Genomic DNA, 72,089 nt, shown 5'->3' with positions numbered 1-72,089 from the left:
CCCTCTTGATTTGGAACTGTTGTTGCACGCTCTTCCTCCCTCCTCCATTTGCCTTCACCCTTCCTTCTACCATTGTTCGATCGTCTTCTCCATGGAGGGAACAGGCCGGAAATGACCACGTTATTCTTGCCCCGATCTGAAAGATGACGTGGTGGTGGAAATGATTGATCGGTGCGACATCATCACTGAAGGAAATATGCCCTAGAGGCAATAATAAAGTATTATATATTTCCTTATATCATGATAAATGTTTATTATTCATGCTAGAATTGTATTAACTGGAAACATAATACATGTGTGAATACATAGACAAACAAAGTGTCACTAGTATGCCTCTACTTGACTAGTTCGTTAATCAAAGATGGTTATGTTTCCTAGCCATAGACATGAGTTGTCATTTGATTAACGGAATCACCTCATTAGGAGAATGATGTGATTGACATGACCCATTACATTAGCTTAGCACCCGATCGTTTAGTATGTTGCTATTGCTTTCTTCATGACTTATACATGTTCCTATGACTATGAGATTATGCAACTCCCGTTTACCGGAGGAACACTTTGTGTGCTACCAAACGTCACAACGTAACTGGGTGATTATAAAGGTGCTCTACAGGTGTCTCCAAAGGTACTTGTTGGGTTGGCGTATTTCGAGATTAGGATTTGTCACTCCGATTGTCGGAGAGGTATCTCAGGGCCCACTCGGTAATGCACATCACTATAAGCCTTGCAAGCATTGTGACTAATGAGTTAGTTACGGGATGATGTATTACGGAACGAGTAAAGAGACTTGCCGGTAACGAGATTGAACTAGGTATCGAGATACCGACGATCGAATCTCGGGCAAGTAACATACCGATGACAAAGGGAACAACGTATGTTGTTATGCGGTCTGACCGATAAAGATCTTCGTAGAATATGTAGGAGCCAATATGGGCATCCAGGTCCCGCTATTGGTTATTGACCGGAGAGGTGTCTCGGTCATGTCTACATAGTTCTCGAACCCAAAGGGTCCGCACGCTTAAAGTTACGATGACAGTTTTATTATGAGTTTATATGATTTGATGTACCGAAGGTTGTTCGGAGTCCCGGATGTGATCACGGACATGACGAGGAGTCTCGAAATGGTCGAGACATAAAGATTGATATATTGGACGACTATATTCGGACACCGGAAGTGTTCCGGAGAAGTTTCGGATTAAACCGGAGTGCCGGAGGGTTACCGGAACCCCCCGGGGAAGTATTGGGCCTTAGTGGGCCTGGAGGGGAGAGAGAGGGCAGCAGCCAGGAGGTGGTGCGCCCCCTCCCAGAGGAGTCCTAGTTGGACTAGGAGAGGGGGGCGCAGCCCCCTTTCCCTCTCCCTCTCCCTCTCTTTCCTTCCCCCCTTCTTTTCCTAGTAGGACTAGGAAAGGGGAGTCCTACTCCTACTAGGAGGAGGACTCCCCCCTCTCCTTGGCGCGCCCCATAGGCAGCCGGCCTCCCCCTTGCTCCTTTATATACGGGGGCAGGGGGGCACCTAAGAACACACTTGATATACGATATTTTAGCCATGTGCGGTGCCCCCCTCCACCAGATTACACCTCGATAATACCGTCGCGAAGCTTAGGCGAAGCCCTGCGTCGGTGGAACATCATCATCGTCACCACGCCGTCGTGCTGACGAAACTCTCCCTCAACACTCGGCTGGATCGGAGTTCGAGGGACGTCATCGAGCTGAACGTGTGTAGAACTTCGGAGGTGCCGTGCGTTCGGTACTTGATCGGTCGGATCGTGAAGACGTTCGACTACATCAACCGCGTTGTGATAACGCTTCCGCTGTCGGTCTACGAGGGTACGTGGACAACACTCTCCCCTCTCGTTGCTATGCATCACCATGATCTTGCGTGTGCGTAGGATTTTTTTTTAAATTACTACGTTCCCAACAGTGGCATCCGAGCCTGGTTTTATGCGTTGATGCTATGCACGAGTAGAACACAAGTGAGTTGTGGGCGATATAAGTCATACTGCTTACCAGCATGTCATACTTTGGTTCAGCGGTATTGTGAGATGAAGCGGCCCGGACCGACATTACGCGTACGCTTACGCGAGACTGGTTTCACCGTTCGGAGCACTCGTTGCTTAAAGGTGACTGGCGGGTGTCTGTGTCTCTCACTTTAGTTGAACCGAGTGTGGCTACGCCCGGTCCTTGCGAAGGTTAAAACAGCACCAACTTGACAAACTATCGTTGTGGTTTTGATGCGTAGGTAAGAACGGTTCTTGCTAAGCCCGTAGCAGCCACGTAAAATATGCAACAACATAGTAGAGATCGTCTAATTTGTTTTTGCAGGGCATGTTGTGATGTGATATGGTCAAGACATGATGTGATATAATGTGTTGTATGAGATGATCATGTTTTGTAACCGAGTTATCGGCAACTGGCAGGAGCCATATGGTTGTCGCTTTATTGTATGAGATGCAATCGCCATGTAATAGTTTTACTTTATCACTAAACGGTAGCGATAGTCGTAAAAGCAATAAGTTGGCGAGACGACAACGATACTACGATGGAGATCAAGGTGTCGAGCCGGTGACGATGGTGATCATGATGGTGCTTCGGAGATGGAGATCACAAGCATGGTGCTTTGGAGATGGAGATCACAAGCACAAGATGATGATGGCCATATCATATCACTTATATTGATTGCATGTGATGTTAATCCTTTATGCATCTTATCTTGCTTTGTTTGACGGTAGCATTATAAGATGATCTCTCACTAAAATTTCAAGATAAAAGTGTTCTCCCTGAGTATGCACCGTTGCAAAAGTTCTTCGTGCTGAGACACCACGTGTTAATCGGGTGTGATAGGCTCTACGTTCAAATACAACGGGTGCAAAACAGTTGCACACGCGGAGTACTCAGGTTAAACTTGACGAGCCTAGCATATGTACAGATATGGCCTCGGAACACAGAGACCGAAAGGTCGAGCGTGAATCATATAGTAGATATGATCAACATAGTGATGTTCACCATTGAAACTACTCCATCTCACGTGTTAATCGGACATGGTTTAGTTGCTTTGGATCACGTAATCACTTAGATGATTAGAGAGATGTCTATCTAAGTGGGAGTTCTTAAGTAATATGATTAATTGAACTTAAATTTATCATGAACTTAGTACCTGATAGTATCTTGCTTGTCTATGTTAATTGTAGATATATGGCCCGTGTTGTTGTGCCGTTGAATTTTAATGCGTTCCTTGAGAAAGCTAAGTTGAAAGATGATGGTAGCAATTACACGGACTGGGTCCGTAACTTGAGGATTATCCTCATTGCTGCACAGAAGAATTACGTCCTGGAAGCACCGCTAGGTGCCAGGCCTCCTGCAAGAGCTACGCCAGAAGTTATGAACGTCTGGCAAAGCAAAGCTGATGACTACTCAATAGTTCAGTGTGCCATGCTTTACGGCTTAGAACCGGGACTTCAACGACGTTTTGAACGTCATGGAGCATATGAGATGTTCCAGGAGTTGAAGTTAATATTTCAAGCAAATGCCCGGATTGAGAGATATGAAGTCTCCAATAAGTTCTATAGCTGCAAGATGGAAGAGAATAGTTCTGTCAGTGAGCATATACTCAGAATGTCTGGGTATAATAATCACTTAATTCAACTGGGAGTTCAACTTCCGGATGATTGCGTCATTGACAGAATTCTTCAATCACTGCCACCAAGCTACAAGAGCTTCGTGATGAACTATAACATGCAAGGGATGAATAAGACGATTCCCGAGCTCTTCGCAATGCTAAAGGCAGCGGAGGTAGAAATCAAAAAGGAGCATCAAGTGTTGATTGTCAGTAAAACCACTAGTTTCAAGAAAAAGGGCAAAGGGAAGAAGAAAGGGAACTTCAAGAAGAATAGCAAGCAAGTTGCTGTTCAGGAGAAGAAATCCAAGTCTGGACCTAAGCCTGAAACTGAGTGCTTCTACTGTAAGCAGACTGGCCACTGGAAGCGGAACTGCCCCAAGTATTTGGCGGATAAGAAGGATGGCAAGGTTAACAAAGGTATATGTGATATACATGTTATTGATGTGTACCTTACTAATACTCGCAGTAGCACCTGGGTATTTGATACTGGTTCTGTTGCTAATATTTGCAACTCAAAACAGGGGCTACGGATTAAGCGAAGTTTAGCTAAGGACGAGGTGACGATGCGCGTGGGAAATGGTTCCAAAGTCGATGTGATCGCCGTCGGCACGCTACCTCTACATCTACCTTCGGGATTAGTTTTAGACCTAAATAATTGTTATTTGGTGCCAGCGTTGAGCATGAACATTATATCTGGATCTTGTTTAATGCGAGACGGTTATTCATTTAAATCAGAGAATAATGGTTGTTCTATTTATATGAATAATATCTTTTATGGTCATGCACCCTTGAAGAGTGGTCTATTTTTAATGAATCTCGATAGTAGTGATACACATATTCATAATGTTGAAGCCAAAAGATGCAGAGTTAATAATGACAGTGCAACCTATTTGTGGCACTGCCGTTTGGGTCATATCGGTGTAAAGCGCATGAAGAGACTCCATACTGATGGAATTTTGGAATCACTTGATTTTGAATCACTTGGTACTTGCGAACCGTGCCTTATGGGCAAGATGACTAAAACACCGTTCTCCGGAACTATGGAGAGAGCAACAGATTTGTTGGAAATCATACATACAGATGTATGTGGTCCGATGAATATTGAAGCTCGTGGCGGATATCGTTATTTTCTCACCTTCACAGATGATTTGAGCAGATATGGGTATATCTACTTAATGAAACATAAGTCTGAAACATTTGAAAAGTTCAAAGAATTTCAGAGTGAAGTTGAAAATCATCGTAACAAGAAAATAAAATTCCTACGATCTGATCGTGGAGGAGAATATTTGAGTTACGAGTTTGGTCTACATTTGAAACAATGCGGAATAGTTTCGCAACTCACGCCACCCGGAACACCACAGCGTAATGGTGTGTCTGAACGTCGTAATCGCACTTTACTAGATATGGTGCGATCTATGATGTCTCTTACTGATTTACCGCTATCGTTTTGGGGTTATGCTTTAGAGACGGCTGCATGCACTCTAAATAGGACACCATTGAAATCCATTGAGACGACGCCTTTTGAACTATGGTTTGGCAAGAAACCAAAGTTGTCGTATCTTAAAGTTTGGGGTTGCGATGCTTATGTGAAGAAACTTCAACCTGATAAGCTCGAGCCTAAATCGGAGAAATGTGTCTTCATAGGATACCTAAAGGAGACCGTTGGGTACACCTTCTATCACAGATCCGAAGGCAAGATATTTGTTGCTAGAAATGGATCCTTTCTGGAGAAGGAGTTTCTCTCGAAAGATGTGAGTGGGAGGAAAGTAGAACTTGATGAGGTAACTATACCTGCTCCCTTATTGGAAAGTAGATCATCGCAGAGATCAGTTTCTGCGACACCTACACCAAGTAGTGAGGAAGTTAATGATAATGATCATGAAACTTCAGATCAAGTTATTACTGAACTTCGTAGGTCAACTAGATCAAGATCCGCACCAGAGTGGTACGGTAATCCTGTTCTGGAGGTCATGTTACTAGACCATGGCGAACCTACGAACTATGAAGAAGCAATGGTGAGCCCAGATTCCGAAAAATGGCTTGAAGCCATGAAATCCGAGATGGGATCCATGTATGAGAACAAAGTATGGACTTTGGTTGACTTGCCCGATGGTCGGCAAGCCATTGAAAATAAATGGATCTTCAAGAAGAAGACTGACGCTGATGGTAATGTTACTATCTATAAAGCTCGACTTGTTGCGAAAGGTTTTCGACAAGTTCAAGGAATTGACTACGATGAGACCTTCTCACCCGTAGCGATGCTTAAGTCTGTCCGAATCATGTTAGCAATTGCCGCATTTTATGATTATGAAATTTGGCAAATGGATGTCAAAACTGCGTTCCTGAATGGATTTCTGGAAGAAGAGTTGTATATGATACAACCGGAAGGTTTTGTCGATCCAAAGGGAGCTAACAAAGTGTGCAAGCTCCAGCGATCCATTTATGGACTGGTGCAAGCCTCTCGGAGTTGGAATAAACGCTTTGATAGTGTGATCAAAGCATTTGGTTTTATACAGACTTTTGGAGAAGCCTGTATTTACAAGAAAGTGAGTGGGAGCTCGATAGCATTTCTGATATTATATGTGGATGACATATTACTGATTGGAAATGATATTGAATTTCTGGATAGCATAAAGGGATACTTGAATAAGAGTTTTTCAATGAAAGACCTCAGTGAAGCTGCATATATATTAGGCATTAAGATCTATAGAGATAGATCAAGGCGCTTAATTGGACTTTCACAAAGCACATACCTTGACAAAGTTTTGAAGAAGTTCAAAATGGATCAAGCAAAGAAAGGGTTCTTGCCTGTACTACAAGGTGTGAGATTGAGTAAGACTCAATGCCCGACCACTGCAGAAGATAGAGAGAAGATGAAAGATGTTCCCTATGCTTCGGTGGAACATCATCATCGTCACCACGCCGTCGTGCTGACGAAACTCTCCCTCAACACTCGGCTGGATCGGAGTTCGAGGGACGTCATCGAGCTGAACGTGTGTAGAACTTCGGAGGTGCCGTGCGTTCGGTACTTGATCGGTCGGATCGTGAAGACGTTCGACTACATCAACCGCGTTGTGATAACGCTTCCGCTGTCGGTCTACGAGGGTACGTGGACAACACTCTCCCCTCTCGTTGCTATGCATCACCATGATCTTGCGTGTGCGTAGGAATTTTTTTTTGAAATTACTACGTTTCCCAACAGCTAGCATGGCAGGTTCGTTCAAGACCATTCTCGACTCAACTAATAACATCATTACAAGGAACCCAAGGGTCCAAGAGCGGTTTGATCTCCCCTATCTTCTTCACCGTGACCCTGCTGACTGGCGCGAGGACGAGGGAAGCCTCGCCTTGTGCAAGTTGATGCCACTTGATAATGATACGTATGATGTTAAGTTGCCATCGCTTGAGGGCAAGGCTTGGGCACGCGCAAATGTAGATTGGTTTGTTTATATTGGGTCCAACTGCGAGTGGGAACTTGTGAATGTGTACACTCGTCACCGGGTTCCACTTCCAAAAATCTCAGACTGCCCAGAGGTTGAGCACACCGATATTCTACGCACGTTCAAGTACGATCATGGTGACTGTCTTCTACGGAAGATAGCAATTTGTTGAGTTCCCAACCGCTCTTGGCATTTCAGGAACTATGGAGTTGTTGCTATCTTCGACAAGCTTGTTGCCGTCCTTCGTGGTTCGACTGGATGGATATTGCTCAAAAGTCAGTTTCTATACACGGATGTGTACTGTGATGCAATTCAATACGAGGGTCTTGTGTTTGCTGCCACCACTCGTGGTACTGTTTTTGCATGGATCCTCGTAGTTTCGGTATGTTTGTCTTCCACCGTAATTATAATTGTTTCATCCACATGCATGCGAGTTAGCAAGTTTCCCTTTACAAATTAACCTTCTTCTTGTGTTTCCAAGGTCCTATGAACATTCCACCACCTATACTTGAAAAAATTTATAACCAAGGGGGAGATGACGATGGTGATGATCACGAGGAGGGCCCATATACTCAGTGGCGCCTGGAAACTTATTCCGATGGATCACCCCTTCTTGTTTGTATACAGCCCACTGCTCATCTTACTACTAAGGAAGCAGGTGTTGTCTCCCATGGTCGCACTCTCCGGACCTATTCCAACACCCGTTGCATGGTATTCGGGATGGATACTAGTGTGCTAGCGCCAACACCTTCTCCCTGGTACAATATTGATAGTCTTGGAGAAAACTCGCTCTTCCTTGGACAAAACTATCCAATGATGGTGAAAGGCGATCCAACTGCTGTTGACACAACGTTACTACCATTTATGAGAAGCAACTGTATCTATACCTCGGACATTGCGGTGGTTCCCTACCCTGGTCGTGATATAGTAGGCCGCTTCAGCCTGGATGATCAGTCCTGCGTTGGTCTCGAGATTGAAAGTAGCTGGCCCTTCCCAGAGAATCACTTGTGGTTCAAAGCAAGCGTTTCCAACGCCGAGGATTGGTTGAGTTGAAGTTCATTTCATTGCTTGTTATTTGTTGTGTGATGAAAACTTTAGTATTTATAATGTATCCTCGTTGTCTTGTGGGTTGATGACCTGTTGTATGTAATAAAATGATATGCCTGTGATAAACTTACTAAATTTATGAATGGCTTTCGAGTCGCTTCTCTGAGTGGGTGCTGCGACGAGGCAAAAAATATTTTCCGAATACATAATTGTACGTGCATTGCAACAGGTTATCAGATGAGGCCAATCAACAATAGTACACTATTTGTACTAGCTTCACATGCTGCACTATCTCTACGTCTACGTACGTAATACGGCAAGTTTTAAACTTGAGACCAGCCACCCACCCTCACAAAGAACACTTTTTAACCTAGCACAGACTCCTGGAAATTTGGCCACAGTGTGAGGTGGGCCATATGTTAATGTGTTCGCTGTACGTAACCAGCACCTCAAATCCTTGATACTACTACTATTATATACTACTACTTGGAGTACTAGTATGGTGGCATGGGCCAGAACAAGCATTCACGTCCAGGAATACGGCACATGCCACCAGCACGACTTCCATCTAACACCATATTTCTTGGAGTCTGTGCTACAGCTATCTCTTCAACCTTGTCATTTCTCTAACTCAGCCATCGCGCAGCGGGCGAGGTGGGGGTTTGCCAATAGTCGGTTTCCTCAACTGCGGTCCCACTTGTAAGGCCAACTCCAACGCACGACCCCAAACAGACCTCCGTTTTGCCCGGATTCCATCCGTTTGGGTAGGGCAATGGGGGCGTGTCCGGGCCATTTCTCGGATGTGGTGGCCGTGCGCCCAACGCGCGGACGCATCCCGGCCGTGTACATTTTTCTTTGCAAACACATATTTTTTTCATCATTGATTTTTGGTACATGGAAATACATCACCAAAAATTGACTAGAAAAGTAAGACCAAAGAAAACAAGAACCACAAGAATACATTTTAGAAGATATCCAACTTCCATAACTGCTCCTGTAAGTTGGATTAGTGCCTTCTCGATTCATTCATTGTTGATCTGGGGAGGCTCGATCTTGCATGCTTCTTTCTTCTTCGAGTGTAAAGAAGTATACGTTGCTTCCTCGCATCTAGTCTCATGTCTAGCCTCTATTCTATCAACAAGTGCACGAGTCTCATCTCTAGCCTCTATGCTAGCTAAAAGTGCTACAACATCTACTAAATTGCGCTCTATCAATATATCGATGTACTCTTCTTCCCAATACCAAAACTTGCATCCATTCTACACAATAAAATTTTAAGTTAGCACAACAAGTCTAATCCGAGAGCACAACCGAAGCTAAAGTAGCACATACCCCATCGGTTGAGCACTTGATGAACACCCATCCGGGATGTACCGGCGTTGTAGACACGCGGCGCAAGACCTTGTTTGGGCAGTCATCGCACGTAATGAGTGGCAACGGTGCGCCGAGGAGCTTTTGGGCCAGCATCGAGCCCGGCTGACCGCCATTCATGTATCTGTCGGCGGACAGCCGACGGTGTAGATCCGAGCGGCTAGAGGAGGAGTCAGTACCTGCATGCGGCCTTGCCGGGGCCTTCCGGCCCGGTGCCCGGCAAGTCCATGGTGTGGTGCGGCCTCCCACAATCGGGCGAGCTCAAGCCTGACCGGATCTGCTCCAAATCCGGCCGCCGGGTGCGCAAAACATGTAGCTGTGGTTGGGTAGCTCCGGGGCGTCGAGGGAAAGGGGGCTGAGCGAGCGCGCGTCCGAGCTGCACACGCTGGAGTTGGCCTAGAGGCGTGGCGGACCAACCGTGTGGGAGTGCCAAGTGGCTTCGCTCGTGTGGGGGACGGAAGCCATCCCGTGCGGGCACTAGGTCTGACAGGACGGCCTTGTCGTCAGTGTGTGACCTCTGTGGCAACCGTCCGCTCCCCACTAGCCTCTTTGTTGACATGTGGTCCCGTTCCCACATGTCAGTGAGACGACGGCTAGTCCTTTTGTACAATTTCCGAACGGATGTCCATGTAGGCCGGGGCGCCTCTTCGTGTACAGTGGCAACCGTCCACCGACTCTTCGCCTTTCCCTCTCGATTTGGAACTGCTGTCGTACGCTCTTCCTCCCTCCACCATTTGCCTTCACCCTTCCTTCTGCCATTGTTCGATCGTCTTCTCCATGGAGGGAACAGACCGGAAATGACCCCGTTATTCTTGCCCCGATCTGAATGATGACGTGGTGGAGGAACTCATTGATCAGTGCGACGTCATCACCTCGGCTAGCATGGCAAGTTCGTTCAAGACCATTCTCGACTCAACTAATAACATCATTACAACGAACCCAAGGGTCCAGGAGCGGTTTGGTCTCCCCTATCTTCTTCACCGTGACCCTGCTCACTGGCGCGCGGATGACGGAGGCCTCGCCTTGTGCAAGTTGGTGTCACTTGATAATGATACGTGTGATGTTAAGATGCCATCTTTTGAGGGTAAGGCTTGGGCAGGCGCAAATGGAGATTGGGTTGTTTATATTGGGTCCAACTACGAGTGGGAACTTGTGATTGTGTACACTCGTCACCAGGTTCCACTTCCAAAAATCTCGGACTGCCCAGAGGTTGAGCACACCGGTTATGACCATACTTTCAACTACGGTCATGGTGACTGTCGTCTACAGAAGATAGCAATTTGTCAAGTTCCCGACCGCTCTTGGGATTTAATGGAATATGTAGTTGTTGCTATCTTCGACAAGCTTGTTGCCTTCCTTCATAGTTCGACTGTATGGATATTGCTCAAAAATCAGTTTCTATACAAGGATGAGTACTGTGATGCAATTCAATACGAGGGTCTTGTGTTTGCTGCCACCACTCGTGGCACTGTTTTTGCATGGAATCCTTATGCTTTCGGTACATTTGTCTTCCACCGTAATTATAATTGTTTCATCCACATGCATGCGGGTTAGCTATTTTCCCTTTACTAATTAACCTTCTTGTGTTTCCAAGGTCCCGTGAACATTCCACCACCTATACTTGAAAAATTTTATAACCAAGGGGGAGATGACGATGATGATGATCACGAGCATGAGGACCCATATACTCAGTGGCGCCTGGCAACTTATTCCGATGGATCACCTCTTCTTGTCTGTATACAGGGCACCGCTGATGTGACTATGGAAGCAGGTGTTGTCTCCCATGGTCGCACTCTTCGGACCTATTCCAACATCCGTTGCAGGGTATTCGGGATGGATACTACTGTGCTAGCGCCAACACCTTCTCCCTGGTTTAGTATTGATACTCTTGGAGGAAACTCGCTCTTCCTTGGTCAAAACTATCCAATCATGGCGAAAGGCGATCCAGCTGCTGTTGACACAACATTACTAAGCAATTGTATCTATACCTCGGACATTGCTATGCTCCCCTACCGTGGCTATCACAATATGGGTCATGAAATAGGCCGCTTCAGCCTGGATGATCAGTCCTGCGTTGGTCTGGAGATTGACAGTAGTTGGCCCTTCCGAGACAAACTCTTCTGGTTCAAAGCAAGCGTTTCCAACGCCGAGGAGTGGTTGAGCTGAAGTTCATTTCATTGCTTGTTATTTGTTGTGTGATGAAAACTTTAGTATTTACTAGAATGTTTGTTGGAACTAATCTATAATCCAACATGTATCCTCGTTGTTGTTGTGCGTTGATGACTTGTTGTATGTAATGAATGGTACATTTGCATATGCATGTCATAAACTCAATTTATAAATGGTTTTCGACTCACTTCTTGGAGTGTTAGTGCCGTAGTAGTATAGCCAGCATCCGTAGTAGTATGAAGTTGCCACATCACATAGAGCCAACCAATAGTTAGGTGTCGCACGAAGGCCGAGAAATATGGTGATAGCGTGACTGCGTGAGGTGCGCTTGTACGTAGTATGATGTACGCACAGGGCTTGCCGTGTTTCCTACTCCTCCGGTCTGCCTCCTTTTGCTGACACGTGGGACATCCAGCATCCAGGTCGTGTCATGCAAGAAAATGGAGTGGTAGTTGAAGCCACGTGATGTGCATCTTGGGTTAAACTGTAAATAGAATCTTACTACTCTTGAGTAACTCCAAAAGCGGCCACCGAAGATCTTTATTGGATTTGTTTTTCATCACCAGCACGTCGAGGTGAAAGATGTGCAGTTTCAGTGGGTCCTCTTGCGTTTTCACTGACATGTGGGACCGCATGTGAGCAAATAGACGATGGGCTCCACGCCGTCTGCTGGCTGGCTGAGAAGAGAGATAGAGGAGGGCTGAGCACGGACTCCAGGAAATTTGTTGTACGTAACCAGCACCTCGATATAGGCTCAATATAGTGGGGTGGCATGGGCCATAACGTCTAGCAGTACGACACACGCCACCCACACGAGTCCCATCCGACACCAATTTTCTTGGAGTCCGTGCTACAACCATCTCTTCTCCCTCCTGTTTTCTCAGCCATCGAGCGCTGGGCGGGGTGGGGGTTTGCCGATAGTCGGTTTGCTCAACTGCAGTCCCACTTGTAAGTCAAAATGCAACACAGCACACATTCCCCCTTGAGCGGCATGCCGGACCAACCGTGTGGGAAGCGGGGTGCGATGCGAACACGACAAGCTTTTCCTTTTGAATTTGTAACTTGTAAAATTTGGTTCTGCTCCATAGCGCGACTGATAGATAGAAATAACGATTTTCCCTAGAGTAATGAGAAGTTAGGTTCTGGCGCGCTTCATGCATGGAGTACATACAAAAATTATGAAGTTTATGCGAAAGGTAAGATAATTACTAGTAGTACCATATACTACTACATGGATTTGACGGAAAGATAAAGATACATACGGATCCATCAACAACATCCTCACGCCCTAGTGCGCCGGGTCACCAACCGACGTGTGAGGAGCAGCGGCGTTGGCGGCGAGCTCAACGTGCTTCTGAACAATGCCGTCCAAGTTTGCCCTGCGGGTCAAGAAGGCCAGCGACCTATCGTCCTCCTCTGGCACGTAGTAGTCCTTGTGGACGATTTGTGCATAGACGTGGGTGATTATGTCGATGGTGTCTTGCTGCGCCAGGCGCTGCGCGGCGAGCGCGACCTCGAGGTGGACATTCTCTAGCACGACGGCGGGCAGTCGCAGGGCCACCAGTGCGTCGAAGAGGTTGTCACCATAGAGGCCGTTGCGGGTGGCGGGCATTGCAGAGCCTGGGCGCGTGGCCGGAGGCATACGTCAAGGTCGTCCGCGAGCTTCTTGACGACAGTGAACTTGTCGAGGAAGCCGACGAGGACCTTGTCGAACAAGGAGACAAAGCTGTCGTCCAAGCGGCCTCTCACCCTGGCGGCCTCAAGCACGACCTGGAGACGTTCCTCGATGCCGGGCCGCAGGCCGTCATCGTGGACCATCTGGCACAGCCGGCTGATGCTCGCGCTCATCGCCTCCATGGGTCTAGCTTCAAGTCAACTGATCTTGCGATTGGAGTGATTACTCTTGCCCTTGGTTAGGGTGCGTGGGTGCGTAGGATTTCGTTGATTGGACTGGCGGGGAGCCTTTATATGAGAAGTGCAGACTGCGTTGAATTCACGTGCGTGTTGGCCATCTACTCCTCGGCCCTCTACTGCACCTGCCTTTGGCTGTATGACAGGCGGGCCTGCCACCTGTTGGGCCCACGTGTCATACAATCAAAGGCAGGTGCAGTAAGTCAATGAAGTTGCGTCCCCCTCCGTGCCGATGCAGTATAGTCATCTCACCGGACCTCTAGTTGGGGCCAAACGAGAGAACTTTGATGTTTACTGGTTCATTGGTCCCCTTTGCATTTTGCGCCAAGTTTTGACCTTTGATTTAACTAATAAAATGTTAATGCATGTAACAAAAAATGTTGTGTAATCCCAAAACACTTAGGCATGGTACATTAACTCCCTCCTCATTTCTTATTTCGTGACATATCAATCAATGAGAGATGTGGGCCGTGCATGCTTTCAATGACTTGAGACTACCAAACATGACATGCAGTGGTTAGTTCATTGCATGTAATCCTATTAATTAGCAAAAGACATTAAGTTCTCTCGCCGATAGGAATAAAACAATACACCATGTATTTATTTACAGAGGGAGTAGTACATTTTTTGTGACATGCATTACTAGATATTGCTAGTCAAACGCTAAATCTAGATGGACATGGTAGTACTACTAAATCCAGACGGTGGTGCTAGTACTAGTAGTAGTACTACCAATTTACTAGTAGCACTGTACTACCCGTTGGTCAAATTATTACGTGGTGTTCCTCACAGTGAAGTGACAAGACCCTGCACCAGAGATGACACCTGAGTATATGCGCCGTGTTCGGCATACCATAGTCAGCCTCACCGTCTGCAGTCACTATCATCATGGCTGTAGAGCTAGCCTGCTTACAACTAGCCGTGTTCGACATAATTTCCCGTGCGTAGATGCCCGTGCATTGCACGGAACACCAAGATTGGGGGTGGACGGCGCCGGCAGCGGCCATCGTGCCAGAATTTTCCATGGCCTTCTAGATGTTGTTGGGAGGAGATAAGGCTGATTGTGAGAGACAATGAGTTGTTTGTAAATAGGGAACAAGTGCAGGCATCTTTTTGCAAAATTGGAGAAGTTTGGTTTGTATGCGTCAGATCTAGATCCGGCGGCTATTGGTGAAAGATGGCAGGCACAACATTATCACCAACTCAGGACCTCTTTGATTCGCAGGATTTTGAAAAGGCAGGAATAGGACACGACAATATTACAAGTTTTAAACTGATATTACAAATGTTAGGAGTAATGTTGTGTGACGCCCGGATAGTTAAGCTACAGTGAAACTTTGTGAATGGTGCCACGTCACCACGATTACTATCGCTAATCTCGTGTTAGTTCAAAATGATTCGAATTCAAATTTGGATTTTTAACAAGCATCAAAACTTTTCAAACATCAAAACTAAAATGTTTGGTATGTGGCATATTTACATATACTAAATTAGGTACCACCTTGGTATTTTACTAAAACTAAAGTATATTGAAAATTAGGGAAAACGGTAAAGAAAGAAATAAAATTAAAAGGAAAAACAAAAACAAAAAAAGTAGAAGAAAAGGAAACCCCTCCCCCCCACTGGGCCACGGCCCAGCAGGCCATCGGGCCGCCAGGCCGGCCCAGCCGCACCCCCACACCCTCCCCCTTATCCACCCCACTGAGGGAAAACCCTAACCACCCACCCCACTCACCCCACTCCTCTCTCCCCCTCCCCATTCTGGATCGGGATCGGGCACCAGACGCCCCGGCTCGTCCCCGCCGTCTCACCATTCGCCGGCGACCGCCCCGTCCTCATCTCCTCCCCATCATTCCTTCGTCACCGAGCCGCACCCGCTCGTCGTCGCTGTGTGCCACCACCGCCGCCCGAAGGCCCCGCCGTCGCCGACCACCGTCGCCGCTCGGATCGCCCTCCGCCTCGCGTCTCCGTCCTCGTCACCGCCGTCGCTGGACTGCCTCCCCGTCAACGTCGTCGTCTCCGTCCTCCTCCCCAAGCCCCACTGCCCCATTCCCTGCGATCCCCCGTGAGCCCCCCTCCTCTCCTCCTCTCCCCTGTCCCCGTGCTCACATACGTGCACGCGCTCACGCGCCGTCGCCCCTCGCCTGTGGTCGCCGCGCCGCTGGCGCCGTCCGGCTTCTGCGTCCGCATCCCCATCCCGGCCAGCCACCGCATCACCGCGGCCCTGCCTCCGCCCCCGCTGCCGCGTCGGCCTGCAGTGGCCTCCCCCCCCCGCCTCCTGCCGCTGCTCCCCTTCCCCGGCGGCCGCGACCGCTCGCTGTGGTGGCCGCCGGCGCCTCGCCGTTGCCGCGCCCAACTCCGGCGCCGCGCCTCGGCGGCCGCCGCCCGCTCACCCGGGGCTCGCCCTGTCGGGCGCGCCCGCACCCGCTACCGCCCGAACCGCTATGGCCCCCTAGGGCCAATGACATGTGGGGCCCAGCCCCCAGAACAATTTAAAAAAAGAGATAAAATTAATAATAATGAATATAAATTTAATTAATTAATTAACTAAATTAATCATGTTTAATTAATGTAATTAATTAACTAACCTAACTAATTTGTTAATTAAACTAATTAATTAGGTTAATTAGATTATTGTACCTATGACATGCGGGACCCACACGTCACCGACCCAGTCAACACCTCTGTTGACTGCTCACGTCATGCTGACGTCATCACGATTCTGGATAATGTTGAATTAAATTATTTAAATAAATTCTAAAAATGATTTAAAACTTTAAAAATTAAAATAAAATAAACCATAGCTCGGATCGAAATACTTTGTACATGAAAGTTGCTCAGAACGACGAGACGAATCCGAATACGCAACCCGTTCGCCCGCCACACATCCCTAGCATAGCGAACCTGCAACATTTCACCTCCAATTCATCTGTCCGAAAACACGAAACACCGAGAATACTTTCCCGGATGTTTCCCCCCTTCGCCGGTATCACCTACTACCGCGTTTGGGCACACCTAGCATCACGCTTTGTCATGTCATGCATTGTTATGCATCTGTTTGCATTGTATTCATTGTTTCTTCCCCATCTTCTCTCCGGTAGACTACGAGACCGACGCCGCTGCTGGTGCCCCGACCGACTACGCTGTTGACGACCCCTCCTTCTTGCCAGAGCAACCAGGCAAGCCCCCCCTTGATCACCAGATATCGCCTATTCTTCTCTATACTGCTTGCATTAGAGTAGTGTAGCATGTTACTGCTTTCGGTTAATCCTATTCTGCTGCATAGCCTAACATTGTTGCTACAGTTGCTACCCTTACCTGATATCCTACTGCTTAGAATAGGATGCTAGTTTTCCATCAGTGGCCCTACATTCTTGTCCGTCTGCCATGCTATACTATCGGGCCGTGATCACTAGGGAGGTGATCACGGGTATATACTATATACTTTATATACATGACACATGTGGTGACTAAAGTCGGGTCAGCTCGTTGAGTACCCGCAAGTGATTCTGATGAGGGGGCTGAAGGACAGGTGGCTCCATCCCGGTAGAGGTGGGCCTGGGTTCCTGACGGCCCCCGACTGTTACTTTGTGGCGGAGCGACAGGGCAGGTTGAGACCACCTAGGAGAGAGGTGGGCCTGGCCCTGGTCGGCGTTCGCGGATACTTAACACGCTTAACGAGATCTTGGTATTTGATCTGAGTCTGGCCATTTGGTCTATACGCACTAACCAACTATGCGGGAACATTTATGGGCACTCGGCGTCGTGGTATCAGCCGAAGCCTTCGTGACGTCAGCGACTGAGCGGCGCGCGCCGGATTGGACTGGAACGCCTGCTAGGCTAGGTCTGCTTTCCGGCCGCGTTCGCAACGTGCAGGTGTGCAATGGGCGATGGGCCCAGACCCCTGCGCGCATAGGATTTAGACCGGCATGCTGACCGCTCTGTTGTGCCTAGGTGGGGTTGCGACGTGTTGATCTTCCGAGGCCGGGCATGACCTAGGAAAGTGTGTCCGGCCAAACGGGATCGAGCGTGTTGGGTTATGTGGTGCACCCCTACAGGGAAGTTTATCTATTCGAATAGACGTGTCCCTCGGTAAAAGGACGACCCGGAGTTGTACCTTGACCTTATGACAACTAGAACTGGATACTTAATAAAACACACCCTTCCAAGTGCCAGATACAACCCGGTGATCGCTCTCTAACAGGGCGACAGGAGGGGATCACCGGGTAGGATTATGCAATACGATGCTACTTGGTGAACTTACCATCTACTCTCTTCTACATGCTGCAAGATGGAGGTGGCCTGAAGGGTAGTCTTCGACAGGATTAGCTATCCCCCCTCTTATTCTGGCATTCTGCAGTTCAGTCCACTGATATGGCCCTTTACACATATACCCATGCATATGTAGTGTAGCTCCTTGCTTGCGAGTACTTTGGATGAGTACTCACGGTTGCTTTTCTCCCTCTTTCCCCCTTTCCATTCTACCTGATTGTTGTAACCAGATGCTGGAGCCCAGGAGCCAGACGCCACCGTCAACGACGACTCCTACTACACCGGAGGAGCCTACTACTACGTGCAGCCCGTTGACGACGACCAGGAGTAGTTAGGAGGATCCCAGGCAGGAGGCCTGCGCCTCTTTCGATCTGTATCCCAGTTTGTGCTAGCCTTCTTAAGGCAATCTTGTTTAACTTATGTCTGTACTCAGATATTGTTGCTTCCACTGACTCGTTTATGATCGAGCACTTGTATTCGAGCCCTCGAGGCCCCTGGCTTGTATTATGATGTTTGTATGACTTATTTATGTTTTAGAGTTGTGTTGTGATATCTTCCCGTGAGTCCCTGATCTTGATCGTACACGTTTGCATGCATGATTAGTGTACGATTGAATTGGGGGCGTCACAAGTTGGTATCAGAGCCGACTGCCTGTAGGAATCCCCCTTCCAAACTCCTTGGCCGAAGTTGAGTCTAGTCAGTGAAAACTGTTGTACTAACATGGCTGTGTGGCTTACGGGCCCACGTCGCCATTGGGTGGTATTAGGATCTTTTACTCCTCGTCTATACTCTGGGACTCTCATCTCTCTTCCATTCGGGTTAAATGAATTTTGCTAACTCTAACATTAGGATCTCGTGATCACTTCCACCCGGAGAGCCCCTTATTACTGATGATTGCCTGCTGCACCAGAAGATTTCGAAGATACTCTCCAATGTTCTATCGAGACTTTGTCCCCGTTGCTTTTGCAATTTCCTACCACCGAAATATCCCTATGGATAAATACATACACCTCTCGTTCTTACTTTGATTCCCAGTTGATCTTGTTATTACAAGATACCCCGGAATTCTCTTTTTCCGAGAATACTTTGTGCCTACTGCCTTGCAGTACCTTGCCACATAAATACCCCTACGGATAATTCCCCGCACTTACCGAGTATCCGGTCATCCCCCGTTGTTCATATGTTTCACAAAGTCTTCGAAATACCATTCGATCTTCCGAAAATCCTCAGCAACCTATTGCTCTGGAATTTCTTGCTTGCTTTAATTATGATTAATCCCATAAGTCTGGTAATCTTATTGGCATCCTTTGTCATTATCATTTGAGTTTGTTGATTCAATATGTTGCGATGCTCGCATTCCTCAGTCGAATCCTAGAATTCATCCTTCCGGCTCAGATGTCATTTGAACAGGAGCTGGTTCTCGACTAATCAAATTACTGTCGATTGTATCCCTAAGGCTATTCAACTTATCCATCCCTAATCAGAGCATTGCTTTGGATCCCTTGATTTGGAAATCATAATTCCTTTGCATTTGAGCTTTGAGTTAGTCAGTTGTTTCTATAATCTGATCTCCTTGCATTCTTCTTCCTCTAGTGGAGTACCGATGCTCACGTCAGACCCCTTGTGGACCACCAGATCCTTTGTTGGATTTTATCCGACATCGTCCTTCATATTCAATAAGCCTGTGAGCCTTTCTCGGATACATAATGCCTTTGGTAAATTGTATCCTCTGCTTTGTCAACCATGCTCTACTTTTGAGCTTGTGTTATTTACTCCTGAAGTTTGTGGTATATCTTTCTACGATGCCCCGATGGGTTGAACCTATGCCTTCCTTAATCTGTGTGAACCCGAAAGATTTCACGGGTCATACTTATCTGGTATTGCACCAGGTAAAACTTTCAACAACTAATGTCATTTTCGAAAAGCAAGAGGTGAATGGAAGGTTATACATTGAAGAAGTGGGAGTCGACCTTGAGCTTGTGTTCATGCCCATGGACACGATGTAGATCCTATCATGGAAACTTCTTGTAATAATAACTATTTCCTTGATATAATATCATTTGATATCGATGAATTGATCCTTTGCAATCATGGTTCCGACCATGTTCACCTTTAAATACCATTTCTCGTGCAAGTTTAAGCACTTTCTTCTGCAGAGCAATACCCCGGTCCGACCCCCTATTTTGATATACCTTTGAGTATTACCCCATGGTATCTCGAGGATATCATGCTATTGCCCTACCTATTATGAATTTCTGATGAAGTAGTACCTTTCCCCGTCATAATCACTCCACGGGTTCTGGGTTGTCGTCAACCGAGAACGCCGATTAGTGAATCGAATCTACACTACAATTCAGTACCTTCTAGTACTTTGTTGTTGAGGAGTTTAATACTCCATCACGTCATTCCTAGCCTGATCGGCTATATCATCATAGTGCTAATTTTAACTGTGCTACCTGGTCCTTATTCCCGGAGCATAATTTTTGACGATGAGCTAAGCTTACGTCGATCTTCCTCATCATATCATTTCGCCTTGAACAGCAAGCTTGGTTTTGAGTTTGTGTCGTACCCTTGGTCCTAATAACCTTTCGCTTCACCATTCCTTTGACTTGATGTCATCGCCGATCGATTACATCTTGAAATCTCTCGACTAATGTGTCATGATCGTCATCAGCATTCTGAGCTTTTCCAGGATATCAATTGAATTTATGTTGAGAAAGACCACCCTTGCCCTCGATGATTAGTGTTATCATCGACCACTCTACTGCGTTTCCTCCTACACAAACTTGTTTGTGTTTTGTGTTATACCTTGAGTTCCTTGCTATCTAGCAACTGCTCTTCTTTACCTTGGAGTATTACCATCTTTTATGCCAAGAATGTTGTGAGAATTGCTCCGCCTCCTAAATAATTCTTGGTATTATGATACTTCACACCATCACCATTGTTTCTTGGTCCCCGTGTTGATTCTAACCGGGACACCAACAAGTGAACGGTGCTGACCCTATTGCTTTGAAGTTGTGGTCAACCGTTCATTCTTAGACTATTGGTTATAGAATCACCATTCTAACTTTGATCGTGCTACCTAAGCCCATTGGGTGCACCTTTCAACCAATGTTTACTTGTGTATGATTTCCTTGAGCATACATCATTAAATCATTTGATCGACAAATGTTATATCTTCATTCACATAATTGTGGAAATCCATCTTTATGGAAATCTTGAGGGATTGTCGCTGAGTTCATCAGCCACCTCCTCATCCTCTCCTTGGTTTAATGATGAACTCATGTTTTGGAACTCGCTTCCATATTTCATTTCCCGGAAATGTTACAATGTCATCTCGTCAATTTGTGTTGTACCTTTCTTCTCACGCATCCTGAGTCTGAGATATCCTGACACCAATCAAATCTGAATCTTGGTCAGACATGATGGTTGGAACATTTTCCAAGAGTCATAACATTGGTCTTTGACCCGATAAGGTGATGTCATGCCTAGCACACCTGGCCGGAGGACCTATTGATATAGTTTCTTTTTGGCAAGGTTAGACATTCTTCCATGTGGAAATTGGAAGACTTATTCTATAAGTTGTTCCTGATGGATCCTTTGTGTACCCATAGCCTGATCTTTACCTGATGCCAATGTCAATGCTATCTTGAAGCATGTCTGTGCTACTCCGATTTTCAATAAGAACATTGAAAGCGCAATGCTAAATGTTTCTTGATCAGTTATCCAAACACTGTTGTATGGGTACATATCATGATTCTTCTTACCCCCTTTTATCTAAATGGTCATGCATGTGGTCTCTTGGCTTGGATATCTTACTCTACTTGTCTTTGGGAAGGGTATACCCCTGGTACATGTGTCAAACACATTTTCCTTTCCATTGTTCTGTTTGATCTGATGATCACATTTTCCTTTCCATTGAATTGTTTAACCTTCCTTGTGGTCCATATGATCTAAGCAGTAATATTCTTTTGCTTATGTAAACACCTTGGTGTACAACCGTGTCAGTAAGACCCTGTTGCATTTGTCGATAGCATTCCGGTAACCACCGATGGACGAGAACTTTGCCTATTGGTCCGCCTCGTTCAACGAGCAGGAAAATGGTTCTCTTCGTTCCTCGCCCTTGGTACCGATGTTGACGTTGACATAACTGACAGGCTTTCCTCTTACCTACATTGCTATCATGATCGTGATTGATCACAACGCCCTCCCTAATTTTTTAACCCACATGGTGGGCCCATAACCCACAGTTCCACAGGATCAAAACCTGACTCTCCTATACACCCCTGTTGCTAAAGTTATTTCTCGCGTTTGCCTCCGTATGTAATTCACGGGTCAGCTTCCTAGAGATGATCTATTCTGGTATCAGACGCAATACTTATTCTCGTTGCTCTGGACCCCTTTCACACCTTGTTTCAGGAAACGAACGATTGCCTACCCGCTTGAAACTTCCCATAATACCTCCTTACTCTACTCTTGATATTTTCTTAAGTTTCAATTCGAGAGTTACTTTCCACCACCACCCCCAATGTTATCAACCAGATAGTTAACCTTTCAGAGGTCCGTTCTTCCGAAGTTACCCCTTGTCCTTCATGCGTAGAATGAAGACTCCGAAGAAAGGATGATGACTTCATCCTGATGACCTAAAGCCGAGGTATGAAGACATCAACGTTATGGATCGAGCTCTTCGAGAAGAGCAACCAAGACCGAGAAGACTCGTTAGAATTTCTTATCCAAATCCCTTCCCCCTTACTCCCCTCTTAAATCTCAGGACGAGATTTCTTGTAGTGGAGGAGAATTGTGACGCCCGGATAGTTAAGCTACCATGAAACTTTGCTAATGGTGCCACGTCACCACGATTACTATCTCTAATCTCGCGTTACTTCAAAATGATTCGAATTCAAATGTGGCCTCGGCGGCCGTCGCTTGCTCACCCGGGGCTCGCCCTGTTGGGCGCGCCCGCACCCGCTACCGCCCGAACCGCTATGGCCCCCTAGGGCCAATGACATGTGGGGCCCAGCCCCCAGAACGATTTTAAAAAAAGAGATAAAATTAATAATAATGACTATAAATTTAATTAATTAATTAACTAAATTAATCATGTTTAATTAATTTAATTAATTAAATACCTAACTAATCTATTAATTAAACTAATTAATTAGGTTAATTAGATTATTGTACCTATGACATGCGGGACCCACACGTCACCGACCCAGTCAACACCTCTGTTGACTGCTCACGTCATGCTGACGTCATCACTATTCTGGATAATGTTGAATTAAATTATTTAAATAAATTCTAAAAATGATTTAAAACTTTAAAAATTAAAATAAAATAAACCGTAGCTCGGATCGAAATACTTTGTACATGAAAGTTGCTCAGAACGACGAGACAAATCCGAATACGCAACCCGTTCGCCCGCCACACATCCCTAGCATAGAGAACCTGCAACATTTCACCTCCGGTTCATCTGTCCAAAAACGCGAAACACCGGGAATACTTCCCCGGATGTTTCCGCCCCTTCGCCGGTATCACCTACTACCGCGTTTGGGCACACCTAGCATCATGCTTTGTCATGTCATGCATCGCTATGCATTTGTTTGCATTGTATTCATTGTTTCTTCCCCCTCTTCTCTCCGGTAGATTACGAGACCGACGCCGCTGCTGGTGCCCCGACCGACTACGCTATTGACGACCCCTCCTTGCCAGAGCAACCAGGCAAGCCCCCCCTTGATCACCAGATATCGCCTATTCTTCTCTATACTGCTTGCATTAGAGTAGTGTAGCATGTTACTGCTTTCGGTTAATTCTATTCTACTGCATAGCCTGACATTGTTGCTACAGTTGCTACCCTTACCTGCTATCCTACTGCTTAGAATAGGATGCTATTTTTCCATCAGTGGCCCTACATTCTTTGTCCGTCTGCCATGCTATACTATCGGGCTGTGATCACTAGGGAGGTGATCACGGGTATATACTATATACTTTATATACATGACACATGTGGTGACTAAAGTCGGGTCAGCTCGTTGAGTACCCGCAAGTGATTCTGATGAGGGGGCTGAAAGGACAGGTGGCTCCATCCCGGTAGAGGTGGGCCTGGGTTCCTGACGGCCCCCGACTGTTACTTTGTGGCGGAGCGACAGGGTAGGTTGAGACCACCTAGGAGAGAGGTGGGCCTGGCCCTGGTCGGCGTTCGCGGATACTTAACACGCTTAACGAGATCTTGGTATTTGATATGAGTCTGGCCATTTGGTCTATACGCACTAACTAACAACGCGGGAACAGTTATGGGCACTCGGCGTCGTGGTATCAGCCGAAGCCTTCGTGACGTCAGCGACTGAGCGGCGCGCGCCGGATTGGACTGGAACGCCTGCTAGGCTAGGTCTGCTTCCGTCCGCGTTCGCAACGTGCAGGTGTGCAATGGGCGATGGGCCCAGACCCCTGCGCGCATAGGATTTAGACCGGCGTGCTGACCGCTCTGTTGTGCCTAGGTGGGGCTGCGATGTGTTGATCTTCCGAGGCCAGGCATGACCCAGGAAAGTTTGTCCGGCCAAATGGGATCGAGTGTGTTGGGTTATGTGGTGCACCCCTGCAGGGAAGTTTATCTATTCGAATAGTCGTGTCCCTCGGTAAAAGGACGACCCGGAGTTGTACCTTGACCTTATGACAACTAGAACCGGATACTTAATAAAACGCACCCTTCCAAGTGCCAGATACAACCCGGTGACCGCTCTCTAACAGGGCGACGAGGAGGGGATCGCCGGGTAGGATTATGCTATACGATGCTACTTGGTGAACTTACCATCTACTCTCTTCTACATGCTGCAAGATGGAGGTGGCCTGAAGCGTAGTCTTCGACAGGATTAGCTATCCCCCCTCTTATTCTGGCATTCTGCAGTTCAGTCCTCCAATATGGCCCTTTACACACATACACATGCATATGTAGTGTAGCTCCTTGCTTGCGAGTACTTTGGATGAGTACTCACGGGTGCTTTTCTCCCTCTTTCCCCCTTTCCATTCTACCTGATTGTCGCAACCAAATGTTGGAGCCCAGGAGCCAGACGCCACCATCGACGACGACTCCTACTACACCGGAGGAGCCTACTACTACGTGCAGCCCGCTGACGACGACCAGGAGTAGTTAGGAGGATCCGAGGCAGGAGGCCTGCGCCTCTTTCGATCTGTATCCCATTTTTTGCTAGCCTTCTTAAGGCAATCTTGTTTAACTTATGTCTGTACTCAGATATTGTTGCTTTTGCTGACTCGTCTATGATCGAGCACTTGTATTCGAGCCCTCGAGGCCCCTGGCTTGTATTATGATGCTTGTATGACTTATTTATGTTTTAGAGTTGTGTTGTGATATCTTCCCGTGAGTCCCTGATCTTGATCGTACACGTTTGCGTGCATGATTAGTGTACGATTGAATTGGGGCGTCACTTGTTGCACCTAGGAAGAGGGAATTACTAGGAAGTTTACGTAAGAACTTTCGTTACTTTAGGTGGATGCGGCATTATCGTACAAACTAAAATACACCACCCTGACAAGTCACTAATGGACAAATATATTTTTGGGTCTCTGGCCACTTGATGTTTCAGAAACAAATTCAGCTTCTGCGGAGACTTTGTCATTTAGGCTTAGACGCTCGCGTTGATCAGCACGCCATTCATTGTTGCACCAGAGAACGCCAAACCTCATTACCTTGAGCACACTTGCCTGCAGAACAAAGACTCTGGCCAATTTAATCTCAGATGTGCTGCCTCGGTAGTAGATCAAATCAATTTCTGTAAGATGGAGATCAAGGCATTCGATGAGATTGTTATAGTGCAGCACATTTTTCACTTTCGGGTCATTTTTTATCTGCAAAAGAAGAGAACATATTAGAGCAGCTGGTTGTATAAGATTGTCGTGTCATCAAGAGGTACCAGTATCATTCGCTCATACGATAGGGTTGGCTGGCTAGTGATATTTTTTCACTCTCTCTCTCCCTCTCTCTCTCTCTCTCTTTCTCTTTCCTCTCATTTACCTAGGAGCACGTGAAGAGCTTGGGCATTTGTTGCGTTCCACTATGTGGCCGATGCCATATTTCTCAAAAGTATGCCACATAATACGCATCGATTGTTGGGGAACGTAGCAGAAATTCAAAATTTTCTACGCATCACCAAGATCAATCTATGGAGTAATCTAGCACCGAGGGGAAGGGGAGTGCATCTTCATACCCTTGAAGATCGCGATGCGGAAGCTTTGCAAGAACGCGGATGAAGGAGTCGTACTCGTAGCGATTCAGATCGCGGTTGATTCCGATCTAAGCGCCGAACCACGGCGCCTCCGCGTTCAACACACGTGCAGCCCGGTGACGTCTCCCACGCCTTGATCCAGCAAGGAGAGAGGGAGAGGTTGGGGAAGACTTCGTCCAGCAGCAGCATAACGGCGTGGTGGTGGTGGAGGAGCGTGGCACTCCAGCAGGGCTTCGCCAAGCACCGCAAGAGACGAGGAGGGACAGGGGTAGGGCTGCGCCATGAGGGAGATGTTCTCGTGTCTATGGCAGCCCCAAACCCCCACTATATATAGGGGAAAGGGAGGGGCTGCGCCCCCACCTAGGTTTCCACCTCTAGGGGTGGCGGCCAGCCCTAGATGGGACTTGGAGGGGCGGCCAAGGGGGGAGAGAGGGGGGCGCACCACTAGGTGGGCCTTAGGCCCATCTGAGCCTAGGGTTTCCCCTTTTCCCTTCTCTCTTCGCCTTGGGCCCTGGTGGGGGGGCGCACCAGCTCACCTGGGGCTGGTCCCCTCCCACACTTGGCCCACGCAGCCCTCTGGGGCCGGTGGCCCCACCTGGTGGACCCCCGGGACCCTCCCGGTGGTCCCGGTACGTTACCGATAGCACCCGAAACTTTTCCGGTGACCAAAACAGGACTTCCCATATATAAATCTTTACCTCCGGACCATTCCGGAACTCCTCGTGACGTCCGGGATCTCATCCGGGACTCCGAACAACATTCGGTAACCACGTATATCTATTCCCTATAACCCTAGCGTCATCGAACCTTAAGTGTGTAGACCCTACGGGTTCGGGAACCATGCAGACATGACCGAGACGTTCTCCGGCCAATAACCAACAGCGGGATCTGGATACCCATGTTGGCTCCCACATGTTCCACGATGATCTCATCGGATGAACCACGATGTCAAGGATTCAATCAATCCCGTATACAATTCCCTTTGTCTACCGGTATAGTACTTGCCCGAGATTCGATCGTCGGTATCCCGATACCTTGTTCAATCTCGTTACCGGCAAGTCTCTTTACTCGTTCCGTAACACATCATCCCGTGATCAACTCCTTGGTCACATTGTGCACATTATGATGATGTCCTACCGAGTGGGCCCAGAGATACCTCTCCGTTTACACGGAGTGACAAATCCCAGTCTCGATTCGTGCCAACCCAACAGACACTTTCGGAGATACCTGTAGTGCACCTTTATAGCCACCCAGTTACGTTGTGACGTTTGGTACACCCAAAGCATTCCTACGGTATCCGGGAGTTGCACAATCTCATGGTCTAAGGAAATGATACTTGACATTAGAAAAGCTCTTAGCAAACGAACTACACGATCTTGTGCTAGGCTTAGGATTGGGTCTTGTCCATCACATCATTCTCCTAATGATGTGATTCCGTTATCAACGACATCCAATGTCCATGGTCAGGAAACCGTAACCATCTATTGATCAACGAGCTAGTCAACTAGAGGCTTACTAGGGACATGGTGTTGTCTATGTATCCACACATGTATCTGAGTTTCCTATCAATACAATTTTAGCATGGATAATAAACGATTATCATGAACAAGGAAATATAATAATAACCAATTTATTATTGCCTCTAGGGCATATTTCTAACAGTCTCCCACTTGCACTAGAGTCAATAATCTAGTTCACATCGCCATGTGATTAATACCCAAGAGTTTACTAGAGTCAATAATCTAGTTCACATCACCATGTGATTGTAATGAATCCAACACCCATGGGGTTTGTTCATATCTCGCTTGTGAGAGAGGTTATTAGTCAACGGGTCTGAACCTTTCAGATCCGTGTGTGCTTTACGAATATCTATGTCATCTTGTAGATGCAGCTACCACGCGCTACTTGGAGCTATTCCAAATAACTGCTCTACTATACGAATCCGGTTTACTACTCAGAGTCATCCGGATTAGTGTCAAAGTTTGCATCGACGTAACCCTTTACGACGAACTCCTTTTCCACCTCCATAATCGAGAAAATTCCTTAGTCCACTAGATACTAAGGATAAGTTCGACCGCTGTCATGTGATCCATTCCCGGATCACTATTGTACCCCTTGACTAACTCATGGCAAGGCACACTTCATGTGCGGTACACAGCATAGCATACTGTAGAGCCTACGTCTAAAGCATAGGGGACGACCTTCGTCCTTTCTCTCTCTTCTGCTGTGGTCAGGTCTTGAGTCTTACTCAATACTCACACCTTGTAACACAGCCAAGAACTCCTTCTTTGCTGATCTATTTTGAACTCCTTCAAAAACTTGTCACGGTATGTATTCATTTGAAAGTACTATTAAGCGTTTTTGATCTATCCTTATAGATCTTGATGCTCAATGTTCAAGTAGCTTAATCCAGGTTTTCCATTGAAAAACACTTTTCAAATAACCCTGTATGCTTTCCAGAAATTCTACATCATCTCTGATCAACAATATGTCAACAACATATACTCATCAGAAATTCTATAGTGCTCCCACTCACTTCTTTGGAAATACAAGTTTCTCATAAACTTTGTATAAACCCAAAATCTTTGATCATCTCATCAAAGCGTACATTCCAACTCCGAGATGCTTACTCCAGTCCTTAGAAGGATTGCTGGAGCATTGCATACTTGTTAGCATCTTTCAGGATTGACAAAACCTTCTGGTTGTATCACATACAACCTTTCCTCTAGAAAATCGTCGAGGAAACAATGTTTTGACATCCTATCTGCAAGATTTCATAAATAATGCAGTAACTGCTAATACAATTCCAACAGACTCTTAGCATCGCTACGAGTGAGAAAGTCTCATCGTAGTCAACTCCTTGAACTTGTCGGAAAACATCTTAACGACAAGTCGAGCTTTCTTAATGGTGACACTTACCATCATTGTCTGTCTTCCTTTTAAAATCCATCTGCACCCAACAGCCTTACGACCATCAAGTATTTCTTCCAAAGTCTATACTTTGCTTTTATACATGGATCCTCTCTCGGATTTCATGGCCTCGAGCCATTCGTCGGAATCCGGGCCCACCATCGCTTCTCCATAGCTCGTAGGTTCATTGTTGTCTAGCAACATGACTTCCAAGACAGGATTACGTACCACTCTGAAGTAGTACGCATCCTTATCGACCTACGAGGTTTGGTAGTGACTTGATCCGAAGTTTCATGATCACTATCATAAGCTTCCACTTCAATTGGTGTAGGTGCCACAGGAACAACTTCCTGTGCCCTGCTACACACTAGTTGAAGTCATGGTTCAATAACCTCATCAAGTCTCCACCATCCTCCCACTCAATTCTTTCGAGAGAAACTTTTCTCGAGAAAGGACCTGTTTACTTCCAGATCTGAAACAGGAGGTATACCCAACTGTTTTGGGTATTCTATGAAGATGCATTTATCCGCTTTGGGTTCGAGCTTATCAGCCTGAAACTTTTTCACATAAGCATCGCAGCCCCAAACTTTTAAGAAACGACAACTTAGGTTTCTCTAAACGGTGTCGTCTCAACGGAATTGCGTGGTGCCCTATTTAAAGTGAATGCGGTTGTCTCTAATGCCTAACCCATAAACGATAGTGGTAATTCGATAAGAGACATCATGGTATGCACCATATCCAATAGGGTGCAGTTATGATGTTCGGACACACCATCACATTGTGGTGTTCCAGGCGGTATTAATTGTGAAACACTTTCCACAATGTCTTAATTGTGTGCCAAACTCGTAACTCAGATATCTCTATGATCATATCATAGACATTTTATCCTCTTGTCACGACGATCTTCAACTTCACTCTGAAATTACTTGAACCTTTCAATAATTCAGACTTGTGTTTCATCAAGTAAATATTCTCAGCATCTACTCAAATCATCTGTGAAGTAAGAACATATCGATATCCACTGCGTGCCTCAGCACTCATTGGACTGCACACATCAAATGTATTACTTCCAACAAGTTGCTCTCTTGTTCCATCTTACTGAAAACGAGGCCTTTCAGTCATCTTGCCCATGTGGTATGATTTGCATGTCTCAAGTGATTCAAAATCAAGTGAGTCCAAACGATCCATCTGCATGGAGTTTCTTCATGCATATATACCAATAGACATGGTTCGCATGTCTCAATCTTTTCAAAAACGAGTGAGTCCAAAGATCCATCTACATGGAGCTTCTTCATGCGTTCTATACCAATATGACTCAAATGGCAGTGCCACAAGTATGTGGTACTATCATTACTATTTTATATCTTTTGGCACGAACATGTGTATCACTGCGATCGAGATTCATTTTAGGTGCAAGACCATTGAAGGTATTATTCAAATAAACAGAGTAACCATTATTCTCCTTAAATGAATAACCGTATTGCGATAAACATAATCCAATCATGTTTATGCTCAACGCAAACACCAAATAACAATTATTTAGGTTTAACACCAATCTCGATGGTAGAGGGAGCATGCGATGCTTGATCACATCAACCTTGGAAACACTTCCAACACATATCGTCATCTCACCTTTAGCTAGTCTCCGTTTATTCCGCAGCTTTTATTTCGAGTTACTAACACTTAGCAACCGAACCGGTATCTAATACCCTGGTGCTGCTAGGAGTACTAGTAAAGTACACATTCATATAATGTATATCCAATATACTTCTGTCGACCTTGCCTGCCTTCTCATCTACCAAGTATCTAGGGTAGTTCTGCTTCAGTGACCGTTCCCCTCATTACAGAAGCACTTAGTCTCGGGTTTGGGTTCAACCTTGGGATTCTTCACTAGAGCAGCAAATGATTTGCTGTTTCATGAAGTATCCCTTTTGCCCTTGCCCTTCTTGAAACTAGTGGTTTTACTAACCATCAACAATTGATGCTCCTATTTGATTTCTACTTTCGCGGTGTCAAACATCGCGAATAGCTCAAGGATCATCATATCTATCCCTGATATGTTATAGTTCATCACGAAGCTCTAATAGCTTGGTGGCAGTGACTATGGAGAACCATCACTATCTCATCTGGAAGATTAACTCCCACTCGATTCAAGTGATTGTAGTACTCAGACAATCTGAGCACATGCTCAACGATTGAGCTTTTCTCCCTTAGTTTGCAGGCTTAAGAAACTTGTCAGAGGTCTCATACCTCTTGACGTGGGCACTAGTCTGAAATCCCAATTTCAGTCTTCGGAACATCTCATATGTTCTGCGACGTTTCAAAACGTCTTTGGTGCCACAATTCTAAACCGTTAGCATTACGCACTGAACTATCACGTAGTCATCAAAATGTGTATGTCAGATGTTTCACAACATCTACAGACGACGCTGAGGTTCAGCACACCGAGCGGTGCATTAAGGACATAAGCCTTCTGTGCAGCAATGAGGACAATCCTCAGTTTACGGACCCAGTCCGCATAATTGCTACTATCAACTTTCAACTAAATTTTCTCTAGGAACATATCTTAAACAGTAGAACTAAAGCGTAAGCTATGACATAATTTGCAAAGACCTTTTGACTATGTTCATGATAATTAAGTTCATCTGATTATTTAATGAACTCCCACTCAGATAGACATCCCTCTAGTCACCTAAGTGATACATGATCCGAGTCAAACTAGGCCGTGTCCGATCATCACGTGAGACGGACTAGTCATCATCGGTGAACATCTCCATGTTGATCGCATCTACTATACGACTCATGTTCGACCTTTCGATCTCTTGTGTTCCGAGGCCATGTCTGTACATGCTAGGCTCGTCAAGTCAACCTAAGTGTTTCGCATGTGTTCCGAGGCCATGTCTGTACATGCTAGGCTCGTCAACACCCGTTGTATGCGAACGTTAGAATCTATCACACCCGATCATCACGTGGTGCTTCGAAACAACGAACCTTCGCAACGGTGCACAGTTAGGGGGAACACGTCTCTTGAAATTTTAGTGAGGGATCATCTTATTTATGCTGCCGTCGTTCTAAGCAAATAAGATGTAAACATGACAGACACCACATGCAAATCATAAAGTGACATGATATGGCCAATATCATCTTGCGCCTTTGATCTCCATCTTCGAGGCGCGGCATGATCACCTTCGTCACCGGCATGACACCATGATCTCCATCATCGTGTCTTCATGAAGTTGTCTCGCCAACTATTACTTCTACTACTATGGCTAACGGTTAGCAATAAAGTAAAGTAATTACATGGCGTTTTCATTGACACGCAGGTCATACAATAAATTAAGACAACTCCTATGGCTCCTGCCGGTTGTCATACTCATCGACATGCAAGTCGTGATTCCTATTACAAGAACATGATCAATCTCATACATCACATATATCATTCATCACATCCTTTTGGCCATATCACATCACATAGCATACCCTGCAAAAACAAGTTAGACGTCCTCTAATTGTTGTTGCATGTTTTACGTGGCTGCTATGGGTTTCTAGCAAGAACGTTTCTTACCTACGCAAAAGCCACAACGTGATATGCCAATTTCTATTTACCCTTCATAAGGACCCTTTTCATCGAATCCGATCCGACTAAAGTGGGAGAGACAGACACCCGCTAGCCACCTTATGCAACTAGTGCATGTCAGTCGGTGGAACCTGTCTCACGTAAGTGTACGTGTAAGGTCGGTCCGGGCCGCTTCATCCCACGATGCCGCCGAATCAAGATAAGACTAGTAACGGCAAGTAAATTGACAAAATCGACGCCCACAACTACTTTGTGTTCTACTCGTGCATAGAAACTACGCATAGACCTAGCTCTGATACCACTGTAGGGGAACGTAGCAGAAATTCAAAATTTTCTACGCATCACCAAGATCAATCTATGGAGTAATCTAGCACCGAGGGGAAGGGGAGTGCATCTACATACCATTGTAGATCGCGATGCGGAAGCGTTGCAAGAACGCGGATGAAGGAGTCGTACTCGTAGCGATTCAGATCGCGGTTGATTCCGATCTAAGCGCCGAACCACGGCGCCTCCGCGTTCAACACACGTGCAGCCCGGTGACGTCTCCCACGCCTTGATCCAGCAAGGAGAGAGGGAGAGGTTGGGGAAGACTCCGTCCAGCAGCAGCATAACGGCGTGGTGGTGGTGGAGGAGCGTGGCACTCCAGCAGGGCTTCGCCAAGCACCGCAAGAGACGAGGAGGGAGAGGGGTAGGGCTGCGCCATGAGGGAGATGTTCTCATGTCTATGGCAGCCCCAAACCCCCACTATATATAGGGGAAAGGGAGGGGTTGCGCCCCCACCTAGGTTTCCACCTCTAGGGGTGGCGGCCAAGGGGGGAGAGAGGGGGGGCGCACCACTAGATGGGCCTTAGGCCCATCTGAGCCTAGGGTTTCCCCTTTTCCCTTCTCTCTTCGCCTTGGGCCCTGGTGGGGGGCGCACCAGCTCACCTGGGGCTGGTCCCCTCCCACACTTGGCCCACGCAGCCCTCTGGGGCCGGTGGCCCCACCTGGTGGACCCCCGGGACCCTCCCGGTGGTCCCGGTACGTTACCGATAGCACCCGAAACTTTTCCGGTGACCAAAACAGGACTTCCCATATATAAATCTTTACCTCCGGACCATTGCGGAACTCCTCGTGATGTCCAGGATCTCATCCGGGACTCCGAACAACATTCAGTAACCACGTACATCTATTCCCTATAACCCTAGTGTCATCGAACCTTAAGTGTGTAGACCCTACGGGTTCGGGAACCATGCAGACATGACCGAGACGTTCTCCGGCCAATAACCAACAGCGGGATCTGGATACCCATGTTGGCTCCCACATGTTCCACGATGATCTCATCGGATGAACCACGATGTCAAGAATTCAATCAATCCCGTATACAATTCCCTTTGTCTACCGGTATAGTACTTGCCCGAGATTCGATCGTCGGTATCCCAATACCTTGTTCAATCTTGTTACCGGCAAGTCTCTTTACTCGTTCCGTAACACATCATCCCGTGATCAACTCCTTGGTCATATTATGCACATTATGATGATGTCCTACCGAGTGGGCCCAGAGATACCTCTCCGTTTACATGGAGTGACAAATCCCAGTCTCGATTCGTGCCAACCCAACAGACACTTTCAGAGATACCTGTAGTGCACCTTTATAGCCACCCAGTTACGTTGTGACGTTTGGTACACCCAAAGCATTCCTACGGTATCCGGGAGTTGCACAATCTCATGGTCTAAGCAAATGATACTTGACATTAGAAAAGCTCTTAGCAAACGAACTACACGATCTTGTGCTAGGCTTAGGATTGGGTCTTGTCCATCACATCATTCTCCTAATGATGTGATCCCGTTATCAACGACATCCAATGTCCATAATCAGGAAACCATGACCATCTGTTGATCAACGAGCTAGTCAACTAGAGGCTTACTAGGGACACGTTGTTGTTTATGTATCCACACATGTATCTGAGTTTCCTATCAATACAATTTTAGCATGGATAATAAACGATTATCATGAACAAGGAAATATAATAATAACCAATTTATTATTACCTCTAGGGCATATTTCTAACATCGATGTCAAATCAAAAGATTTTGGCACCGCTCTCGCGATGTAAGAGAGTTGGCACCGCTGTGCACACAGACCCACATGTATAAACAAATTAATCAAGCCAACGACACCATCCTCTCACTCTCCCAAACAAGTGTTTTTTATTGCCTCAGTCCTCTCTCTCTCTCCCACACAAGTGTTTTTTCATTGCGTGAGTTAATTTGGCACCGGAGCAAAGTAGGTGATCCAGATTGGGGCACTAGGTGAGCAATGGAGGGGCATCGATGCCAAATGCATCACAAGTGAATTTGGCACGTGTTTTGGCCTACATAGTGGAGGGCCATTATAGCCCACTTTTGTACTACCTCGTATTTAGTGTAAAATTTTGACCATAGATTTACCTAAGAAAATGCCAATGCATGTCACCAGAAATTATACCATTTGAAATTATGTTCAAATACGAATCCAACAATATAATTTTTAGTGACATGCATTAACATTTTGTTACATAAATCTATGGTCAAATTTTGATACTACAAAATAGGAAGAGTAAATGTCACATGCCTAGTTCTGGTTTGCTCTAGGCAAGCTAGTCATGTGTGCATCATGTTTAAATTTCAATGAATTTGAAATGGGGACATGTGAAAGCCTCAGAAATCATTTCTGAAAAAGACCAAGATAAAAATTGCTTCAAATGGGTCCAAGAAGATGTTCATGTTTCTCTATGAAAATATTGGCCAGAATTAAAATTCCAACCAATATTTTTAGGAGCTCATAAATATTTATTTTGGGCATTTGAAGCTAATGCAATAACTATTTGCATTGGATTTATATTTGCTATATATCGAATATGTGTCCAATAATTCTGAGAAATTGTGAGGGGCTTTGGGATAATCCTTTCAGTCCCTGCAAAATTATCAGAACAAAGCAAAATGGTTTAGTGCTTAAAACTAAATCAAAACAAATAACAGAAAAGGAAAACAGAAAACAGAAATAAAAGAGAGAGAGAAGGACTACCTGGCCATCTACCTGTAGCCGGCCCAGCTCACTGGCCCAGCCCACCTAGCGCCTCCTGTCGCCTTCCTCCTGCCAGTAGGAGCAGCTGCGTGCTCGCACGCGCGCGGCCGAGGAGGCCAGCTCCTCCCTGCCTGCCACTTCCCCGACGCGTCTGGACGACGCCACGCGCCACCCCGCTCCCTCTCTCCCACTCCCTCGCCCTTCCCCGCCTCTGCTCCCTCTCTGCAGCGCGCCCGAACACCCCGTGGCACGCCGACGAGCACCGCCGCAGCCACGGCCATCCCCTAGCCCAACCACCCTGACCAATAGCTCCACAAGGACGCGAAGCATCTCCTCGACGAGCCACGCAAGCCGGGTCTCACCACAACACCGCCATCGATGCCTTCTTCAACCTCGGGACCGCCGGCCATCTCTGTCAAATTCGTCGGCTCCGGACCGTCCCCGACCTCGCCGAGCGTCCCCTTGTCATCGTTGTGAGCCCCTGACCACTTACCCCTGCTCCCCTTGAAGAATTCGTGCCGCAGCCATCGATCCCCGCCGTGCCAGAAGCTCACCGCCGCCCGGCCTTGTCGCTGTCGTGGCCTAAGCTCGAACGAGTCGCGCCCGTGCACCTCACCGAGCTCCTGGTGACCCCAGGAGGCTGCGCAGTGTTTTACTTCGCTCGCTCGTGCCCCGCAACGCCGTTTTCGCTGAGACCCGAACTTCGGCCACCACCTTTGAGCTCGCCGCTGTCGATATAGGTCGCCCTGGCGTAACTGACTGCACCACTCGACGCGCGGGATCGCCAGCGTCACGTAGGTGGTCTCCGTCGTCCATTTGGTTGACGGAGCAAGAAACCCGAAGCCCTCCACCGTCTCTGGCCTCGCCGGCGACGAGCCGCGGGTCAACTCCGGTGAGTTTGACCTGAGGTTGACCACAGTTTGACCGCCTGAGTCACTCACGTGTGGGGGCCACCTCGCTAACTAATCTGGCATAGTGCTAATTAACTCGGTTAACTAGTGTTGTCACTGACCAGTGGGTCCCCCAGGTCAGGTTTGACCTGGCCGACCCAGTTGACCTGCTGACGTCACACCGATGTCATGCTGATGCAGTAAATAGTTTCTGTATTTAAAACAATTCAGAAAATCCAGAAAAAGGCTTAAACTTCTAAAAATCATATAAATTCAACCGTAGCTCCAAATGAAACAAATTATATATGAAAAATGATCAGAAAAATCCAATCTATCCATATGCACTGGTTTCATGCATGATAAAGCAACTTAAACCTTCTGTTTATATCAATACATGTTAATGCACTTTATAAACCCTCAACTTGAGTTTGTATTTGAATCTTTGATTCAAATGAGCTCAAACCACCCTGGTTGTAGATGCATTATCCCAACACACTCATCTTGCCATGTATTATTCATGCATCATATTGTTGCATTGCATTGATTGTGTTTTCTCTCTGTTGCCGGTAATTGTCCCCTCCCGATAGACGTGATTCCGATGACGTGATCAATGACACCGATGAAGAACTATAATATCTTCAGAAGTGCCAGGCAAGCAAAACCCCCTTGTTCATTCCAATACAATCCCACTCTCTCGCTCCTGCTCTCTTTTATTGCATTAGGACAACAACGATTCATCTGTTACATGCTGCGCTAGTTGAACCCCTTTCCTCTGCATGACCTGTCATTGCCACAGTAAATAGATGAAACCCACTAGCATGAGTAGGAGTTGTTTGAGCCCTGATGTGCCTACTCATTCATGCTTGTTGTCGTGCCTGCTATTGCTTAGAGTTGTGTCAGGTCTGATTCATCGGGGATGAATTGGAAAGTTGTGAACATGTCCTACTGTGTGTGAGCTAAGTGTGTGAACACGATTTGGTAAAGGTAGCGGTGAGAGGCCATGTAGGAGTACATGGTGGGTTGTCTCATTGAAACCGTCCTCAGGAACTGAGTTCTGTGTTTGTGATCCATGAACAGCTACTACCACGCATTGGAATGCTTAAGTGCCCCTCTCGACTTATTAATCAACATGATCCCTGTCCAGGAGTTGCAACTAGTTTCTGGTATTTGTAGGTAGTGTTAGTAGTATACCAAGTGGCACCCGGTACAGGTGGGCTTGGGACAGACTAGGCACCGTGGCCGGGTATACCAAGCGCCGCCCGTTTGGTGGCTTGGAACCCTGTACACATCATTTGGGGCCGTGAGCGACACCCCAGCCGGATCTCCTTACGGATGGAACCCGAATAGGCGATAAACCTGGACGAGAGACTTGTGTGGTTAGTCAGGTCGTGGCCGACTCCCTCGCCAGGCTTCCGCTTGAAGGTTGCCGAGATACGTGACGTGTACATGGTGGTAAGTGGCGAGAGCGTGTGTGTGAAGTACACCCCTGCAGGGTTAACATCATCTATTCGAATAGCCGTGTCCGAGGAAAAGGACTTCTGGGTTGCCTGTACAGTTCATAGACAAGTGAAAGTGGATACTCTAAAATGCGCAAGATAAGCGTGAGTGCTATGGATGGCGTTCTCGTAGGGAGACGGGAGCGGATCCATAGTGGTGTATTGGTATGGTGAATTTGTGGACTCGTGTGCGCCACCTCAAAAGAGTTACTTGCAGTCGTAGTTCAGGATAGCCACCGAGTCAAAGCTGGCTTGCTGCAGTTAAACTCCACCACCCCTTTGTTGATACCGATGCATATGTAGATAGTTCTGATGTAAGTCTTGCTGGGTACATTTGTACTCACGTTTGCCTATCTTATGTTTTGCAGAGAGACGTCAGTTTCGCTAGTAGTGTCGTGTGGACTTCGACGTTTAGCTTGATACCTCAGCTACGATCTTGTGCCCTCGGCAGGATCTGGTAGATAGTCAGGCTTCTCAGCCTTTTTCATTTGTAGATGTCTGTACTCAGACATGTTAAGCTTCCGCATGTGCTTTGACTTGTATGCTCTGAATGTTGGGTCATGAGACCCATGTTTGTAATATCTGGCTCTTCGGAGCCTAATGAATAAATACTCTGAGTCGTACAGTCTTGTTGTGATGCCATGTTGTATTTGCACATATCGAGCATATTGTGTGTATGATTGAAATGCTTGGTATGTGTGGGATCCGACAACCTAGTTGTTTATCCTTGGTAGCCTCTCTTATGGGGAAATGTAGTCTTGTGCTTCCATGAGCCATAGTAGTCCGCTACAGCCCGGTTCACCGGAGTCCTGCTAGCCCAGCACTACTGCTCCGGAACACTTGACTGGCCGGCATGTGATTCACTTCGTTCCTGTGTCTGTCCCTTCGGGGAAAAGTCACGCGGTGACATCCGGAGTCCTGCCTAGCCTGCTACAGCCCGGGTTCCCGGAGTCCTGTTAGCCCAGAGCTACAGCCCGGATTCGCACGCTGCTGACCGACATGCTCGATGTTGATTCATGTATGCCTGTCCCCGTAAGTTAGTGCCATTTTGGGTTCACGACTAGTCATGTCGGCCCGGGTGCTCTGTCATATGGATGCTAGCGACACTATCATATACGTGAGCCAAAAGGCGCAAACGGTCCCGGGCCATGGTAAGGCGACACCCGTGGGTATACCGTGCGTGAGGCCACAAAGTGATATGAGGTGTTACCGGCTAGATCGATGTGACTTGGAATCGGGGTCCTGACAGTAAACCAGGACGGAGGTAGTACTTTCTCTTAGGGTAACCATAGAGTTACTAGTCTAAGTTACTTTCCAATATGACTAGCCTAGGCTACTATAGTAGTACAACAACAAAATGATGCAGGTGATCACGTGAGAAAAAATACTAAAAACGTTTCTTTTGGTGCAGTGCGTAGATGCAATTTTTAACACTACACTTGTCGTCGTACTTTGGAAAAATTGCGGAAAAAAATTGAGCTACGTTGTGATTACCGTTTACTAAGGAAAGAAGTTTCACCTCGATGAGTAGCTTCTCTGTGCACGGAAAGCATGTAAGGAATCCAACAACTTGATCCAGATTGGGGCCAATAGATTTTATTGCCAAGATCTTCACTGTGCGCATAGACTGGGTGAAGCTTGTGGGAATCATTTTCTGGAAGATGGTCATAAATACATCAAGAAGAAATTTAAAAATGTGAATTTCAAGAAGATGGAGAAGAAGATGAGTGCTGTACCTGAACGATTTCGGATCCAATAAAGAGTTCGGAGAATTTGGCAGACGAGTACACCAACACTGTCAATTTTGGCGCGTCAATGACCCAAATTTTTGTTGGACCTTCTAGATTAGATACAAGCAATCTCTCAAGGAAAGGCGCATTCTCAATGACCATAACGTGGAACAGCTGGAGTGATCTCTTCCCAATTGATGTCTTGTTGCGGGGCCAGCAAGACACAAAAATCCATCGGAGATACGTCGAGGCGATGTGGAGGCTAATGAACCCGTGGATCTGCTCAAGACGAAGGTACTCGAGCGCAGTACAGCTGTGGAGCAGGTGCTCCATAGCCTGCTTCGAGATGCCAACATCGAAGAGGTCGAGCTGCTTGAGTTGAGGGAGAAGAAGGGCGGGCGCGGCATTAATCTGGGGAAGATAGCAGGAGCTGAAGCTGGCGCGGCGCAGTGTTGGCGTGAGGCGGAGCACGGACGGCGGCAGAGAGCGACATCATCCAGCTTCAAAGCCGAGCTCCTCGAGCTGATCTAGGGCGGGGGATAAGAACCACTCGTCGAACTTGGCTTGGACCTTGCAGTTGGTACTGAACATGCGGATGTCAAGGCGTCTGGCTGGCCCAGGGTGCGATGAAAGGATCTTGGAGACTGCGGCCATGCATTTGCAATCCCCCTCGCAGAGGGAGCTGTCGACGGTGAGGTTGAGGGGGACGCGGCGCCAGAGGGGGCGCCACCGCCGGGAGAGCAGGGCGGTCTGCACGACAGATTTGGTGGGGAGAAGGCCGATGATGACAAGCAGCATGTCGTCGGGGAGGCTGCTGATGAAGTCCAGGCTCGCCGGATGCGGTTTTGGCTCGAGCCGCCTCCGCTCGTTGGCTGCCTCGCCGTCCATCTCAACTGGCGGCGACGCTGGTGTACACGTGTGCTGGTCTGTGTTGTGTGCTGGCCTGCTGGGTGTGCGCGAGTGCGTCCTTCTATGCATGTCGTTGCGCAGTGGTGAATTGTGCGTGAGTGCGTCCTTCACGCGGAAGAAGTGTGTCCTTAATGCGCCCTCAATTTACTAGCGTGCGGGGTGCTACCCCGAGTGGTTTCAACTTTGTTTACTTCACCGCGTGTCAGATGGGCCTCTAGTTTACTTATTTTCACCCACTGCCACATGGGCCAGCACACAAAGATAGAGAACACAAGCTGACAAGGCAGCATGTGGACTGGTTGACCGGTCAACTAAACTATATACGGAGCTATGCGCTGACACGGTGAGCGCATAATCCGTCGGTATAGAGAGTTCGAGTGAGAGGGGAGGCCCGTGAGAGATACTCCCTCCGTTCCAAAATAGATGACTCAACTTTGTACTAACTTTATACTAAAGTTGAGTCATCTATTTTGGAACGGAGGGAGTAGCAGAGAGAGAAAAAGAGCTACTCCCTCTGTTCGATAATGTAGTGCTAACATTTTTTTAAAGTCAAACTTTTGAAACTTTGACCAAGTTTATAAAGAAATTACTTATATCTACAATACCAAAGATAAATGATAGTATGAAGTAAGTACATGTTGTGATGAATCTAATGATCGTTCCAGATGTAAATGTTTTTCTCCACATATACCTGGTCAAACTTTTCTGAGGTTTGACTTTTCAAAACATCCATATGCTTATGGACGTGAGAGAGTCCCTAACTAGAGAGAGAGAATGTGAGAGAGTGTGTGTGTGTGAAATAGAAAGAGTGAGTGAAAAAGTGTGTGTGCGTGTGTGAAAGAGACATGGACAACACACGATAAAAGTAGAGAAAAGGCGTGTGTGTCTTATGCAAACATATCACACATGCATCTTCGACAACGGAAGCAAGGTGAGGAGATAGTGTGCGGTTGTTTGCAACCGAGAGAGAAGACCCCTAGCACGTGGCCAACAGGGGTCTGACAAGCAAGGGAGAGAGGTCGAGAGAGACGTACAGAGAAAATACAGACATGGGGAGGAGAGAGTGTATGTTTGTGATAGAGAGATCCCCTGGAGATCGTGATGGGACTACGTCGGTGGGAGATCGAGTGACAAGGTGTGTGCACGATAGAAGATACCCCGAGAGATATCGAGATAGACGTATGGATGGAAGGAGACAATACGTGTGTTCCTGATGGCTAGTGAGAGATAATCATACTTAGGGGGGAGTGTGTGCGCCTATGATGGAGTGAGGGATTATGGTACTTAGGGGGTGCGTGTCACATAGAGAGAGAACAAGGGCGGAGAGTGTTGGATGGGTCTATATGTAGCGCGAGCGAGACATGTGTATGTGTGAACCAGGGAGATATAAAGTTTGAGAGAGATAGAGGAGCCCCAATAAGGCTGAGTGGTGCGTCAGATAGCTGAGAGGGGGAAAGAGATATTCCATCCGCTCGATAATGCAGTGCATGTAAATTTTTTAGAAGTCGAACTTTGGAAACATTGATCAGGTTTACGCAAATGTTATTTATATCTACAATACCAAAGATACATCATATGAAACTACATCTCATGATGAATCTAATGGTATATGTTTGCCGTTCTAGATGTAAATGTTTTTCTCCACGTACATGGTCAAACTTTGTGATGTTTGACTTTTCAATAAATCTATATGCTATGGACCGAAGAGAGTGCCTAAGTCGAGAGAGATCAAGTGCGTGTGAAGGAGAATGAGTGAGTGTGCAAAAAGAGTATGTGTGTGAAAGAGAAAGGGACAACAAACGATAAATTAGAGTTCCGTTTCTTAGGCAAACATATCACGCATGCATCTCCGAGATAGAAAAGCGAGGTGAGGAGATACACGAAGATAGCTAGTGCGTGATTGTTTGCAACGGAGAGAGACACCCCTATAGAACATGTCCAATAGAGGTCTGGCCAACAAGGAACAAAGGTCGAGAGGGACACATGGAGAACATGGACGCATGGGGAGGGAGAGAGGGTGTGTTTATGATAGAGAGATCCCCTCGAGATCGTGAGGGGACTTATATGGGTGGGAGATCGAGGGAGGTGCGTGCGAGATAGAAAGATGCCCCGAGAGAAATCGAGATAGACCATGCGCATGTTTGTGATGGAGACTAAGATTAGCTAGTCATATACATATAGGGCGGCTGCGTGTGCCTATATTTGAGTGAGAGACCATCATACTTGGCTAGGCATGAGATTGTGTGTGTGCATGTGAGATGGAGAGAGAACGAGGGAGAGAGATAAAGTTTTAGATGGGTCTATTGAGTGCGAGTGAGATATGCATGTTTATGTGTGACCCGGGTAGATGGAGAGTTTGAGAGAGAGAGGGAAGAGCTCCGAGACGACAGAGTGGTGCGTGAGAGAGTTACGGGCAACGAGCCAAGGAATTTGTGTGCGTACAATGAGTGCACCCAAGATATTTAGCTTGGACTAGAGAATCATACATAGTGTGCGAGAGAGACCTATAGATGGAGTATATATGCATGCGAACTAGAAAGACCCCCCCCCACACACACACACACAAAGAGAGAGAGAGAGAGAGAGAGAGAGAGAGAGAGAGACAGAGAGAGAGGGAGAGGGACCAACAAGGTTTGTGTGTTGGATCCGTGCGACAGAATTGAAGATTGTTGGTGAGAGAGAGAGAGAGAGAGAAAGAGGGAGAGAGAGAGAGAGAGAGAGAGAGAGAGCAGGAGTCCGGGAGAGGGGGAGGTCGCGTTTTATGCATCGAAGACTGATATAAACCATGTTTCGATATAAACTTGCATTCAAATATTTAAATTGGAGAACATGTTGTCTGCAATCCACACATGAACGGAGATATGCGTTCATTAATTTTGACTCTCAACATGTTCATGGAGTACTATAATACTGTACAACATGCTACTCGATTGAGGTGTTTAATTTTGGATTTAGTTCACTATTTTGACCTAGTTAACAAGCTATTTCATTGAATCGAGATATTTCATATTGGGTTTGATTCCCGTTTTTGAGTGGGTCAACTATTTGTCATATAGTAAATCGCTAGCAACGAGCATGTAATAACACATTACTCCCGAGCATCATCTCTCCATCTAAAAAAGAAGTGGCAAGCTAATATTTCAAAATTTGATTCGAATCGACTTGGTAAGGTAGACGTGGATGCTCATTCTCCCAAAATTTGAACGAACCGTTAAACACCCTCTGCTCGGTGGAATTCGCCCGAGCAAATAAATGGGAGACGCGAAATTACCGGCCTATGTGGGACACGCATCAATTGGCCCGTTGTACATCGAGGGTAGGTTCGTAACTTCATCCAAGCGCGCCTTCTCCTCGGCCGAAATGACATGTGCCGAGTAATTCATAAACCATGGTCGGCAAAACACCCTCTCCTCGCCTGAAATAGCTCGCGCCCATTATTTCAAAACACGCTCTCCTCGCCCGAAATCGCTCGCGCCCACTATATTTCAAAACACGCCCTCCTCACCCGAAATCGCTCGCGCACTATATTTCAAAACACGCCCTCCTCGCCCGAAATCGCTCGCGCCCAGTATATTTCAAAACACGCCCTCCTCGCCCGAAATCGCTTGCGCCCACTATTTGGGAGAAGCAAAGTTACTCTACTATCCCCGACCCTCAGTACACAGACCCAAGCCGAGAAGCCTAAAGGCAGGGGTAGAACTGTAACTCCCCCCACATTTCAGACAAATGCGTCTGTAAGACATGGTTCCCCCTCCCAATTCCCCATTCATACCTCGTGGGCGCCAAATCACCTTCTCCCCGGAACCTCCCTTCTCCCGAGCCGCGAAACCTCAACCCCTCCTCCATGGCACCCCCACCGCACCAAATTCACAGCCGCTCTACTCTCTCTAATCCCGGAGACGCTGTCCATTTGCCGCCGTGCACTGGGTCGTGTGCCTCTTACTCCGTGGTGCCGGAGCTGCCTCGACGACGGGCGCGTGAACCGTAACGGAGCCGACTCACCCTCGCCGTTGTTCACGGCACCGGAGCGGCTCCAACTTTGGACCCGTCCAGAGCCCTGGTGCTGCTTCCCCGTAGCCATCGACCATCGCGACATCTCTACTTCCCTGCCACCGGTAGCCACCGCAACCGCGCCGGCCTCAGCGACTAGGTAGCTGGAGCTGCCTACTTCACCGGGCCGCCAGATAGGTCGCACCCTCATCTCATATCACTTTATTTAGGCGTCAGTTGTCTAAATTTTTATTCTAGGCCAATCGATTCCCAATGGGAAGCAGCACCCCTCGAGCCGGCGGAGCTACTAGGCTGCCGGTTGGCTGGTGTCTAACGTAAGGGTGCGGGGGCGCAAGTTCGCCGCGGAAGCAACGCTTAGATGGCTATCTTAGAGTTGCGTGGGTTGAAGGTACTGCCGCCGCTGGATCTGGATGATGGCGAGTCTTTGTGGATTGGCCCAGGGGCGGCGCAACCACGGCAATGCGGTGGGGTGGGGAGCGGGGTTTTGGTCGGGGCCATGGACGACTGAGGTAGGCTGCTCTGCCGGTGGTCGCTGGCTCTTCAGGGAAGATTCCGAACAGTGTCAGCCGGGAGGCACAAGACGGCCATCAAGCCATCCAGCGTAGATCGGACAGTACCAAAATAAAATAAAATCGTGTGACCCCACTTTAGTCTTCAGTCAACAGACGTGTGACCACTTTCGTACCTTGCTGTTGATCACTTAGGGTATTTCTTCACATCAGAGATATGTGTCGTTCTTAACATTATGCGTTTTCTGCATCTTCAGCCACACCGTCTTCCAACTCACCGCAGTTGCTCCAACAAGGGAAGCATGCACCAGGAGGGAGCTATAGTCCCCACTCAACAGTTCCCTGCATCGAATGCGTGTGCCCGACATGGACAGCCACAACAACTGCAGGGCCATTGACAAGTCAGCACATGATGCTCACTCCTATGGATGGCGGCCAGATAGGTTGTACCCTCATCTTACTTGTGTGCAACATTTATGGCTTTGTTATTCATCTAAGCATTGAAAATAGATTATCACATTTCACTATATATTCATGCTGATCTCTTACGGGTCTTGTTCAGGAGTTAACGTTGTTCCATAGTTCAGCTAAGAGACTTGTTCTTTAGGTAACGCTGTTCCATAGTTATCATCCATCAGCCAATGCTATCCCACAGGCTGGTGATTATAGTATTATACCACTTCTAGTATAACCTATGTTGTTCCTTAATACTTTTGTGTGCCATCTAGTTAATCTCGAGTACAAACGATACATATTATGTAGCTTTCATCTGTGTTCTCCCTTCAGTTTTTGAGACATGTTGCTTCCAGTTAACCCCAGTCCTACTATTTATGTCATCTCCTACAGGCACTCATTACATAAATCTAACTACTAGTTGTCTTCCATGCATGTCAGATATAATTGCACACATTGATTTATCCACAAGAACCTCACGGAGCAATGTAACAGCCAACAAACTTGACGTCAATGATACCCAATATGATGGAACATGTAAAGGCAGTTCTTCACAAGACTTGCAGAAAGATGATGAATCCTATTCACCCCATAAGGTCCTTGCTCTAACTTGGCCCTTGATATGGGTACAACATGCATATAATGTCCTAGAGTGCATCTACTCTGTTGCAATGCCTTGTGCTTCGCCTGCTGATCATGCATGTAAATATGGCATGCTTTCCTGTTTTTCAGTACCTATTCCATTAATGATAACATGTTTTCAAATTCAAGTACTGTCATTCTACTCCATCGAATGCCATCTGCTTAGTTTGGACATCATGCTTCTCAATATCTTATTCATTGTTATTCATCAGTATGTACTTCATCTGTCTACCATACCACGTTCTTCTTTTACATTGAAGTGTTGTTCTAGTGGTATCTTGCAATGCCATCTTAGTTTCCCAATCATACACGCATATGTTGCCTTAGTGTTTTTCTGTAATGTATTCCGCTAGCATACAGTTTTACATTCAAGTAGTGTTTTTTTACACTGCTGTCCTGTCGTATCCCTAGCTCTTACATCATACTCCCTCCGTCCGGATTACATGTCGCAGAAATGGATAAAACTGGATGTATCTAGAACTGAAATACGCCTAGACCCATCCATTTATTTCCGGATGGAGGGAATACATGTCATGCCTTTCTATTCTTCAGTATCTATTCCATCTCTTTTGTAGCATGTTTTATAATTGAAGCACCATTCTTCCATATAAGGCATGCAAGGGGAAGACGGCTATGTTAGAATCTGAAGGGTTACAAACCAGGTCTTTGCAAAAGATCCAAACGCCAGGAGATAATAAACCAACTCCAGTTTTCATAGATACTGCTCCAGCACAGAGAAACCCAACTCCCACTGATAATAAGACAATTCCAGTGGCCAAAGAACTAGTCCGCTCCAGTCCAGCAAAAACATGTCAACTCCATTCTAAGAAGCGTGTGCATATCCTCGCATCATGAAATTTTATAGCATTCTGATCATATTTTCTACATGTTTCTTACCCATCTCTCTTTTAGAAAATAAGGTTAAACGATAGAAGATTCCCTCCATTGGGATCGTATTCGAGGAAAGTATCTTGCGGGAATTCTCTGTGCTCCAATGCTGATGTAAGTACCTTCTGTATATCACTATATTTTCACATTAGCATGTTTTGTTAATCTGTGCGAATCCAACCTTTATCTGATCTAAATTCAGTTGTAGCAAAATGTTAAAGGCGACAATGTTGATTTTTGTAAGGAAAACTGTCTGGTAGTTTTGCATACTGAGCTGCATGAGTGTACTATCTCATATCATGCACATTACTGAATTGTAGTGCTGCTCTGGTTGCCCATTCATTCATTGTGTCAATGTTGCTTTCGTATTACCTTACCTGGCTAATGATAGACGTGCCATATTGTGTTAATTTGGTGTAGGCTGATGTGATCTGGTTGCCCAAACGTTCGTTGTGTCAATGTTGCTTTCCTATTATCTGACCTGGCCAATGATAGCAATGCTAGTGTGTTAATTTGGTGCAGGCTGCTGAAGATAAGAAGACAAACTTTGAAAACAGCAAGGCAACCCCATTGTTCTTTCCAAGAAATCTAGGCCAGGTAATATGGCAATAACTCATGATTAATCTGTTCGGTTCCCCTCCTAATTTATGTTATGATGCAGTGGTCGAGACACTCTCCACTATCAATAATACAAGCCTGCCAAAATCTCCATGTGAATCTGTTCAGTTTCCTCTGTCTCGAATGCAACAGAAAAAATGTATGTTTGTGAACCAATTAATGGCTGAAGCAATGATGGAAATGGTGGAGGAATCAGAGCTGCACATTCGTGCGCAACAGCAACTGATCAATGTTTTCAGAGACAGTGTAGCAAAGCAGCAAGAACTTGCCCACATGCTTATGGACGTCATCCGCGCTGAGGTTGCAGATTGTGACGTTGTAGATCGTTAGGTTCTGTTCATTTATTTGCACTGGCATCAATCTTTGATTGCCCAGTGGATGTAATTTTCTGTAATATATGCTGGATGTGCAACGTTTCCCCCTGTATGTCGTACCTTTGCTTGATCGGTTTTGGTCCTATGCATAATTGCTCGTCGTAATGGGCTCAAATTATCTAATTAGGCCTAAAGACATGTACGAACTTTAGTGGGCACATTAAGTTAATGGGTCGTTACTAGGCCGAAAGTTAATGGTCGGCCCTCTTACTCCCGGGTCGTTAACAAGCCGACATCAAAGCGGGCAACAGGTGGGCCCATTTGATTTCACGGGCCGTTAACAGGCCGTTACTAAGGTCGGGCTACATATGGCCCAACTATACGGTGGGCCTTTAGCAGGCCGAAAGAGACAGCGGGCTCGTACTGGACCATGAAGAGCATGGGCTGCTAAGAGGCCGAAAGTCAGGTCGTACTGTAAATCGCCCAACTGTGTTGTGGGCCTTTAGCAGGCCGAAAGAGAAACCGGGCTGCTATTGGACCATGAAGAGCATGGGCCGTTAAAAAGCCAAAACTCAGGTCCGACTACAAATGGCCCAAATCATTTATGCGTCGTCAACAGGCTGAAAGACACACCGGGCCGGGAATTGGCCCAACACTTAAATGGGTCGCTAAAAGGCCAAAACTAAGGTCCGACTACAAATGGCCCAACTCATTTATGGGTCATCAACACGCTGAAAGACACACCGGGCCGGAAATTGGCCCAACACTTGAATGGGTCGCTAAAAGGCCGAAAGATGTACATCCTGAAAATTGGCCCATCCCTTGAATGGGCCGTTAACAGGCCGAAATCACATCAGGCCGATATCGAGCCCAAATATATAGCGGGCTGTTAACGGGCTCGAACTGACGATGGGCTGCAATGGTGTCAAATCTTTAACGGGCCGTTGACGGGCCGAATTGGCACATCTCGTATGGGCCGTGGGCTTAAATGGACCTGACACAAGTAGTCCTTATATGGGCCGGCCTGCTAATTTTTACTGGGCCGGCCTTTTTCATCGGAATGGGCCACTGTTGGGCCGTGCCACGTGTTGACCTATCATAGGCGCCTCCTGTCCAAAGAATTGATGACATCTGTCCCAACGGTTAGCCAACCCGTGTTTCCTCCGGCCAATGAGAATTTTACACGTGGAAAATCCTCATTGGTCTGGGCTATTAGCGGGTTATCGGATCCAAAACCGGACCCGATAGCTTAACGGCGTTCCGTTACGGTGGATGCCACGTGTCGGTCACCCTTGACGAAAGCACTTCCATGACGCTTCCGTGATGATAATTTTGGTAATGTCATGGAACACTTCTACGACAGCACCGGTATGACTATCTTGATTCTGTCATAAAATTTTCATGGATGTACATGCATGACAGAAAACGTGACCTACTGTGACAATCACGTATCATCACGGAAGTGTCTTTTTTTGTAGTGATAGTTAAGGAAATAATAGAGACGGCTAGAAACTTTCAACAATGCTCCTTTATTTTTGAGGGGCGAGAGACTAATGTCGAGGCACACAGCCTCGCTAAGCATGCTTTTGGTCTTGGGCTCGGGTGCCATGTGTGGCTTTTAAACCTGCCAGACCTGGTTTGTATTCCTATGAACATTATTGATCAATAAAAGCAAGTGTGTTTAGATTTAAAAAAACTATATGGCGCCATCTGCAGTAATGCTATCGCAACCATGCCTCAAAGTCGATGGTCACTGTTTTTTCTAAAAATAAAAAATTCGATGGACACCGCTACCCCGCCTTCAACAAGCAGGGGAGCGAACGGAGTACATTACGCAAGTAGTGGTTTACCAGGAACTTATATAAGAGATAAGTGCCCAGTAGCCACCATTGACACCTAGCTATGAAGTTTCTAAGATAGTTAATTCACAGAAGTTCAAAACATATTGAAAGATGGCATGGGTTGTTCTCTGTGATGAACTCATGTGGTCTTGGGTTTCACAGATACCTAAAATTCCGCTTCGGAAAGGAGTTTCTTTTGAGTTCACATTTATTAAAATGAGCAACAATCTATCTTACAGTTACTGCGTAACTCCAAATGGTTATATCATTACACCAAATGCATATTGCCATGTTTTTCTTGTTTACGTACACTATGAATATCTTCATATTTTTTTATCAAATTTTGATGAATGTGTTTTTTGCTTGGTTTAAAGAAAATGGGATCGTATCTATTTACCCGTGTCACTTTCCCATATCCCCCTCCATTTTTGAAGGCCCGTTTTTTGAACTTTTGAATGCCCATTTGAATCATGTGCATATTCTCATGCCAGAATTGAACTCTCTACTTCAGTATTGGTGCAAATACATTCAAGATCTGCTAGCTCATCCGGATCTCCTATACGTGCTACTACTACTCCCATCCCAAAAGTATCTAACAGACACATCCTTCATTGTGCATACCTTCTTTTTTAGCCCTCGTGTAAGTTCTTCCCAAAATCTCAGACTATGCGGATCTCTCCTTATATGAATAAATTGATATCTCCTTGTCAGAATGCTTTTATTGAGGAAGAAATAGTATGGATGGGGCAATGTCGGCGCATGAAATCTCGCATGATTATAAGAGGAAGAAGTAATAGGGGATTATTTTGAAATTAGACTTTGAAAGACATATGATAAGGTGAATTGGTAAATTATGTTTCATTACTTGCAGGAGGAAGCTTAAAAAACCTAGATGAAATGGTTTACAGCCGTGGTAAAAGGGATTCCCTTGAATGTTAAGATCAGTTCACTATGGGAATGTCTTTGGGAGATTTAAGGGGTGAGGCAGGGAGATCCATTCTCAAGTTTCTCTACTCTTAAAAAGAATGTAAGGTTTCTATCTTTGACTTTTCTTCCGACCACCCCTTCATCCAACCTTTCCCGTATGATAATCAGTCATCTTAATTTACTTACTATCTCAATCAATTCCACTTTAATTATTTACCAAACTTCTCATCAAATTATAAGGTAAATCACAGGCAGGATTGATAAACATTTATTTACACAAGCACATTAATATGATAAGGTAAATCATAAGCTAACGTACTAGAATATTTATATCCCGTTGCAATGCACGAGCATTGGTATGGTCTTGTTAAACATTGCTACTTCTTGCTTACAAAAGACGGTTCATAAAGGTGAAGCTATTGGTCAATTTGTGGGATTGATCCCTCATTTGATGATGCAACTCTATTCATCCAAAATGATGTCGAAAGTGCTCGTAACTTGAAGTTGCGTTTATATTTGTTTGAAAAAATGTCTGGCTTGAAAATTACTTTCCAAAGAAGTGAGGTCTTGGTGATTTTGCTTAATGATGAGAAGCAACAAGAATATATTAACATGCTCCATTGCTAGTATGGGTATTGGCCTATCAAATATTTAGTTTACTTGTTTGTGAGAGCAGACTAAATATGGCAGATTGGGTGCTTCTAGAGGACAACTTGGTGCTGAGAATGGATTGATGGCAGGCTAGGGACCTATCCCTTGGTGGTAGGGTTACCAATATCAAAGCTTTCCCTAACTAGCATGCATGAGTACAATTTCTCTATGTACAGGTTTCCCGAAACTAATGCGGTGAGAAAGAATTAAAACTATTAGAAGATTCTTCTAGCAAAATAGCAGGGAAATAAAAAATATTGCATGGTTAGAAGGCCTCTGATCTCCATACCTAAGAAAAAGGTTGTTTGGGGATACATAATCTAGAAAAAATCAGTATTATCTTGCTTTGTAAGTGATGGTAGAATTTGGAGAGGAAACAAGGTATGTCGCGGGAGATTATGAGGAAGAAATACAAAACTCAAAATGTAATTACCCAAGTAGCTGTTCGCACACGAACACGTCACCGTGTACCCTCGGCGTCGAGCGCGATACGCAAGACACGTCGCCGAAGGAGGCTCACCGGAAGCGCGATACGCAAGACAATCCGGCGAGCGCTTTTGAAGACCCGAAACCCCACGCGGCCGGGAGAGACCCCGTCTAGACACACGATGGTGATGGGCTGCCCTAGGTCGGTTCGCCCGCCCCTAGGACTTCGTAGATCGGAGCACTCCGAAGCGAAGAACACCTATGAACGAGAAGCGGAAAACTATGGTAGGAGATGAAAGTTTGTAGATGGGTTTTTGCGATTGTGTGTTGTGTTTCAATTGGCCGTCACCCCTCATGTATATAAGAGGCTGCTGGACTTCCCGTGCAAGGAAATGTTATAATTCACGTCCAAAACCCTAATTTGGGTCCAATTTGGATTGCTTGATCTGAACTTTCCAAAGCTGTTCGGTCTAAAAATTGGCTGCACCTTGCGGGTCATGTTTGGGGTAGTAAACGACCTCAGATCAAAATCACGTAAGAAGCAAATTTAACCGTTTCGATGATACAAACAACTTTCATGTTGAACATTTTTCTATTAGAGGCCATCTTCAGGGCTGAATCACTCGCGCAAAACGGACTGCTGCTCGCGCTACCCATCAGACACCATGTCTGATGGGGCGGGCCAGTTTGCCTCGTGACGGGGACCGTATTCAGATGGCTCTAACTTTTACATACGATCTTGGATTGAGGCTATTTTTATATCAAAATCAACCATTTTAACGAGACAAAGACAATCCGTGTAGAAACTTTTCTCATATGAGATCGTCTTGGAGGCTTAATTGGCCGAACAATACTCTGAATACAAACTTAATACTTAGCATAGTTTCGGCCCTTGAAATGAGGTCGGATGGTGATGGCGCAAACTTCAAAGATGTTCATGTCGACAATACGAAACTTTTTCATGTAGATCACTTCTCCATTTGAGGCCATATTAATTTAGTTTTTGACCGTGCCAAAATCTGGTGTCAACAGTAGCCAACTCTGCTTTTGATCCTCTCTATTGGGCTAACCTTATCAAGATCCAAAAGTACTGCATTGATAACATGAAAAGGATATGGTAGGGAATGGCCATCACACAATTTTTTGGGAAGATAACTTGTGTGTTGAGGTGAGAGTTTCAATGAGAAATTCCCGGAAATTTATGGAGTATGCAATGATTTAACCTATATAGTTGGGCGGTTGACTGAGAGGGGATGGGCTCTCTTATTTAGAAGGTGGTTAAATATTAGACAACAAGATCAGATGAACATTATGTGCTCTATGTTGCATGGTGTGGTTTTTAATCAAGATTAGGACATGCCATGGTGGATGCAAATTTAAAATAGCAAATTCATGGTCAAATTCATACATCAAAGGTTGTCTGATATAGGATCAGACAGGTCCTTTAAGGACTTGTGGAAGGCTAAGGTGCATGCTAAAATCAGAATTTGGCTCTAGGTTATGTGGCATAATGACATTCTGACCAATGATAATATTTGTAAAAGGAATTGTACTTGTAATCCAACTTTCCATTTATGTCTTGCGAACGAGAGCATCCATCATTTGTTCATTAGATACTCTACCGCTAAATATGTTTGGGGAATCCTCTGCAAAAGTGTACGGCCCACATATAGGCCTGGTTGTTTCTCCCAATATTTTGGGTGGATCCTAGAATTTATGCCAGCTAGAAGAAATGTGCAAATTATGGGGCTTGCAACTATATGATGAGCTCAATGGAAGATGCACAATAGAGCATGTTTTGACAGGAAACTTGTAAGATTGTCAGCTAACTTTGTGTGCTACGCATGATCCTTTATGCAATATTGGGCAGGTATGCAAAGTGGTGTAGAATTGGAGGTCGAGCTATACTGGAGCAACGTGTGACTATTCTTTAGAGGGAGGCCCTGGCTCAACATAATGATGGCGGGCATGAAGCTGGATATGTGCCTCTTCACACCACTGCATAGGGAGAAGACACGGAATAAGCAACACATGATGAGGAAAACACGGAGGAAGACTGAGCTAAAATTTGGAATGTCAAATCCTTTTGGGTGGCTGTTTAGGCTGATCCCCGTTGTATCAATCTTGTGGCTTTTAGTTTTCTTACACTTTCTTTTTATTGTTAGCGGTGCATGCGACAATTGAACTTGTAGTTTGTTGTTTAATTTTGAATGTGTTGCCTGTTTGGGTGGGTGGATGTGTGGGGGGGGGGGGGTATGTTGTTGCCGATTGTTTCGTTATGATAATGGTAGTGGAACCCGGTCCAAGGTTTTGGGGTCGTAGGGGAAAAGGGGGAAAGTTCTATCCATTTGTGGGTTGTTTAACATTCATAAAATCAGTAACAATCTATCTAATATGGTTCTTGCACAGCTCCAAATGGTTATATTATTGTACCAAACGCACGTTGTCGTGTTTTTGTCTACTCCTATTTCTCACACTATATGACTATTTTTGTATTTTTATGGGAAAATTTGATGAATGTGATTTTTTGCTTAGTTATAAATTGGAATCATGTCTATGTCCCCATGTCAAGGTTGGCACTTCCCATATCCCCCTCCATTTTTAATGGGCGACGCTACGTGTCTGCCGGCGCGGGAATTCAAAAAGGATCCACCGCCTTGCTGACCATTGGATTGACATATTAATAACCGTCCGATCTACCAACGTAACGTAAGCAGCCACCCTTTGTAACAAGAGTGGTGTTTCTGCAACAGTCTGCTTGTTGCAATCATTCGATCCTTTATTGTTTATTTTTTGCAACAGACATCTTATTGCAGAAATTTTTCGCAACAGAGATCTTGTTGTAGAAATATTAAAGATCACATGGGCGTGTTTTTTCTATTTTCTGCAACAGACATCTTGCTTCAGAATTTTTTCGCAACAAAGGTCTTGTTGCAGAATTTTAAAGATTTCTGCATATGGTCCCTCTTTGCAACAAGAGCTTTGTTTCAGAAACACGCCGACTATTGCAACAAGAGCTTTGTTTCAGAAACACGCCGACTATTGCAACAAGAGCTTTATTCATAAACATGCTCTCTCGAAACCGCCGTACACCGTGAGCTTCGCCGGATGGTGGTGAGGGAGGATCGGCCCCGCCCGTCCCCGCCTTCACGCCGCCACCGGCGAGCACCCCACCTCTAACCAAACATACCTCGTCACCATCCTCCTCTTCCTTCTGTTTTCTTCATCTCTCTGTATCTCTTGCCGCGGGAGCACCGTTCGCCGGTATCGTCATGGGTCCTTGCTGTGAAGCTCGCCGTCAACCCCACCAGACCTCGCCGAGACGAGCTCCCGCCGCTCCCGGGTGTCCCCACCTCCTGCTCGCGGGTCATCCTCGTCGGATCCGGCGAGATTCGACTGGAATCCTCGCCGTCGTCGCCCTCCTAGCCGCACGAGTCTCCGCTCCCGCGGCTCCCGGACGTTCCTGCCTCCTGCCCGTGCGCCATCCTCGTCGGATCCGGCGAGATTCCTGGCCGCCATCGCCCTCCCGGCCGCACGAGTCACAGCCGCTGCAAAAAGCCAGACAGTTGCAAAACTCTCCTTTTCGAAACAAAGACTCAGTTGCAGAAACACATTTACACGGGGGGTGCTCTCGTCCATCTGATCAACAGAGGATCTGACGGACACGGAGTCGGCGGACGCGCCCTCGCGATCGGCCGGCTGAAGGTAAGCTTTTCTCATTTTTAATGCCCTTTTTTTGAACTTTTGAAAGCTCACTTCTATCATGTACAAATTGTCACGCTAGAATTGAACCGTTTACTTCAGAATTGGTGCAAAAAGATTCAAGATCTGCTAGCTCACCCGGATCTCCTCTACATGCTGCGGCTACTAGCATCCAAAAAGCATCTAACAGACACACCCTTCATTATTCTTATATTCCATTTTTAGCTCCCGTGTATGTACGCGTATATGCGCTAACCTGATGAAGACATGATACACGCTCGTACGGATCTTATGCTTTGCTTAGAAAATGCACGGATCCTATGTTGATGGCTTGATTTGGTTAACGAGTTGTTGGAGGATCCTGTCAGAAAAAGCTTGTTACTACTAACAACGTATATGTTGCACCTAAGCACCGGCATGGCATCATGACACCGACACGTTCCCATGTGTATGTCTCAGACAGACTCGTGCACTATGAGGCGCTGTCCCCAGGTGAGATTACCAATTGCTATCAAAGAACAAGAAATTACTTCACTCGACCAGAGATGCACTGATCAATATACCACGGATTGTGTGATCACTAATTATCCTATTAATTACACGATGAAACGTCTGCATGATCACAGAGAACAAAGCGAAATCCAGACGGCTAGAGAAGCTACTCACCATGAACAGCAAGATATGCACAACCCTTCTAATAGAAAATGAAAGAATTTTACTAGTTTGTACGGTTCCATGATCGACAGGTCAGAATGATCAATCGACCTCCGCCGCTAGAGGTGCTGCACGCAGGCTCGGCAGGTCGCTGCCTTCGCGCGCCGCGGCGGCGACCATAGCCAGCGCGTCCACGTTCTTCCTGCTGCTGGCCGGATCGGTGCGGCCGAGCTTGGGCGCGCCGGCGCGGCCGTTGGCGGTGGGCACCGCGGTGACCATGGGAACAGGCGGCTGCGCGGCCTTCTTCCTGATGCTGGGCTCAGTGCGGCCGAGCGTGGCCGCGCCGTTCTTCCAGCTGCCGGGCTCGGTGCGGCTCGCGCTCCGCTGCCCGCGGCCCTTGCCGAGGTGGTGCTCGCAGAGGGAGTAGCCGACCAGCGTGGGCTGGCTGCAGCGCCACCCGCGCCCGTTGACGCGGCTGCACCGCGACCCTTCCATCAGCACCGGCGGGCCGCGCTGCCTCTTCTTGGCGCCGCCACCGATCTTGATCCCTTCCTTCACGTTTACGGGGACCACTGGCATTGCCGGGATGACGAGACGTTCTCCGGAACCGATCACCGGCCGCTCAGACTCGTTGCAGTGTCCATTCTCTAGGCTGCATTGCAACATATGGAGCATTAGTAAAAAAATTGGCCTGAAGTTGATGATACTAATACATCCAACGAAAACGAACATCTAGGTGGTAAATTGGCTAGAGTGGCACACACGCGTACACGAGTCCCACATATCGATCGTCCGAACGGTTCCATCAAAGATGCAACGAGACGTCCAGTTCCAACTACTAGCAAGTAAACCAGCATGTGATGTGATGCAGGCCAGTGCCAAGAAGATAGTAGTATTAATCATGCGCGGTGTATAATACATGTGCAGGAAGACGGAACAGATCGTAACGTGCGTCCACAGGTACATGGCCCATGCATGTCTCCCCAAGAACATGGGGGTGCATCGCATCGCATTGCATTGCACCCATGGAGGACGGTGAGTGCAGATCGCAACAATGCGGGCATGGGTGGGGTGGGGAGGAAGAGGACAAAGCCACCAGGCTGTATGCCCATGATCGTCGAGATCCTCGCACGTCGGCATGCAAGGGGACAAAAGTAATCCCACGACGAAGTGGGTGCATGAGTCATGAGTGAGTGCACCGAAATACTACCACCATATGCTTTTTCTTCTTCTTCTATATACTAATAGTATGCGATCTATACCATGGACTGACAGTGTGCCGCATCGCCAAGAGGACGAGACAGTATTAAAATGGGTTGGAGTGATGGAGTCTACTGGGCTGGTGCCGTGGTGCGTGTCATGTGCCGAGCTGGCGCTGCATTGCACTGCCCCCACTAATGCATCTGCATGTAAAACAGCAGGGAGGCCAACAAGGCCCATGAAACGGGAAAGAGGCCTTGGATGCTTTCCGATTCTACTCGATCCATCATTGCCGCAACCAGTATAGTATCATCGGCCGATTCGTCGGCCATGACTCGCGCCACCGAACCGATCCGCGCAGGCCGGTGACACTGACACGGGACGCTTTTGGCTCGTCGTCGTCACAGCGAATCACGTACCTCTCGTGGGTGCGGCCAGCTGCCCCCTGACGTTGCGCACCGCCGCCGTGGTTGTGAACCGGTGGGTCGTCGTCGTCGCTGCTGCTGCGTCCCGCCACCACCACGTTGCCGACCTGGCAGGTACAGATAGCGACTCAGTGAGGGGCAGCCAGATCTGAGGGACACTTGGTGGCGAATTAATCCGGGTGCAACGAAAGGAGTTAATTGGCAGGCCGCTACTAGTAGTACAGATTGGAACGAAAATTCAGGAGAGAGGGGCCGGGCATGCACGCGGGCGAGTGTAACTGAATGTACCTGCGGCCCTGACGGCAATGCGGCCGGGCCGGGATCCGCGTCTGGGCGGAGCGGGTGTAACTCCACCTCCGACTCGATCCTCCTCTTCTTCCCCTGCTCGGCCTCGTCCCCCGGGAGAGGCAGCCAGTGTCGCTCCTCCGCGTTCGGCGGTGGCGGTGGCGGTGGGTGGGGCGCGGTGAACGGATCTGAGGGCAGCGGGTAGGGCGGCAGTGCCTGCTGCTGCTGCGCCTGCGGCCGCCTCCGGATCCTCATGGACGGAAACGGGGGGAGAGACCGACGGCAATGGAGATTTGGGGAGGGTGCAGATCAAAGAGAGGCAGGGGGGGTTGGGTGCAGTCCTCTCTCACTCACCTCGCCTCCCTCGTGGATCGCGATGCATTTATTTATGAGACGGGGGGAGGGGAGGGAGTGCAGCAGCGGATTTTTGGTGCAGTTTGGCTCGGCGTCTATCCGCGTTCGAGATCGGAGAGGGGAGGAAAGGGGCGGAAGGCGTGACGGCGTGAGGTGGGGACGTGGGGTGGGGTGGGGTGGGGTGTCGATGGATGCAATACGCCATGTGCGGTACAACTGTTGTTGCATGGGGAGACGGGGCGGCCGGGGCAGGCGGGGTTTGGTGGTATCGCTATGTGTACAAGGCATGCCTACGTATACGGGGCGGAGCTGATTGTATGCATCTCATCCTCGTATGGTGAGCGTGGCTTGCAGGATTCTTCTTCTAGCTGGAGAGGAGGGGATCGGATCAGATCAGAGTGACTAGATGAGACGCATTGTCACAGGGTGCACGTATGTATGTACGCTGCGCCCAGCCCACGGTGCCGACGTACGTGTCTTATACGTACGTGCAAGAGTGGTGCATTGCCGTTGTTGAGGTGCCTGTGGCGGTCACCGTCATCGTCATGCACTACTCCCTCACTGATCTAAACGTTTTTATAAAAGAAAAATTTACAGAGGGAGTAACGCTTACGTGAATGTCCAAACCTCTTGGCCCTTTGCATTCTGGGATGCACACATTTATCTATGGTTTTATTACAAACTAGATGACACCCCACGCGTGAGAGTGAAGATTGGCTGGAATGTATTTCGATCGATTTAGTTGTATGGAACAGAAGTTTAAAATTAATTTAATTGTATGAAATAGTTATTTTAAATTGAGAGTATAAGAACTAAATTTTGAAATACACATGGTTTACTATGTTTAATTATTCAGTTAATAATATAAGAAGTGGAATTTCAAATACGACATATCTCGATTACATTTGGTCGTATGAGAAATTATTTTTAAACTTAAGATATAAGAAGAACTGGAGTTTGAAATACATATGATTTACAATATTTAATTATTGAGTTCAGTCCTTTTTCATGCATATTTGCTTGCTTTTATTGGATGTCACTGAAGTGACTGCATATTTGCATGTTGAGGTGGGCATTTTCCGTGCATGTTCGCATGCTTTGATAACATGTGTGCATGTTACGAGAAATATGTTAGTAGAGAGCTAGCTATTAAGATATAGAAGATAGTACATGCAAGACAAGCATCTTGAGTACATGGAGTGGATAGCAAATGACATGTCCATGACAAAGGTGAAAAAAAGAACCTATGAAATGTCGCCACTCTTTCAGGCCAAACCTTCAACAGGCTACGCGAGTGCGCCATTGTGGACTCTAACCAACAAAGGTGAGATCACGAGTTTTCACCCAAGACTAAAGTGGTGTTTTAGTCACTATGCTGAATGAGGGTCGTCAAAGAGTTGTGCCACCCATGACTTTGTCTCAATCCGGCAGGATATCCCCTGGAGATGGTCCTCGCATGCCACCAGCGGAACTCCTCTAGATCATGCACTAATCATCCAAAATCTTAACAAAATCAATGTCTGTGTTTAATCTGATTATGTGATCCAACAGTTCAAACCTTGTTGATGAATGGGGGAGAAGATAAATCACCACTACATGGTTGCAGCTTGTATGCTCTAGCGACATGACTAAGAGTCACCAATGACAGACACAGATCAATGTCATGCATTATGCAGTCACGTGACACTCGGTCATTCCTACCCGGACAAAGCGTCACCTCGCTCGTAGCCAATGGCCCTTCCAAAGCAGATCGTTGTTGTGCACAAAATATCTTAACATGGTTAGCGACCACCTGTAGTAATGGTTCTTAAAATCGAAAAGAATTGTTTTCATGTAACATGCAAGGTTTCACTAGATGGTTACTGAGCATAGCTAACCTAGATGGTAAGCGTTGAACTATATCCATTGATTCATTTCGGTGAGTGAATAGGTAATGGTTTGACATAGCATGCTCGAGCGGCGCAGTCGAAGCGTCACCTATGACACCCCTATTATCCACACTAGTTGCTACCATGACACAATCAGCGTGATGCCCCACCATCCACATGGCTCAAAAGTTGCCCACCCGCATGTGTGACAATGCCTGCCGCCCTAGAAGAAGACTTTCGCGTGTTGCTACACCACCAGAGAAGAAAAACCCACCGGTCTTTTGGTAGTGGGCCCACCAGGCCACCACCATCTCAATCTCTGGAAGAAGATTGACCCTTGCCCCGGTTGTCCACATGGCTAAAACAATGCCCCCCGCATGTGTGCAAATTGATGCCGCCCTAGAAGAGGACTTTCGCGGGTCGCTAAACCACCAAAGAAGAAAACCCTGCCACTCTTTTGCTAGTGGTCCCCCCACCATCTCAATCTATAGAAGGAGACCGACCCTCGTTGCCGCCATCCACATGGCAGAAATGCTTCCCACCGCCTTTGTGCCAATGGCTGCCGCCCTAGAAGAGGACTTCTGCGTACAACACCAGATAAGAAAACCACACCACTCTTTTGGTAGCAGGTCCAGCCCCATCTCGATATCTGGAAGGAGATTGACCCTAGTCACGGCCGCCCATGGCCGAAACGCTGCCCACCGCCTATGTGCAATGTCTGACGACTTTTGCGGGTCGCACCACCAGGGAAGAAAATCCCACCACTCTTTTGGCAATGAACCCACCACCATATGGATCTCAGGATTAGAATTCTTAGGATTTTTTCTATGTTTTTTTATTTATAGAATTAAACCCTATAGGGATTTTTTTTCTAAGAATTTTTTTAACTACTTCCCATAGGATTTCTAGCATCCACTCAAACCGCTTTGAAAGAATCATTTGTTTTCCTATGATGCAATCAAACAACCCAAAATCCTATAGAACTGAGATAAGCATAACATTTCAATTCTATATATTTTTCCTACTCTTGTGTGTTTAGAATCCTGCGAATCAAAAAGGCCTAGGACTAGGATGGTAGGACTTTGTGGTTCAAGCTTTCATGGAGCATGTCTAATCTGTATGGTAAGCAATGAAATATATGCATTCATCAGTCTTGCAAGTCAGTTACAATTTTTTGTTGGGAGGAAAGTGACAAATTTATTTTCTTAGGGGTAAACTTACTTCAGTTACATACATCCACCCTGGTCATGCGCACGGTACTGTTTATCTCTTCTTCTTTTTGATGTGGAGTTTCTGCTTATCCTCTGGCAGAGCACGTTACTGCTTAATCAATAGTCATAGTCAAACAAGTTCACTGCCTTTGTCGGGCATCATGGCCGTTTCTTGTAGAGTTGCTTCTAGTGGGCCAGCAATCCAGCATGCCTTGGGCCTGTTCACGTAGCACTCTTTTTGCTTTTGTAGAATTCCAAAATTCCGCGTGAAGAGAAATTAAGAAGATGCGCCAGGCACATGTGGCTTGCTGTTTTGCCCACATAATCTGCATCTCCCCCATGAACATTGATTTTTATTTATTTTTTGCAAGAAACTATGAACATTGATATACTTTACAGATTCTAAAAAAAAGGTGCCACAGAAATTCTACGATGACGTGAAAAATCGGAGGGGTCTGCGGGGTACCATGTAAACTCGCCTTGATTCAGGAGGCCGATGGAGCTTCATGTGTCCCACATGACATGAGTTAATGTGCACTTGTAATCCCTTCTCGCATGGGAGTCCAGGAAGGCAAGCAGAAGAGATGAATGGTTCGTTGGACGATTTAAAGGCAGAGCTAGCAGGGGCACTGTGGCATGGCCTTCCCACGAGGATGGACCATCGAAGGATTCAGATGGTTCGGTGGTGGGCACCGAGACATCAAGACCCTGGACACATCTTATGCAGGCAACGGCACATGTTCTTCGACAGCCCAGCACGGCCGTAAGCCCGTAACAACTAAAGAGCATCAGTAGATGAACAATGAAGTGCCAAATGACACTCGAATCATTCAGAAACCCATGCAGGAGAAGGGCGTGGTTTCGTGCGATCCATGTAAATGGATCTCACAGTCTACAGGCGTCATTGGTAGGATCTGTTTAAAGGGCAACTAACTATGCGGATGCCATGCGACAAGGCAAAGGACCAGATTGATTGCGTGAACGGAGAGAAACACGGGAAAGGACCAGCAGAACCTGCTTTAAGTATGATTTCCGATCAAAACGGTAATCACATTGCCGCGGACTAGAGTGCGGCGTATCACCTGCAAGAATCCCCTCGAAGGAATGGCAATGGGAGGCAGCAGCGAGAGGCTGCACAAGTGCTTTCAACTTCAGAAGTTCAGTTTTTTTTTAGGGGGACTACAGAAGTTCAGTGGGTAGCACTATGGTCCATAGCCCATCAGGCCCGAACTGGTGACTTCTCCGTTGCACCTGGTGCCCACGGCCCACCCACGTGGCCCGCTTCTGGAGTCCATCCATTGGTCTGGTGAAGTCTAGGCTCGAACTCCAGCGACGGGCCGCCGGCGGTATTCGATTTTTTTTCCCATTTCCCATTCCAACAGTAGCACCTTTTGCTAGTTCGAATAATATCTCTTTTTTAAGGCATCATTATGCATCGAGCTTGTGCTCTGAGATCAGAATTGGTAAAATGTATCCGTTACAGCACCTCGCTACATTCAGAAATAGCAAGAGGAGATAAGCTAGGTGCCTAGGTGCTGCAAATAGGTCGGCGGTGAACCCATTTAGAGCTGACTTGCTTTCAAAGCTAGTAACCTCACTGCATCCGTAGGTCAACAGAACAAACACCTAAAGGCTAAAGGCACTTAGGTCTTTGCTATTATCCAGAATTTGTTATCTGACCATCAAAGCGAACTGGCTCACTTCACTAAGGAATTAGGAGATGTCAGTTACGTACTTGATCTGACTATTTAATCTCCACTTCAGTAAGGAATTAGGAGAGGTCAAACACTTGATCTGACTGTTTATAGCTCCACAGTTTTTCACTATATCTTAGCTCTGCTCAGGGATCTGAACGATTATCATGATATGCAAATAGGATCTGAATTCTGAAAATGACATGTTGTTCAATGTCCTTGGGCGTCTAGCAAGCTCAGGGAAAATACCGGCAAACTTGCGATAGGAAATATGTGTACACTCACCATTATTATCGTCCGGTGAATTGTTCAGGCTTGTTTCAGTAAGTAAGTACGCAAGATAACTTCAGGCAAAGTGCACAGCAGCTGCAGCCTGCAGCTGAAGCCAGACTTAAAAGGGTTGCAAGGTGGTGGAGCGTCAGTTGTTATTACTCGTTGTTATTAGGTTCGGTCCACCTTTGCCATGTAATAGTACTAATTTTCATATATATTACGACCCTGTTCGGAGGTACTCCGCTCCGCAGCTCCACTCCCGGAGCAGGTGGAGTCGTAGTTGAAATTTGTGGAGCGGCTGTTGAAATTTGTGGTTCTGTCCACCTTTGCCATGTAATACTAATTTTCATATATATTATATATGATGAGCTCTTTTTTACTTGATTTTAGCACCCATTGGTACCCAAACAATGACCAACTGTAAAACATATTGTGGATAATATAATGTTTTCCCTAGCACAGCGCCCTTCGACTGACAGTCTATATCCTAAAGATATCTCACCAGAGTGCTTCGGCATATCTAGGCTTCAAAATCGGCTGTACCGCACGTTGATCTGACAAGGAACAGGCTTAACAAGAGCTTCCATAGGACAATGAAATCAGGATGCACAGCATCAAAAGCACTATAGATTCAGAACTAATACAAGGATTGCTATGTTCATACAGCCACTTTTCTTACTATACTATTCAACACACCAACTCAAAGAATGCTCACTACAATAGCATTCAGTGAACAGAAAGATAAGGATTCATGAAAAACAAAGAGCTATTCTGAATTTCTGATGCAGTATACACTATTCTTTGGTTCTGATTATTGCTAGCTGGACATGGATTTTACATCATAAACTCCTATGATTCTATACAGAGTTCCTGTTGGTAATGAGAGTTAGATATCTGATAGATTGCCTACTTTACTCTATGCAAGGATTCCAAAACCCTTTGACCTATCGATTTTGTCAACTATATATGCCTTGACCGCTTCGGCTGGCATGTTGCAACAAACAACAGCTCATGTACAGGAACAAGTGATTCGGCACTTGACTTTATTGGTGTAGCATCTGATGCTGCTTGACCAGAATCTGTGCGTAGAGGAGCTCGTTCCAGGAGTCTGGCACTCCAGGAAGGCACCAGTGGCTGCAGTCCTGGTATAGCTCTGGGGACTTGCGCTCCTCCTCGCTCAACTTCTGCTTGCGGTAGACTGAAGGATGTCCCTCCTTCCTGTAGTCAGTCATCCTTGTAATGTTCAGGTAGGCCACTGGTGTTTTCATCCCATGGAGGACCTCCTCCAGAATGCTCATCTTCTGCGGGTATGGCATGAGGTACTTTCCGTTTGTTATCGGCTCAGTTTCCTTGTCGCAGCTGCCGCCTGAATTCCACTGCCCTCCGCTGCACAACAGAAACACACACATTTGCAAACATCAGTTGCTGTGATAACGATATGACACCGCGAACTGAACTTGTAGGAGATGAGATCAGAAAAGTCTCTACGAACCTGAAATGGGACGCTGAGTAGCCTCTGAAAAACACAGTTGTTTTCTTGGGATTTATATTGGAATCAACCCACCTGGCCCAGGTGTTGAGAGCTCTCCGGTAGGCGTCATGGACATTCAGCTGACTGTACACTTGGTTGCCCTCTTGATAGTAATCTTTCCTGTAGCACATTTGACATACTTGTAACGGTAAGGAACAATTGAAATGCAGAACACATCACATGAACATCTTTATTGAATCATATTGTGCGAATAGAAGCTTACCCAAGGGAAGTTTTCTCATGTGTCCACCAGTGCCCAGTATTGAAAACAATGACATCTGCATTCTTGTACCTCGAGGATGATTGATCAATTTTGTCAAGCCTAAGAGTTTCCTTTTTCTTTCCACGCGTGACAAGCATATCCCATTCCTGAACAAGGAAAGGGGAGCGGAAGAACTCCACAGTACAATTGTAGTCCTAGACAAGATAAATTTAGCACATAAGCTTTCATCCTAAATACTGAAACAACCTCAGATAGCAATTCTGAAGAAAAACAGCAAAAACAGAACAAGGCATAAGAAAAGCACAGAGCAGAATATTCCCACATTCATGCTCTGACTTGCTACATGTAAAAATGTTTATGCTCTGATTTTTGCTACATGTAAAAATGTTTATGCTCTGATCTGTTGCATATAAAAAAATTATGCCCTGATCTGCTAATGGTTTGCTTCATTGAAAATGTGTTAATGCTCCTATTTTCATGACAAAAATGTTCTGATCTCGGTTGTTTTGATTCAGTGGAATTTCGTTAATGCTCCAGTTCATGTACGGTGCAAGAAGTGAATTCTAAAATGTAAGTTCAGAGTCAGAAAAGGAAGTGTGTAAATATGCATGAAATAAACTGTGTTGCGCAAAATGAAAAGGATCTAAGAATGTGAATTGAATATAGTGCAATGGGTTTATTGTATATCAAGCAAGAGTCTTAAAGTTTTGAAGGGTGGAGAAGATAGGCAGGGGAATGGTATTTTTGAAGAAAAGCACTGTATATGTACCTGACATGAGAAAAGAGTAAAAATTCTTCAGGAATTAAGATCTTTTTGTGGCTGGTGGTACAGAAAAGAATTTGACCAAAGGCAATCTGATTCAGAGAGGCTGGGTGGGGCCTTATACGTGTCATTTCTGTGGCCACGACTAAACGATTTACGTATTATATCCAACTGTGTGTTTTTGTTCAGACTTTGCCTAGAATTGGAGATGAACTCTTCGGTGTATCGGGGCAATGTTTTCTTGTGAAGGACAGGGGTTTGATGTTTGTGGGGATTGTGTCGCTGTTCTGGTGTGTATGGAAACTGCGGAATGCTGCATGTTTTGAGCGCAAAGCAGTAGTGTATCCCAATGAAGTTATGTTTCTTTGTCAGTTGAACATTACAATGTTGAGCTGTATTGCAGAAAAATGAGGCAACCAAACTGATGGTGATCCAATTAGCTCGGCGATGGAGCAAATTGCACGGGAAGTCTTCAACAATTCGAAAGAATGGAGGCCAGCAGCGCCCAGATTCCAGTGGATGCCGCCGTAATTGTAGTTCGCTGTTCTGGCTATCTAATTATGTTTCGGGGTTGTTGCTAAAAATGATGAGTTACTTTCCTGTTTGGTATCAAGATTATGTAGCGAATGTGGTTTCTATTATTGTAAATCTGGGGGCAACCGCTTTCTAAAAGAAAAGTTCATCCTAAATGCTGAAACAAGCTCGGATAGCAACTTTGAAGGAAAGCAGCAAAAACAGAACATGGCATAAGAAGCCAACCTGAAAGAGGAAAGAGTAGGAGCCCTCGGCCCTGAACTTGTGGTTCCCGGACACCTCAAAAACCCTCCTCTTGTCTTTTACAGAACTCCTCAAGATGCAAACGAGTGACTCCCACATGTTTCTGTTGAGTGAATCGCCAACGAACACGAGTCGCTTTCCCCGCAGCCTCTCCAGCATATCAGTTGGGTTCAACCTAAAATAAGGCATCAGCATCACGCCATCACATAACTGAATCTGTCATGCATAAAGAACTAACTGAATTCACACACACAAACTGCATGGGTGTTTAAGCAACTGTGCTCACCTCGGGATGCTGCACCCGCGGGGCTGCCACCGGAGTCTCTGGTAGGCCTTATCGGGGCGGCCGTTGAGGTGGCAGTTGAAGGACTCGTCGACGTGAGGGCACGATCCCTCCGGGTAGAGAGGGTACGAGTCGTCCCGGACCCAATTGCCGTAGAACATGTCGCATCGGCCCATCGCCTCGATCGAGTGAAGCTTCTTCGTCTGACCACCAGCATTGGCAGCCTCTTTGGCAGGATGTCTGTTCCCCATCACCGGCACCGCGCTGCTGTTGGTGGCCTGTGCTGCGTGGCCTTTCACCAAACCGGCGCTCCCTTGAGAAGGAGCAGTGGCTTCCTTGTGCATAGTCTTCGTACTGTTGCTTCCACCTGAAGCAACAGCAGCTCTGTTTACACTCTGCTGCTGATCATGGTGGGCCGCCGAATCTTGAGCGGTGTGGTTCTTGCCTGGATGTCCTCTCCTATGAGGCGCAGCAACATTGCCGTGCAGCATCGCTGAAACTGCACTGCGGGTCTGATTGACGGATGGAATCGCCGTCCCGTTGCTCGCCGTGGCTTCCGCTGAACTTGCATTCACCTCGGAGCCGTTGATCCGAACAGGCGCACCTCCCTTCGCCGTGGTGCCAGTCTGGGCTGAACCGCCGATCGTGGCCCCAGCCTTCGCCTCAGCAGCTGCGATTCCTGAGGAATTGTTGGGAGCAGCAGCGGCGATACCTGACGAATTGCTGGCCGCTTCACCGCCTCCCGCGTGATCACGGGGCGGCGCGTCGCTCCGCGCCGCCGAAGCAGCAGCGTTACCGGTAGCGGGGTTGTCGGTGCGAACTCCTCCCGAATTGCCGCCTGGTACCGCTCCTCCGCCTCCCGATTGCTGGCCAGGACTGGAGCCGTTGGTCCGCGCGCCCACCGCCGCGGTAGCGTTACTGGACTCGGAATTGCCGCCCCCGGATTGCCCGTGAGGACGAACCGCAGTTGACCCGTTGGTCCCGGCCCGCCCGCCGCCCGCCGCGAGCCCGCCGCCGCCCGGCCCGCTCCGCCTCGCCGCGACGACGCCGGGACCGGGAGGCCCGGGGAAGGAGGAGTGGGAGGAGTTGGCGGGGAAGAGGGAGGAGAAGAAGCCCGAGACCTGCGCGCGGTAGGGCGAGGCGGAGGCGAGGACGCCGTCGAGCCACGCGGCGGAGGGCGAGGAGGGCGGGGGCGCGGGGAGCGAGGGCGCGAAGGCGAGGAAGGCCGCGAAGGCGCCGAAGGCGAGCGCGACGCCGTAGATGCAGAGCCTGGCCCGCCGCGCGGCCGCGAGGGCCCCGGCGCCGAGGTGGTCGGCCGCGGGCAGGCCGCCGTGGCCCCTCCACGCCGCGCCCTTCATCCGATCGCGCCCGCTCCGCCCCGCGGCGGGGCTGCGGGGGAGGGGGACTGCCGGGGGGTTTAGGGGCGGGCGGCCGGGGGAGGGGGAGGGGGAGGGCGCGGGGTGAGCTGCGGGTGGTTAGTGCTGCCTGCGGCCGGTTGTTTTGTAGGGAGGAGGCGGTGGGAGTGGCGGTGGTGGGCGGTGACGGCGAGGCGAGGTGCGGGCTGGGAGCGAAACCAACTGATCTCTTTTGCGGGGGGCTTTTGAATTCCTCCTCCCCTCCCGGAGTTTCTCTGGGTTTTGCGTGGGCCCCACGACGCGATAATCTCTCGGGGAGTTTACTTGATTGGCTGTCAACGCAGCAAGTCAAATCACTCTGGGTTTCTTCCTCGTTGGTGTGGTGCGATGTGCCGTGTTTGGCAGTGGCAGCGCCCCTGAAATTTGGCCGCCTCTGGCGTTAATTTGATTGGCAAAGATAATGTGACGTTAATTTCGGCCACGCTCTGGATGTTTTTTCTTCTTCTCCGGTGATCAAGGAGATATGATCCGATGAGGAAATAACACTGCGTTACCAACTTACCATGCAAGGCCGTGGCTAAAACAAGAGCATATTCGATGTCTGTCTTGATTCCGGGATCTCGCAAATGAGGAACGCCTTTTTTTTTATTTGGGAGGGGCAAATGAGAAAAAATAAAACCAACCCAAGAGCTAATCTTTACTGGCTTTTTTTTAGGAAGAAACTCCGCGAGCGCCGCGCGCCTGAGCCGATGCTCGAACGGGGCCTGGCTGGCAGCTACCCCAGCTGCCCAGCCAGCGAGTCGACGCCCCGTTCTCAGCAAGGTGCAAATGAAGAACCCCTTGGTTCCAAAAGGATACACAAGTACTTATTAGAGTCCGAAGTCGTGGTAAAATCATTGGCGTCGACCATGTGGTATTCGTCGGAATGAAATTAGCATGAATTTAGTACTCCCTCCGTACCCCAAAAAGGTCATTGATTTAGTATTAGTTTAGTACTAAATCAGTGGGGCAGAGGGCAGGGTTAAAAATTTCAACGAAATTTCATTGAAGTTTTCAAAAATTCACATATTTCGATGCGTCTGAGTTATTTTTAATCCCGAATTTTTGAGCAGGATCAAATTAATTTCAAAATAATTTAAATTAGGTTAAAATCCAGTAAAAATTTAAATATCAAAATCCAAAGTAGACGAAATTTCTGAAATTTCACAAATTTCTATGAGACCCGAATTGTTTTGTTTATGAAATTAAAAACCTTGGCGGATGGAGTATTTTTATAGTAGCACCGCCACGGCACCACTGACTACCACTTGAGAGCATGTTAAGATCGAGATTAACAACTGTATCATACATATACCGATCGGTGGCCTAGCAAAATTAGTGCTACGTATAGCAGCCAGCGATCAACGCACCATGTGGGCTAGCACCGTTGACTCGCTGCAAAGGGAACGAAACATAGCAGCATGCAGATCAGATCGAAAATCGAACATGATCACCTCTCTACTTACTGAAAAGAAAGTGTCGATCGAGCAGATGTAGCTCCACCCACTTGCGCCCCTCCGCATGCACAAGTGCTTCCGTCGCTGACTGTTCGGCCGTGGCACACTCGCTCGCTCAGGCCCCGTACGGGCAGCCGGCCATCTCGATCGGTGGCTCTGACGTGGCCTGTCAGAACTAAACTAGAACTAGGGCGCCCAGTTGCGTCCTTTAATTAGTTCGTGTGATTAGAAGTTAAGGGCAATTTCAACGCTCCGCTTTTCTTTCGTTCGGGTCAGACGTTTTGTACGGCGTCTAGCCCGTCCGTGTTTGGCCGGTCAGTGCGTCCAACACGCCGACCCATCTTCGTCCGCATGACCAGTATGCTGCCATATTTTTACATGATTTTTTCATACATATCTAAATATTACCCAAAGTTTAAATCACATAATTCATAATCAAATAGAAATCTCAGGATTTTACAACCAAATGAGATTTAAATTGTCACAAATACATTTAAAAGAAAAGAAGTGATACATCTATTGGTTGCAAGGTAAATCCGCATATGCTCAACTAGATCCTTTTGGAGTTGAATGTGAGTTGCCCAATCACGTATTTCATGATGAAATTTGATAAATTGTGCAAACGTTGTCGCCCTTCCATGCTAAGGCACATCATTTTCACTCTAAAATTGAAACCCCTGGTCGAAGATTTCATTCTTACGCTCATCCTCTACGATCATGTTGTGCGTGATCAGATAATCAGTCATCACCTCTCACAATTTTTTGGTGCTCCAAGTTCTAGCAGGATACCAACGATGCCCCACCGGAATTGAAGCACACCAAAAGCACGCTCTGCATCCTTCCTAACACTCTCTTGTGCTTGAGCAAACCTGACCATCTTCTCTCCAACCAGATTGGGATTGTGTTTACAAGAGTTGTCCACTGAGGAGAAGCTAACCTTTCCCAGTGCATCCTGCTTGCATATGAAATAATGATCATTCGCCATCACCCCCTCTTGAATACGATTGTACACATGTCTAGCCATCAGTAAGCGGTGCCGGGATAGCTTGGGTTTGAAGAGTGACAGAGTGTGGAAGTGCACTTAAAGTAGTCTTGCCAGAGTAGGCAGTGACCGCTCTCTCTGTTGTGATTCAACGCTGGAGCATGGCCCGAGATCGATCCCCTAAACCTCGGTCGCTGCCTAGCAATGTGGTCATTGACGACCAAAGTAGCAACCACAAACTCCTCATCGTCCAACAACGAATCGTCTGAATCACAAAAGTTGTTGAAAAAGAACTCATCTCCACCATCCATTTGTACCATACGGGTGAAACGTCGAACACCCTGCGGGTGTGGTGGAAGAAGTCGGCCGGTGAAGAGCCCCACACATCTCCCAGTCCAGGCAACAGACCTGTCGATGTGGAGGTGACTGTGGAGCGAGGATGCCAGGCTTGGAGTGATGCCGGCGATGGTGGAGGCCAGTGGGTGGCATGGCCATGGAGGTGCTACGACGACGGCGATAACAACCACCAACGCCTGCGAGAGTGGCCATCGGGTGCAACGTGCAGCTTGGGGAGGTGTGTGGGTGTGGATAGCGGCCTAGACATCGTCCAACCGGCCGAAAGTGGTCGGCGGCGGCGAGGGCGGGATGGCTGGGTGTGTCTGCTATGGATGGAGGAGGGGAAGAATGGTTGATGTGCCACTAACTGGCGGGCAGGAGGAGGACAAGGGCGGGCGTTGCGGGCATCCGCGCCGACGCAAACCCAACCCAAATTTAGGTCGAAAATGGATCGCAGGTGTGACGCCCCCGATTCAATCATACACTAATCATGCACACAAACGTGTACGATCAAGATCAGGGACTCACGGGAAGATATCACAACACAACTCTAAAACATAAATAAGTCATACAAGCATCATAATACAAGCCAGGGGCCTCGAGGGCTCGAATACAAGTGCTCGATCATAGACGAGTCAACGGAAGCAACAATATCTGAGTACAGACATAAGTTAAACAAGTTTGCCTTAAGAAGGCTAGCACAAACTGGGATACAGATCGAAAGAGGCGCAGGCCTCCTGCCTGGGATCCTCCTAACTACTCCTGGTCGTCGT

General features: G+C 47.0%; 2 protein-coding genes across 2 annotated transcripts; both read right to left on the bottom strand.

Annotated features, from left to right (window-relative positions):
* Positions 1 to 56,099: 56,099 nt before the first annotated feature.
* Positions 56,100 to 58,667, bottom strand: LOC123145632 (uncharacterized). The gene is made up of 3 exons (XM_044565096.1): positions 58,174 to 58,667; positions 57,880 to 57,992; positions 56,100 to 56,912 (listed from the first exon to the last, which is right to left on the bottom strand). The coding sequence occupies exons 1-3, from the start codon at positions 58,423 to 58,425 to the stop codon at positions 56,363 to 56,365; spliced, it is 915 nt and encodes a 304-aa protein (XP_044421031.1). The 5' UTR covers positions 58,426 to 58,667; the 3' UTR covers positions 56,100 to 56,362.
* Positions 58,668 to 64,319: 5,652 nt separating this feature from the next.
* Positions 64,320 to 68,590, bottom strand: LOC123145631 (protein trichome birefringence-like 1). The gene is made up of 5 exons (XM_044565094.1): positions 67,151 to 68,590; positions 66,847 to 67,039; positions 65,325 to 65,518; positions 65,063 to 65,221; positions 64,320 to 64,956 (listed from the first exon to the last, which is right to left on the bottom strand). Exons 1-5 carry the CDS (start codon positions 68,503 to 68,505, stop codon positions 64,614 to 64,616), a joined length of 2,244 nt encoding a protein of 747 aa, XP_044421029.1. The 5' UTR covers positions 68,506 to 68,590; the 3' UTR covers positions 64,320 to 64,613.
* Between the last annotated feature and the right edge of the window lie 3,499 nt (positions 68,591 to 72,089).

The sequence above is a fragment of the Triticum aestivum genome, chromosome 6D, assembly GCF_018294505.1.
Source record: "Triticum aestivum cultivar Chinese Spring chromosome 6D, IWGSC CS RefSeq v2.1, whole genome shotgun sequence".
Lineage (NCBI taxonomy): Eukaryota > Viridiplantae > Streptophyta > Magnoliopsida > Poales > Poaceae > Triticum > Triticum aestivum.
This window is presented reverse-complemented; position numbering and strand designations above follow the sequence as displayed.

Coding starts and splice junctions, on each gene's coding strand:
- LOC123145632 (XM_044565096.1), bottom strand. CDS start 58,425: ATGAGGATCCGGAGGCGGCCGCAGGCGCAGCAGCAGCAGGCACTGCCG. Junction 57,993..58,173: donor CATTGCCGTCAGGGCCGCAG/GTACATTCAGTT, acceptor TGTACCTGCCAG/GTCGGCAACGTGGTGGTGGC. Junction 56,913..57,879: donor GCTGGCCGCACCCACGAGAG/GTACGTGATTCG, acceptor GTTGCAATGCAG/CCTAGAGAATGGACACTGCA.
- LOC123145631 (XM_044565094.1), bottom strand. CDS start 68,505: ATGAAGGGCGCGGCGTGGAGGGGCCACGGCGGCCTGCCCGCGGCCGAC. Junction 67,040..67,150: donor CGCGGGTGCAGCATCCCGAG/GTGAGCACAGTT, acceptor GCCTTATTTTAG/GTTGAACCCAACTGATATGC. Junction 65,519..66,846: donor CCTACTCTTTCCTCTTTCAG/GTTGGCTTCTTA, acceptor TATCTTGTCTAG/GACTACAATTGTACTGTGGA.